The 72,089-nt window shown below is 37.6% G+C and overlaps 1 protein-coding gene across 2 annotated transcripts; it reads left to right on the plus strand.

Annotated features, from left to right (window-relative positions):
• Positions 1–656: 656 nt before the first annotated feature.
• Positions 657–47,551, plus strand: LOC149803938 (protocadherin Fat 4-like). 2 transcript variants are annotated; one of them, XM_089953744.1, is made up of 11 exons: positions 657–3,290; positions 8,340–9,935; positions 11,487–13,070; positions 16,239–17,470; positions 18,139–18,421; positions 23,389–23,519; positions 25,252–25,447; positions 33,146–33,246; positions 36,419–36,489; positions 39,329–39,548; positions 44,932–47,551. In XM_089953744.1, the coding sequence occupies exons 1-11, from the start codon at positions 712–714 to the stop codon at positions 45,054–45,056; spliced, it is 8,118 nt and encodes a 2,705-aa protein (XP_089809870.1). In that variant the 5' UTR covers positions 657–711; the 3' UTR covers positions 45,057–47,551. The 2 variants fall into 2 exon arrangements, with proteins under 2 accessions (XP_089809870.1, XP_089809871.1); XM_089953745.1 differs by lacking the exons at positions 36,419–36,489; positions 39,329–39,548; positions 44,932–47,551 and adding an exon at positions 31,623–31,748 and having other exon boundaries at positions 33,146–33,234.
• Positions 47,552–72,089: the final 24,538 nt, after the last annotated feature.

Consider the following 72,089-nt stretch of genomic DNA (forward strand, 5'->3'; position numbering starts at 1 on the left):
GTAATTGCTCTTTGAAATATATGTATATCAAAGAATGATTTGAAAAGTAATTACTCATAATATTTCAAAGAATGAATCAGGTAGTAATTACTCTATATATTATATCAAAGAATGAATCAGGCAGTAATTACTGTTCATAATGTATCAAAGAATGAATCAAGTTGTAATTTCTTTTCATACTAGATCAAGGAATGGAACAGTAATTACTCCACTTAATGTATCAACAGATGGATCAGTCAAAAATTAATTTAAATTTATGTATAAGAAGATTAATTGGTCAATAATTACTCTACATAATATAAAAATAATTACAAAATGTATTAATGCATGAATGGAGCAATAGTTTATATATCAAAAAATTAATTTATCAATATTTCAATGAATGAATCTCTTAACAATTACTCCACAAAATATGTCAAGAAAGGAATTAAGCAGTAATTTGCATAATATATCAATGAATGAATCAGTCAATAGTTACTCTACATTTACACATTAAAAATTAATCAGTCAATAATTATTCTATGTAAGAAAGAACTTATCAATAATAATTAATTACACAAAGGATTTTGTTTAAACAATAATAGCCTTGACTTTTAGTTTTGATTTTAATTCTTTATCTTATTTGTTTTTATCTTTTTAGGTGTATGCATCTTTTCCATTACACAAGGAAATCAACTGGACTGGTTCACAATCGATGAAAAGACTGGCACAATGTCCATCAAAAGATCACTTGATGCAGAGATTGCCACCAACATAACTCTAGATGTCACCGTTTTCAACAAAGACTCTTTTCTCTGTAATGATTCCATACGGGTTTATGTTTACATTGCTAATATCAATGATAACGCCCCACTCTGTCCGACTTTTTACCAATCCTTTCATATTGCTGAAAATACAACTGTTGGATCTCAGGTTTTAACTTTGCAATGCACAGATGCAGATGGAAATAGTTTAACTTATTCCATCATGTCAGGCAATAGCAATGGTGAATTTATGATCGACTCAAATACAGGAGCTATTACCACATCGGCTTCATTAGATGCAGAGGTTAAGAATATTTATTACATCAAGATTTTCGTAACTGATGGGAATTTTTCCAACGCTGATATTCTAACCATCTCAGTTGATGACATCAATGATAATCCACCAATGATTTTACCTGCAGGAAGTTTTACAGTGACACTAATTGAAAATGTGCCTTTATCCCTGGTTGTTCTCACTCTGAGTGCAGAAGATAATGATATAACATCCCACAACTTTTACTATTCCATTTCAGCTGGAAATGAGGATGGAAAATTTGCAATTTTCAAAACCTCTGGAATAATTGAACTTCAGAGTTCACTTGATCGGGAGACTGTTTCTGAATATAATTTAACAATTGAAGTCGCTGATGGAAAGGGATTTGACAGTTTGACGGCAACTTGTTCATTGATTGTAATTGTGTCCGATTACAATGACAATAAACCCGTATGTACGGATTATCATTACTTGTTGACCCTGGATGAGGATTTAATGGTACCCACGACAATAGTCCAGCTCTCATGCTACGACAGCGACATTTCAACTCCAACTTTGCTTTACACACCCTTATCTGTTTTTGGAAGCAAATTTTCCATTAATAATGTAACAGGGGAGTTAACTCTTAAAGAAAACCTTGACTATGAAAATACGACTGAGTATAATTTACATATTATTGTGGCTGACCAAGGGAACCCAGCTTTGCAGACAACAGTTGTGGTAAGAATCCTTGTGAATCCCATCAATGAATTTCCACCATTTTTTAACAATGGTATGTATTCTGTCAATGTAACTGAGGATACAGGCCTGGGTATTGTCATTCTACAAGTAATAGCCATAGATGCCGACAAAGGACTTGATCACAATTTTGTTACATACTCCATTGTGTCTGGCAACAGTGGAGACCATTTCTTCATCGAGTCATCTAATGGAATGATCAGTGTTTCCGCACCACTTGACCGAGAGACAGTAGCTGTGTACAATTTACTTGTGATGGCTAGCGATATGGTGGCTGGATCGGTAGATCAGAAATCCTCTTTCACAAATATTACCATCACCATCACTGATGTTAATGATAACTATCCAGAATTCAGTTTAAGTACTTACAGTACTTCAGTTCTAGAGAGCTCTACCCCAGGTACCACCATAATACGAGTCGCTGCAACGGATGCCGATGAAGGTTTATCTGGATCAGCAGGACTTCAGTACAGGATCTCTAGTGGAAACATGGATGGAAAATTCCGTATAATTGGGGATCACGTTATACTGGATGGCCTTGTCGATTATCAAACAAGCTCCCAGTATCACCTAAAAATTGTGGCCACTGATCAAGGAAGTCCTGCCTTGAGTTCATCTACTTATGTGACAATAACAGTTGTTGCTGTAAATGAGTTTAGTCCCGTTTTCTTAATCTTTGAACAGTTTTTATCTGTGGCTGAATCAGAACCAGTAGGAACATCCTTGTATAAATTCAGTGCATCGGATTCAGACACTGGTCGCTATGGGAAGTTCAGATTTTTTCTTGCAGAGGGAAATTACAATTCTACCTTCTCCCTGGATGAAAATACAGGTGAATTGATTATTTGGTCAGTTCTTGACTTTGATACTTGGCCAAATAGTTATAACCTAACTATAGAGGTACGGGATTTTGGTGACAATTCTAGTAACACATTTCATGACTTCACCTGGCTTTGCATTAATATAACAGATGTCAATGATAATTCCCCAACATTTGTAGACAATAAAGGATCACCAACAAGTAACTACACACTGTACTTGGATGAAAATGCTCTTATTGGTTATACTTTCCCTACTTACATAGCAGCAACAGACGCTGATTCTGGTAGCAATGCACATGTATTTTATAGCATTGGGTCTGGCGATGGGTCACACTTCTTGGTAGACTTCTCCACTGGTTGGCTATCAACGAGTTTCTCAGGATTTGATTTTGAAACAAAATCCTCATATTCTTTTCTGGTTCTTGCTAAAGATGGTGGCAGTCCTGCCCTTTCCTCACATTGTCTTGTTAGTGTTGTGATCAATGACATCAACGATAACAAGCCAGAATTTCAGAAAGCAGATTTTAGTGTTACCATTAATGAATCAGTAGCTGTTGGCATTGTCATAGCTACAGTGAATGCCACTGATGCCGACTCAAGTGCAAATAACAATAATATGATTTTGTACTCAGTGACTTCATTGTACTTCTCTATAGATTCAAACTCTGGTGTAATTCGGACTGCAGGCATCTTGGACCGGGATACCATACCAAGGTAATTCTGCCAATGTACAGGTTCTCTATCATTTGTGAGCTCATATTTTCAGAAATTTAGTTTTAAAAATTGTGAATTCACTTGTCATATATACAAACAACATAGACCATGATCTACTGTTGGATAATGAGTATGCAGATCAAGGTCTGTGTTGTTTGTTCTACTGATAGGTCCTAACAAAATGGATAGACCCTGATTGGCTGGTACATTATGTGATGGCATGTCTGGGTCTGTGTTTTTTGTTCTGTTGATTAGTCCTAACAAACTGGATAGACCCTGATTGGCTGGTACAGTATGTGATGGCATGTCTGGGTCTGTGTTTTTTGTTCTACTGATTAGTTCTAACAAACTAGATAGACCCTGATTGGCTGGTACATTATGTGATGGCATGTCTCGGTCTGTGTTGTTTGTTCTTTTGATTAGTCCTAACAAACTGGATAGACCCTGATTGGCTGGTATATAATGTGATGGCATGTCTGGGTATGTGTTTTTTGTTTTACTGATTAGTCCTAACAAACTGGATAGACCCTGATTGGCTGGTACATTATGTGATGGCATGTCTGGGTCTGTGTTTTTTGTTCTGCTGATTAGTTCTAACAAACTGGATAGACCCTGATTGGCTGGTACAGTATGTGATGTCATGTTTGGGTCTGTGTTATTTGTTCTACTGATTAGTTCTAACAAACTGGATAGACCCTGATTGGCTGGTACATAATTTGATGGCATGTATGGGTCTGTGTTTTTTGTTTTACTGATTAGTCCTAACAAACTGGATAGACCCTGATTGGCTGTTACATTATGTGATGGCATGTCTGGGTCTGTGTTTTTTGTTCTGCTGATTAGTCCTAACAAACTGGATAGACCCTGATTGGCTGGTACATTATGTGATGGCATGTCTGGGTCTGTTTTTTTGTTCTACTGATTAGTTCTAACAAACTGGATAGACCCTGATTGGCTGGTACATAATGTGATGGCATGTCTGGGTCTGTTTTTTTGTTCTACTGATTAGTTCTAACAAACTGGATAGACCCTGATTGGCTGGTACATAATTTGATGGCATGTCTGGGTCTGTTTTTTGTTCTTTTGATTAGTCCTAACAAACTGGATAGACCATGATTGGCTGGTACAGTATGTGATGACATGTCTGGGTCTGTATTTTTTGTTTTACTGATTAGTCCTAACAAACTGGATAGACCCTGATTGGCTAGTACAGTATGTGATGACATGTCTGGGTCTTTGCAGTTTGCATTTGGATCTGACTTGTAAGCAGATATATACAGTATTTATTTTGGTATGGAATGAATTTGATTCATGGATTTAATGAGCAATGATTTGTCTGTAAAGACTAACTGACCCAATTTTCCATCACTCTGTAAAGGAAAAAAGACCTATTTGTACATATGTAGTATGTCCATCGATTTGTAACAAATAAAACACCTTGAAACTTGAAACCCATACTATAAATTAATTCAGAGTAAGCAACCAAAAAATGACAAGTTCTTTAAGAGTGGACCTGAATAAATTAACAGATCTTTTTAATGTGGACCTGAATAAATGACCAGATCTTTCAAAGTGGACCTGAATAAATGACCAGATCTTTCAAAGTGGACCTGAATAAATGACCAGATCTTTCAAAGTGGACCTGAATAAATGACCAGATCTTTCAAAGTGGACCTGAATAAATTAAATGATTTTTAAAAGTGGACCTGATTAAATGACCAGATCTTTCAAAGTGGACCTGATTAAATGACCAGATCTTTCAAAGTGGACCTGATTAAATGACCAGATCTTTCAAAGTGGACCTGATTAAATGACCAGATCTTTTAAAGTGGACCTGATTAAATGACCAGATCTTTCAAAGTGGACCTGATTAAATGACCAGATCTTTTAAAGTGGACCTGAATAATTTAAATGATTTTTAAAACTGGACCTGATTAAATGACCAGATCTTTTAAAGTGGACCTGACAAAATGACCAGATCTTTTAAAGTTGACCTGAATAAATGACCAGAAGTGTACAAAGGTTTACTTGTTGATGTAAGTATTACAATATGTTAGTATTACAATATGTAAGGGGGCCCCGAGTGGCCGAGTGGTCTAAAGTGCTCTTTGTTACGGATCACTGCCATCTCACCTCTGTCTGCGGCGCTTTGAGTCTAAGATTCAGCCAATGTGAGTATGTGAGAAAGCTTGCCAGTAGCTTCTCGTGGGTCGGTGGTTCTTTCCGGGGTTTTCCCGGGTTCTTCCTCTGCCATTAATACTGGCCGCCATGTATAGCCTATCATGTGCTGAAAAATGGCGTGAAACACCACAACAACAACAATATGTAAGTATTACAATATGTAAGTATTACAATATGTTAGTATTACAATATGTATTACAATATGTAAGTATTACAATATGTTAGTATTACAATATGTATTACAATATGTAAGTATTACAATATGTAAGTATTACAATATGTAAGTATTACAATATATAAGTATTACAATATGTTAGTATTACAGTATGTAAGTATTACAATATGTAAGTATTACAATATGTATTACAATATGTAAGTATTACAATATGTAAGTATTACAATATGTATTACAATATGTATTACAATATGTCAGTATTACAATATGTAAGTATTACAATATGTAAGTATTATAATATGTTAGTATTACAATATGTATTACAATATGTAAGTATTACAATATGTAAGTATTACAATATGTTAGTATTACAATATGTGTGCATTCATATCCTGATTATCTTGTTTCTGACAGACCTGAGTTTCCCATTAAGGGCTTTCACCTGAATTTTGGGATGAGGAGTCCTCACTTTTGGGAAGATGTAAAGGAAAATGAAAAAAGCTAATGTTCATTATTTTAATATCAGGATTGAATTCTTAGCCATTTATAATATCACACTAAACACTAAATATTTTTCAATAAATAGACTGCTAAGTTTAAACATTATAATGTAAATTTATTTAAAACATTTACCTCTTCAACAACACTAAAACAAACAAAATCCCAACAATAAAATCATCATTATTAATTAGTTTCAAGAATGATCACTTGGAATGATTTGTAGTCTTCCCTGCAAGTCAAATAGCATCATCTCCTTCCAACAAAGAAACTGACCACTACAGTGTCCTAAAAAATTGTTAAAGCTACATTAAAAATCCAAATCACACACATGCACTAACAAAGAAATTAACATGAGTAAACACTGTACTGTATTTGTTTTAGTCGGCATATTTTTCTGCACTAAAAATTTATTCCAGTACTGTAGTGCCTTAGAGAAATCACACATACTTAAATGGCAGTGATTGTTATTATTGCATGTTCATGATTTGACAATATGGTCTAATTCAAATTCTGAGATTGCCGTGACTACTTTCTTGATTTATATTCACATCATCACTGATTTAATGTAAATACCATTATAACAGAATAGGGCTTCATTTGTTTGAATGTGCTTACACACAACAGTAGAATATGGTATATTTGAAGTACATCAGATTAACCTTCAGAGGGGCAGTCCATATGTCAGAATGGCCTTCAGAGGGGCAGTCCATATGTCAGAATGGCCTTTATAGAGGCAGTCCTTGTCACAATGGCCTTCAGAGGGGCAGTCCATATGTCAGAATGGCCTTCAGAGGGGCAGTCCATATGTCAGAATGGCCTTTATAGAGGCAGTCCTTGTCACAATGGCCTTCAGAGGGGCAGTCCATATGTCAGAATGGCCTTCAGAGGGGCAGTCCATATGTCAGAATGGCCTTTATAGAGGCAGTCCTTGTCACAATGGCCTTCAGAGGGGCAGTCCATATGTCAGAATGGCCTTCAGAGGGGCAGTCCATATGTCAGAATGGCCTTCAGAGGGGCAGTCCATATGTCAGAATGGCCTTTATAGAGGCAGTCCTTGTCACAATGGCCTTCAGAGGGGCAGTCCATATGTCAGAATGGCCTTCAGAGGGGCAGTCCATATGTCAGAATGGCCTTTATAGAGGCAGTCCTTGTCACAATGGCCTTCAGAGGGGCAGTCCATATGTCAGAATGGCCTTCACAGGGGCAGTCCATATGTCAGAATGGCCTTCAGAGGGGCAGTCCATATGTCAGAATGGCCTTTATAGAGGCAGTCCTTGTCACAATGGCCTTCAGAGGGGCAGTCCATATATCAGAATGGCCTTCAGAGGGGCAGTCCATATATCAGATTATGGCCTTCAGAGGGGCAGTCCATATATCAGAATGGCCTTCAGAGGGGCAGTCCATATATCAGAATGGCCTTCACAGGGGCAGTTCATATGTCAGAATGGCCTTCACAGGGGCAGTCCATATGTCAGAATGGCCTTCACAGGGGCAGTACATATGTCAGAATGGCCTTCACAGGGGCAGTTCATATGTCAGAATGGCCTTCAGAGGGGCAGTCCATATGTCAGAATGGCCTTCAGAGGGGCAGTCCATATGTCAGAATGGCCTTCAGAGGGGCAGTCCATATATCAGAATGGCCTTCAGAAGGGCAGTCCATATGTCAGAATGGCCTTCACAGGGGCAGTACATATGTCAGAATGGCCTTCACAGGGGCAGTTCATATGTCAGAATGGCCTTCAGAGGGGCAGTCCATATGTCAGAATGGCCTTCAGAGGGGCAGTCCATATGTCAGAATGGCCTTCAGAGGGGCAGTCCATATATCAGAATGGCCTTCAGAAGGGCAGTCCATATGTCAGAATGGCCTTCAGAGGGGCAGTCCATATGTCAGAATGGCCTTCACAGGGGCAGTTCATATGTCAGAATGGCCTTCAGAGGGGCAGTCCATATGTCAGAATGGCCTTCGGAGGGGCAGTTCATATGTCAGCTCAGCTGTCAGAGGGGCATTCTATGTCAGATTAATCATCAGAGGGGCAGTCCATATGTAAGAATAACTTTCACATGGGGCAAAATATGCTATCAGATGTTCAAGATAATGTACTTTTCATTGTTCACAGGTAAACACAATCATACAGATCTCTTAAGTTTATAATAATATGATGTAAAAAAACAAAATTATATCTTTTTTTTAGCCACATCTTGACTGTTCTTGCTGTTGACCAAGGTTCCCCACGCCTGACTGGTACAGCAACAGTGATGGTCATTTTAAATGACGTAAATGACAACAATCCTATCATCACTGGAACATATGATTACTCAATCCCTGAAAATACAACGGTCAATACAGCAGTCTTTACTATCATAGCAACAGATATCGATGCTGGTGAAAACAGCATGTTGTCATACAGCATTACAGCGGGAAATGACAATTCTTTTCAAATTGATACAACCACTGGAGTGATCAGAGTACAGAAAAGCTTGGACTACGAGACTACAGACAAATACCTTCTAACTGTTACCGTCCTTGATAATGGAGATGCGCAGAGAGGTGATATGGTTACAGTTAAAATTACAGTTCTTGACTCCAATGACAATTTTCCAGTGTTCAGTCCTGGTTCCTACTGCATTGACCTTTTAGAGAGTACTGCTATTGGAACAACCATTATTCAAGTGACAGCCACAGATATTGATGTAGGGTTGGCAGGAACAGTGGGACTTCAGTACACTATAATTGACGGTGATGTGGATGGAGTATTCTCCATGGTTGATGATTACGTTATCCTTCAAAAAGATATTGACTATGTGATAACACCACAGTTTGTACTAAAAATTGAAGCCAAAGATCAAGGCAGCATTCCTTTAAGCTCTCACACTTATCTGAAGATACATGTTATTGCTGTTAATGAGTACAGTCCGCACTTTACAACTAGCAAGAATTCTGTATCTGTGTATGAAAATACCTCTATCCGAACAACACTGTTTACATTCACTGCACAAGACAATGATACAGGTCAATATGGGGAAGTGCGGTATTACATCACTGATGGCATAGGAGGCTTGCTGTTCAATCTTGATGAATATTCTGGCATACTTTCTCTCTCCTCAAGACTGGACTATGACACAGAACCACGAGAATATAATTTAACTATTCAGGTCCAAGATGTCGGAGATGATGTAAATAACACCTTGTGTGACCAGATGGGGTTCGTCATTAGACTTGTCGATGTCAACGATAATGCACCCGTATTTTTTAATAATGGAGTTGCAACAAATTCTTTCACTTTAACTCTCAGTGAGGATGCTGGAAGTGGATATTTTTTAGCAACAGCAATCTCTGCCATGGATAATGACTCAGGAATCAATTCTCAAGTTAGATACTCCCTATTGTATGGTGATGATGCTGCCCTCTTTTCAATAAACCCTTTAACAGGAGTTTTAATGACAACCTCTTCTAATTTTGACTATGAAACAAAAGTATCCTATACGTTTTATGTGGAGGTCTCAGACGGCGGATTTCCATCCCATTCCACCCATTGTACAGTGAACATTCTGATTAGTGACGTAAATGACAATGCACCAGTTTTTGATCGCGCCAAGTTCAACGTAAGCTTGTTGGAATCATCACCAATAGGAACAAAGGTTTCAATTGTCAGTGCTCGAGATGTGGATTCTAGTATTAACAATAATAATGTTGTCATTTACTCCATGATTTCATCACATTTTACCATAGATATCAACTCCGGAATAATACAGTCAGTCACTACTTTAGACAGGGAGACTGAGCCCAGGTATGATTTTATTAACATGGGTTACAATTTTGTAAATTTGTGTGTGAACAGAACTGTATATTCAATATGACATTTATTTATCAGCTACTGCCATTTACTTGAATGCTGCTGCATTTATGACATGTTCTGTATCAGCTATTGTTGACCAGATTGCTGCTGCATGTGTGACTTGTTATGTATCAGCTATTGTTGACATGATAGCTGTTGCATTTATGACATGTTCTGTATCAGCTATTGTTTACATGATTGCTGTTGCATTTACGACATGTTCTGTATCAGCTGTTGTTGACATGATTGCTGTTGCATTTACGACATGTTCTGTATCAGCTGTTGCTGACATGATTGCTGTTGCATTTACGACATGTTCTGTATCAGCTGTTGCTGACATGATTGCTGTTGCATTTATGACATGTTCTGTATCAGCTGTTGTTGACATGATAGCTGTTGCATTTATGACATGTTCTGTATCAGCTATTGTTTACATGATTGCTGTTGCATTTACGACATGTTCTGTATCAGCCGTTGTTGACATGATTGCTGTTGCATTTATGACATGTTCTGTATCAGCTATTGTTGACATGATTGTTGCTACATTTATGATGCATTATTGATCAACTATTAACATAATTCTTAGCCTACTATACTGCAGCTCTCCCATATCTGATGACAGTCCCATCCCTAAACATTTTAGCCATTTTTTATCTTACCAGATTAAGAGAGCTTATTCTTATAACAAGTCATGCCACTTTTTAGACAAATTTAAAAGGCAGGTCCCATGGACTTTTCATTGGGTCAGTATTGTATACATGTCCCATGGACTTTTCATCAGGTCAGTATTGTATACAGGTCCCATGGGGTTTTCATAATATCAGTATTATATACAGGTCCCATGGACTTTTCATTAGGTCAGTATTGTATACAGGTCCCATGGACTTTTCATTGGGTCAGTATTGTATACATGTCCCATGGACTTTTCATTGGGTCAGTACTGTATACAGGTCCCATGGGCTTTTCATTGGGTCAGTATTGTATACATGTCCCATGGACTTTTCATTAGGTCAGTATTATATACAGTTCCCATTGACTTTTCATTGGATCAGTATTGTATACAGGTCCCATGGGCTTTTTTACATGATCAGTATTGTGTACAGGCTTAATGGGCTTTTCATAAAATCAGTTGTATATACATTTTAAAAATAAAATATAACATGAAAAGAAAGTGCAGTCAAATCTTTAAACCTTGATTTCACTTTTTGTTTAGAATATCTGAACATTCATTACTGATTCATATTATAAGCCAGATTTGATCTGAATACCAAGATTTCTTGGAAAGGGGGGTGGGGGAGGCATGCCTTCATTATTGTGTTAACATACGGTATGCATCTTTCCATAAAGTGATCTAATGATCTTACTGAATTACGTTATTATTCCTTTTTTTAAACAAAATGCACACCTACCTATGTCACTGAGTACTTGTTTACTTTGCTTTCATTTCCTTTATTGTGTATCAGTTTCTGATCCATACAATAATCTTTAATTTTGTGTTTTTAGCCATATCCTGTATGTCATTGCCACCGATCAAGGATCCCCAAAGCTCTCAGCAACAGCCACAGTTACAGTTAATCTTGAAGATGTCAATGATAATGCCCCAGTCATCACGGGAACGTATGACATCGCCGTCTACGAAAACATCTCCATCAACACAATCCTCTTCACTATTGTAGCTTCAGATTCAGACAAAGATGAAAATGCTCAGATTATATATACTATTTCATCTGGAAACATCGATAACACTTTTAAAATTGATTTATTTACAGGAGAGATTGTAGTCAGAAGTATGCTTGACTATGAATCGGTACATAACTACACCTTAGACGTAGTAGTATATGATGCCAGTTACCCACAGCACAGTGTGACAGTGTCAGCCACAATTACAATTTTGGATGTTAACGATAATAGTCCGGTCTTTAAACCAGCTACATACAGTACTTCAATATTAGAGAGTGCATCTATTGGCACGAAAGTAATCCGAGTTACTGCTACAGATGAGGACGAAGGAGTAGCTGGGACAGCTGGATTACAGTACACTATTGTGGGTGGTGACTCGGAGGGAGTATTTTCTATGACAGGTGACTCAGTTTGTCTTGAAAAGGACATTGATGCAATGATGACCTCTCAGTACTGGCTCCAAATTCATGTAACTGATCAAGGATACAACCCTCATACTGCATCCACTTATGTGACAATTAACATAATCCCAGTAAATGAATATGCTCCATCATTTGTTATGGGTGTTCATACAGTTACGATAAGTGAAGACACTCCTGTTGGGGTGTCTTTACATACTGCATATGCAACAGATCTGGACACTGGACAGTATGGAGAACTTTTGTACTACATCACATCAGGCAATGACAATATGATATTTTTAATGGATGAGGTTACAGGAGAACTGACACTGTTATCTCCCCTTGATTATGACAGTGGACCTTGGAGCTATAACTTGACGATCATGGTTCAAGATAAAGGAGACAATGTCAGCAACACATTTTCGAGTTACACATGGTTTACGTTGTATGTCACTGACATCAATGACATAACACCTACCTTTTCAAGCAGTATTTACAGTGTCTGCACAGAAGAAAATGTTTTAGTGGGGCACACTATATACATGGGGCTCTTGGCTTCAGATGCAGATTCTGGCCAAAATGGCCAAATTACATATTCTATTGTATCTGTAGATGGAGTGAACATCTTTGCAATTAATCGCTCCACAGCTGTTGTTACTGTGAATATGGAAGGTATTGACTATGAGTCAAAGAAATCATATTCCCTGATTGTTCAAGCTATGGACAATGGGTCCATTCCTTTGTACTCTTGGTGTCAGCTAAAAATCTGTATTAAAGACGTCAATGACAATGCACCAGTATTTAAGATTAAAGATTGGACCGTGTCGATTTCAGAAGCATGCCCAGTAGGAACAAGCATTACACAGGTGACAGCAACCGATGCTGACTCAAGTGTTGATAACAACAATGTCTTTGTCTATTCCGTGGCTTCTTCGTTCTTTGCTGTGAACTCTACAACTGGTGTAATCACTACTACAGCCATTTTGGACAGAGAAACAGTTTCTAGGTAAGGGGTCTTGGTATAAATGTATATTTACCTTATTCCATATTTTAAGAGCCTGATTAAATTACAGTGATTTCAATAAATACAAGCTCTATCCTATCAATAGAAACAAAAATGAAAATTAATATTAAGTATATTTTTCAATCAGAAATTAGAATTTTCTTTTCCTGTTTTATTGGGCAGTATCAGCATTACCATTTTGTGTGCAGTTTATTTTTAAAAGTTGTGTACAGTATAGGGATTTTCAATATTTTTCTGGTGTCAATATTGTATCCTAACAGGTTTATTGAAGCCCAAGCAAAGAAAGTTATAATTTTCCAACGCAGTTTAAATTTTCCCTTGAGAAGGGACCAATGCATCACAGTGACTGTGTTCCTGATTAGCTGATGTGAAAGGGTCAGTGTACATGCATGTCTTGCAAGAGCCAGCTTCAAAGATTTATTGAGAAATAACCCTTTAGAAAATGGTTCAGATTAATTTCTGTCATTTCAGAGGAATAAAGCAACTACCAAATGTTTGGCAGGTAAAGTTTACAGATTCTGAGCCATATTTTAAATTGAAACACTTGTTACTGTGGAGCAGACAGGTTGAAAACCTCCTCTGCATGCATCGTTTTTTCTCTTTTACCATGAGTGAATATGAGAACACATCTTATTTCTCTTCTTGGAAAGTTTATCTCCTGTGCCAATGTAATAGGATTGAATGCAGAGTGATTTATATTGGGTACAGTCCAGCAAAAGTATAAGAACACAAGAGAATCAGTGCTCCATAAAATCAAATCTAAGTGCATGGATATGCCCACATTTTGACAACCCATTCAATGCATTACCCAATGTCAGGAGTATGACCTTTACCTTGCAAATCCCCCCCAATGCCACCACCATGCCACTTCCATGCAAACCCCATGCTGCTTCCATGCAAACCCTATGCCACTTCCATGCAAACCCTATGCCACTTCCATGACATTTCACACCCACTAATATGTTAAAACTGTCTTTGACTTAGTTTATAATCCTGGTACTAAATTATTGTCTACATGCAGACAAGATGAGCTTCTTGGATATCAGGAATTACACCACATAACCTATGATTATTAGTTATTACTTTCACTTGTGTCACTGTGGATCTTTCATTGCCACATGCCCAATGAATATAAATTACTTCCACTTGTGTCATTGTGAATCTTTCATTGCCACATGCCCAATGAATATTAGTTATTACTTCCACTTGTGTCATTGTGAATCTTTCATTGCCACATACCCAATGAATATAAATTACTTCCACTTGTGTCATTGTGAATCTTTCATTGCCATATGCCCAATGAATATTAGTTATTACTTCCACTTGTGTCATTGTGCATGCTTCATTACCACATGCCCAATGAATATTAGTTATTACTTCCACTTGTGTCATTGTGAATCTTTCATTGCCACATGCCCAATGAATATTAGTTTGTACCTCCACTTATGTCATTGTGAATCTTTCATTGCCACATGCCCAATGAATATTAGTTATTGCTTCCACTTGTGTCATTGTGAATCTTTCATTGCCACATGCCCAATGAATATAAATTACTTCCACTTGTGTCATTGTGAATCTTTCATTGCCACATGCCCAATGAATATCAATTACTTCCACTTGTGTCATTGTAGATCTTTCATTGCCACATGCCCAATGAATATCAATTATTTCCACTTGTGTCACTGTGGATCTTTCATTGCCACATGCCCAATGAATATCAATTACTTCCACTTGTGTCATTGTAGATCTTTCATTGCCACATGCCCAATGAATATCAATTATTTCCACTTGTGTCACTGTGGATCTTTCATTGCCACATGCCCAATGAATATCAATTACTTCCACTTTTGTCATTGTGAATCTTTCATTGCCACATGCCCAATGAATATCAATTACTTCCACTTGTGTCACTGTGGATCTTTCATTGCCACATGCCCAATGAATATCAATTACTTCCACATGTGTCATTGTGAATCTTTCATTGCCACATGCCCAATGAATATTAATTACTTCCACTTGTGTCATTGTGCATGCTTCATTGTCACATGCCCAATGAATATCAATTACTTCCACTTGTGTCATTGTGAATCTTTCATTGCCACATGCCCAGTGAATATCAATTACTTCCACTTGTGTCATTGTGCATGCTTCATTGCCACATGCCCAATGAATATCAATTATTTCCACTTGTGTCATTGTGCATGCTTCATTGTCACATGCCCAATGAATATTAATTACTTCCACTTGTGTCATTGTGGATCTTTCATTGCCACATGCCCAATGAATATCAATTACTTCCACTTGTGTCATTGTGGATCTTTCATTGCCACATGCCCAATGAATATCAATTACTTCCACATGTGTCATTGTGCATGCTTCATTGCCAGATGCCCAATGAATATCAATTACTTCCACATGTGTCATTGTGCATGCTTCATTGCCAGATGCCCAATGAATATCAATTACTTCCACATGTGTCATTGTGAATCTTTCATTGCCACATGCCCAATGAATATCAATTACTTCCACTTGTGTCATTGTGCATGCTTCACATTTAAGTACTCTTAGTGTGCCTTTCTAGTAACATTTTCTCACTGCAAGGAAATATATTGAGTCTGTTTTCTACCTTTTTCTTCCATCATTTTCATCTAGATGAATAATTTATCACCTCATTTGTTATCTTCATCATGCATTGATGCACTTTAATTTCCTACATGCTAGGTATGAGTACTTGCAGACCCATTTTCTTGTAAACCAGGCCAATCATTAGTATATTTTTCATAACTTGCTTAACATAAGTTTGGAAAATAGGGCTGTTCATTGATTTTGTTTTTAACTGTTATGTGTTAGTATTCCCTGCACAAGCAGCTTACATGACACCTGACTGAATTTTACCTGGGATAATGTGAATGGTTGGGACATGATGCTACATGTTTGCATTATAATGCCCCAGTGCTGGACATCACTATAAACTGTCACACTGCAGACATCGTAGCGATACGACTGAAATATTGTTAAAGCTACGCAAAAATGTCCAAATCACACGTACACACATAATACTGAGGTGAGATTTGAAAGGTCTAATCTATTATAGTAAATAGATCTATCTGGATTGGGGAAGATGATAAGAATTTTCTATTTGTATTTCAGCTATACTCTGACAATCTATGCTGTAGACGAGGGCTCACCCAAGTTAATGGGGACATCTACATTAACTGTCAACCTGGAAGATGTCAACGACAACTTGCCACTCATCAGTGGGACTTACAATGTCTCCGTCTATGAGGACATCTGGGTTAACAGCATGATTTTTTCCATTGCTGCAAGTGATCAGGATTATGGAGAAAATGGACAGCTGTCATTTGCAATAGTATCTGGCAACACAGGTGCAGATTTTAAAATTGAAGAATCTTCTGGTTTTGTTCTGGTCCAGAATGGCCTGGATAGAGAAAGGACTGAGAGCTATCTTTTGGTAATAAATGTGACAGATAATGGAGAAATGCCAAAAAGTGCAACTATCACTGCATCAATTACCTTACTTGATGTAAATGACAACACCCCCACCTTCAGTCAGATGTCATACTATTTCACTGTATTTGAGAATATTACTATAGGATCATTGATAGGAACATTATCTGCAACAGATAATGATGTTGGTTTGAATGCAGAAATTACATTTTCTATCAGAAATTCTGTGAGTGGGAACTCCTCACATTTTATAATAAACTCAGTGACTGGAGTTATCACCACTGCAACACAAATGGACCGTGAGACTTGGAACTTGTACAGATTTGTTGTTCAAGCCACAGATGTTGGGATCCCTGCTCTATCCAGATTTGTCAATGTCACAGTGACCATATTAGATTCAAATGATTTTGCACCGGTATTTTCTCAAAGCATTTATTCTGTAGTCATTGCACCTAATTTGCCAGTTGGGACAAGTTTGTTGAAAGTATCCATTTCTGATGCAGATGAAGGGACCAATGCTGAAATAATGCTGTCAATAGATACTTCTAACATGATGGGTATTTTATCCCACCAGTATGTGACTGTAAATTCTTCCTCCTCAGTTATCTCAGTGAAACAGATTCTTACTGGCCAGCCCATTTCGAATCTAACCTTCATTATGATGGCTACGGACAGGGGTTATCCTCCACTGACTTCTTCAGCTATCATTTTAATTTACATCAATGATAGCAATGACAACAGGCCGGTCTTCATCTCCACGTTTTATGACTCGGAGATCCCATACAATGACCACTGTCAAAAGATTGTTACAACAGTTTCTGCCACTGATGCTGACATTGGAGTCAATAGTCAGATAAAGTACTACTTTACCAAGAATGACTATCCAACCTACTTCAAAATTGATTCTATGAAAGGTATTTTTTTAAAGAAAAGTGTTGAAATTTTCATAAGATGTTTTTGGTTAAAAAAATTAGCTGACATCAATCATTCTGTAAAAAAAAAAGTATAAAATTTCTAGTTTCTACATATATTTATGTTCATAATTGTCATTTTCAGGGACATCTTGAATGACTGACAATTTCAGAGAATCACAACTTTATGCAATGACTATTCAGATTTGTTCAAGAATTAAAATTTAGTAAATAAAAAGTAGTTTTAAGATTTAATTTATGAGATATAATGATATAAAGTGCAAAAAAATTTGAGAAACTTTGATGGCTTACCACAAGTTACCGTGATATTTATGACTCGCATTGCCTCTCTCTCTTGACTTTTCCTGCCCCATTGCAAATGAATACGCTTGTAATAACATCATTCTGGATTGTGTTTTATACCATATACATTATTTCACTAGTAACACATTTTATGTGGGTTCAAGTCTGGGTTTAGGCCAATGTGGGTATGTGAGAAAGCTTGCCAGTAGCTTATTGTGGGGGGGGGGGTTCTTTCTGGGGTTTTCCTCCACCATTTATACTGGCCACCATATATGGCCTGTCTTGAGATGAAAAATGGCATTAAACCCTACAACAACAACACATTTTATGTGGACATAGATTGATTATAAATGCTATCATTGTTTCAGGGGATATCACTCTTTTAGAAGCTCCAGAGTCTAACGAAGTTTATGTGTTATATGCTGGTGCAAGAGACGGTGGCACTCCATCCCTTGAAGCAACCATTCCTGCTACAGTCCGAGTGGATACATATGATTGTTACACCAGTGTGGTCTCCATCACCATGGGAATCAATAAAACCGCATACACACCCTTGGAGTCGGCATTTCTTGACAAAGTTACCATGGTACTGCACTCAAAATACTACAAGTCCCAGGCCAGGAGGTGGTGTGTAGAGGACACGTCAGCAGAGTGAGTTGGAATTGTCTTTTGCAGACAGACTTTTTTCCTCACTTGTATAAATTGATTCTTTTTTTATTTTAATACAATCAACAGTATTTGAAGTCATTTCAGGGTCTGTGTTGTTTGCAGTTCGACTTAAGTATAAATGAGTATATGTGCTGCATATGGGCATACAAGGAATAAAGAAGAATATGAGTTATTAATAAATAAGGGAAAGAAAGGCCTCTGTGTAAATGTTGGCATGATAAAGAAAGATAATACGATGATATGAGATCATGTTGATTTGAGTTTGGTTTTTGTTTACTGCTTTGCAGCACAGCAACACAAGTTGGTTATTTGGTGCTCAGGAGTAAAGTCCCTCGCCCAAGGACACATTAGCTAACACAGGCTGGTCTGATGGTAGGATTTGAACCCACACCCTTTCAGTTTTGAGCCTGGCACACTTACCATTGATCCACTTCTATCCAGATAATGTTAGTATGAGAAAGATAATGTGATGGTAAAAAATAAATTGGAATGAGAAAGATAAAATGATAGTTTGAGATGATATTAGTATGAGAAAGAGAAATATAATGGTATGAGATAAATATTAGTATAAGAAAGATAAAATGATAGTTCAAGATAATATTAGTGTGAGAAAGAGAAATATAATGGTATTAGATATTAGTATGTATGAAATATATGTTGGTGTGAGGTAGAGAAAGATAATATTATGGGAGAGGAAGATTATATGGGATAAAAAAGCAGGAGATTTTTCTTGTGCATTTATTAAATATATGATATAAATTGCAAATAGTTAAGAATTATAAAAAAAGGCAAGATAAAGGAAATACCATTCCAGTGTTTAAATGTTTAATATATGGCAAGGAAAGAAGAATAAAGGGAAAAAAATTTTTAAATGCAAGTTTAAAAAAATCACATCTGCTATATTTAGTATTTTAATAGTCACTGACTTATTTACCTTGAGACTGAAATTTGGAATGTTCATGGCACATTGTGTAATATAACAATGTGTAATGTAACAATGTGTAATGTAACAATGTGTAATGTAATAATGTGTAATGTAATAGTGTGTAATGTAACAGTGTGTAATATAACAGTGTGTAATGTAACAATGTGTAATGTAACAGTGTGTAATGTAATAATGTGTAATGTAATAGTGTGTAATGTAACAGTGTGTAATATAACAGTGTGTAATGTAAAAATAGTAAACTAGTCTTGTGCATAAAATTGGGGTAAATTATTATTGCAGCAAGGTGTCTAAATGCTTGTCAGTATCCAATGAAATTATACATATTGAATTTAAAAGGGAAATAAGAAAATGACATTAATTAAGCATCATTATTGATTTCTCAAACAATGTATGTCGACCTAATATATAACAATCCCATATAATGATAGTATCTGGTAAGTAAGGAACCAAGATATTGTGATCAATTGAATACACTGTTCTGCACATTGAAAAAAAAATCGTTTACATGTCCCTAAATCTACAGACATGAAAAAATTATAATTTTAATGTCCTAACTTTCATACAGCCTTTACAATTATTTTAAAAAGTAATTAAGGGTTTCTAGCCTTTACAGTTATTTTTAAAAGAGTAATTAAGGATGTGCCAGTCTTTACAGTTAGTTTAAAAGTAATTATGGATGTGCCAGTCTTTACAATTAGTTTAAAAGTAATTATGGATGTGCCAGTCTTTACAATTAGTTTAAAAGTAATTATGGATGTGCCAGTCTTTACAGTTAGTTTAAAAGTAATTATGGATGTGCCAGTCTTTACAATTAGTTTACAAGTAATTATGGATGTGCCAGTCTTTACAGTTAGTTTAAAAGTAATTATGGATGTGCCAGTCTTTACAATTAGTTTAAAAGTAATTATGGATGTGCCAGTCTTTACAATTAGTTTAAATGTAATTATGGATGTGCCAGTCTTTACAATTAGTTTACAAGTAATTATGGATGTGCCAGTCTTTACAATTAGTTTAAAAGTGATTATGGATTTGCCAGTCGTAACAGCTATTTTAGGGGCCTGAGTGGCTGAATGATGTAAATCGCTCACCGTTACGGTTAACTGCTGTCTCACCTCTGTCTGCACGGGTTCTGGTCTTGGGCTCAGCTAATGTGGATACGTGAGAAAGCTTGCAAGTAGCTTCTTGTGGACTGGTGGTTCTTTCCAGGGTTTTCCTGGGTTCTTCCTCAGTTATTTATACTGGCTGCCATGTATAGCCTATCTTGTGCTGGAAAATGGCATTAAACCCTACAACAACAACAGTTATTTTTAAAAGTAATTAAGGGTGTGCTAGCCTTTACAGTTATTTTTAAAAGTAATTAAGGGCGTGCCATTCTTTACAGTTATTTTAAAAAGTAAATAAGGGTGTGCCAGTCATTACAGTTATTTTAAAAAGTAATTAAGGGTGTGCCAGCCTTTACAATTATTTTAAAAAGTAACTAAGGGTGTGCCAGTCTTTACAGTTATTTTAAAAAGTAATTGAGGTTGTGCCAGTCTTTACAGTTCCCTGAGACTTGTATTCGTGATGATAGAGTGAGAAAACAAAGATCACATGGCTTCTGCTGATGTTCGCAAGAGGCAATAATAGGTGAACTCCTTACTAGCTGGGACAACACTTTGGTCCAATGGCATGATGATCCTTGACAGCTGTAGAAAACAATCCTCTTTGAATTACCCAAATTATAGCATCACAGTTCAAAATCTAATGAAATTAATTATTATAGAACAAAATGTTCCCAATGTTTTTGTTGGATAAAAAGCAGTTGTCAGATTAAAGAACATTGAAAAAACAGTTCACTATTTCAGCTACATTTCCTCCATTTTGGTCATGTCCAATTTATCCCCCATAAACCATCACCATTAGCACATTTACCCCTAGCAATGACTTAACGGGGCAGGAGGTAGTAGCCTACTGCTGAGAGCTCTGTAGTGTCATGGTCATGCATGATACACTGAAGTGGGTGGTATTATAGAAAGGTAGACAGATATAGCTCTACAATGATACCAAATAATCTTTAATATCTAGTTGCACTGCAAAATACAGATAAAAAAACTCATTTTTTAGACCTGATTTTTTTCTACCGTGGTCAGAATCCGATTTTGTGTCCGGATTTTAGTCTTTTTGGTCTCAGATCTAAGACAAACTGGTATGAACTGCAGACAGACAGATGAGCCTTTGCAAAAAGTAGGATATGATGGGCATTTGGAATAAAAAGTGGTCTCGATACAAAAATAATGGCTCAGTTTGGCAACAAAAAAAAAGAACTCCAACTTTTACCCTTCTCATGCGCGAGTCAAATAGCCAATGAAAAATTATGTTTCTAACACAACTAGGCAGTATGTTATTGAAAGATCACCGGGGATTTTGGTGTTTTTGGATCTGTTCAAAAATAGCTTTCAAAATGTGTTTCCTACTCGATTTTCAGGCAAGAATGACAAAAACCTCCAGGGGTTAATGTGTTAAAATCTCATTATCTTGTGACATCTGTGGGATTAATTTGGAATGATATTCAACGTTCCATCAATTGTACTTTATTAAAGTGATAGTTGGGTTCATAAGATTCCAGTTATAGGGTTTTGTATGAGGTAGACTGCAAGAGGTTTGGATTAATGGAACTCGACTAATAGGGTTTTGCATGAGGTAGACTGCAAGAGGTTTGGATTAATGGAACTCGACTAATAGGGTTTTGCATGAGGTAGACTGCAAGAGGTTTGGATTAATGGGACTTGAATAATTGGATTTTGATCAAGGTAGAATATAATAGGTTTAGTTTGATGGGACGTGAGGAATTGGGTTTTGTGTGAGGTAGGCTAGAAGAGGTTTAGATTAATGGCACTTGAATAATTGAACTTTGCATGAGGTAGACTGCAAGAAGTTTGGATTAATGTGAATTGATTAATAGGGCTTAATGGGATTTGACTAATAGGCTGCAAGAGGTTTGGATAAATGGGACTGGACTATTTGGGTTTTGCTTGAGGTAGATTACAAGACATTTGGATTAATGGGACATGACTAATAGGATTTTGAATGAGGTAGACTGCAAGAGGTTTGGATTCTTTCAGCTCCCTCAAATGGTTTTCATTTACATTTGCTTTCTTGATGCAAGATTTTGAGTTGATTGCATTCATTCCACATTGATTAGCTGTTTAATCTGTGTGGACAGCATTGTCCAGGGTATTTGCCTGTTTGCATTCACATTCCACATTCATTAACTGTTTAAGCTGTGTCCAGGGCAGCATTGTCTTGGGCATTTGCCTGTTTGCATTCACATTCCACATTGATTAGCTGTTTAAACTGTGTCCAGGGCAGCATTGTCCAGGGCATTTGCCTGTTTGCATTCACATTCCACATTGATTAGCTGTTTAAACTGTGTCCAGGGCAGCACTGTCCAGGGCATTTGCCTGTTTGCATTCACATTCCACATTGATTAGCTGTTTAAACTGTGTCCAGGGCAGCATTGTCTTGGGCATTTGCCTGTTTGCATTCACATTCCACATTGATTAGCTGTTTAAGCTGTGTCCAGGGCAGCATTGTCCAGGGCATTTGCCTGTTTGCATTCACATTCCACATTGATTAGCTGTTTAAACTGTGTCCAAGGCAGCGTTGTCCAGGGCATTTGCCTTCATACATCACTCACACATCTCACGTCTGTCTGCATTTGTTCAAGTCTTAACTCAACTTCAAAGTTTTATAGAAGATAATTGAAATGTCATTGTTCATGAGGGGAACTGCTTACATCAGATTATAGATACTGGACTTAATTGATTGGGCCTTATTGCTATAGATTACATCAGATTACAGATACTGGACTTAAATGATTGGGCCTTATTGCTATATATTACATCAGATTTTAGATGTAGGACTTAATTGATTGGGCCTTATTGTTATAGATCATTGAAATTGAATATCACATTTAATGGTTGATACATGTTTGTTTTACACTCGATTCATTTCCTATTTTTAGAGCCTGCAGAGTATACATATATGCTCTGGAAGACAACAGTATTGCAGCTGTTGGACTGCGATCTGTGCTGAAGAAGCGCTTTTTGACATCAAAAGAAATTCTTCAGCTCCTCACTGATTCAGAACTGGCTGGTCAGTAGTTGTCTTTATTCCAGTCTTTAAAATATTTGAAACATTTATGATTTTTGTCTTCAATCACAAAAGTTCCAAAACCTAGGATCAAACAATGTTATATAAATATTTAAATAAAACAGTATGGAGAAAAATGCAAACCATGGTCAACTGTCACAGGCATAATGACACATAAATGAGACAGAGATACTTGTCTTGTCAGCAAGCCTGAGACAGAGATACTTGTCTTGTCAGCAGGCTGTCTTGATTACTCAGGTGAATTTACATTAGTCAAGTAGATATCAAAATTTTGAGAAATTTTTTAGTTTGAGTTTAATATTTTGTGTCCATGATTACAAGTGAGATACAGCATTCCCCAAATTCTTTTTAAATCATATGACTGAATTATTTGTGTACATTTTAGTGGAATTTGATCTAGATTTAAAGTGGAATTTGATCTTGATTTGAGTGGAATTTGATCTTGATGTAAGTGGAATTTGATCTAGATTTAAAGTGGAATTTGATCATGATTTGACTGGAATTCGATCTTGATGTAAGTGGAATTTGATATTTATTTGACTGGAATTTGATCTTGATGTAAGTGGAATTTGATATTTATTTGACTGGAATTTGATCTTGATGTAAGTGGAATTTGGTTTTGATGTAAGTGCAATTTGATCTTGATTTGACTGGAATTTGATCTTGATGTAAGTGGAATTTGGTCTTGATTTGACTGGAATTTGATCTTGATGTAAGTGGAATTTGATCTAGATTTGACTGGAATTTGATCTTGATGTAAGTGGAATTTGGTCTTGATTTGACTGGAATTTGATCTTGATGTAAGTGCAATTTGATCTTGATTTGACTGGAATTTGATCTTGATGTAAGTGGAATTTGATCTTGATTTGACTGGAATTTGATCTTGATGTAAGTGGAATTTGATCTTGATTTGACTGGAATTTGATCTTGATGTAAGTGGAATTTGGTCTTGATGTAAGTGGAATTTGATCTTGACGTAAGTGGAATTTGATCTTGATGTAAGTCAAATTTGGTCTTGATGTAAGTGGAATTTGATCTTGATTTGACTGGAATTTGATCTTGATTTGACTGGAATTTGGTCTTGATGTAAGTGGAATTTGGTCTTGATGTAAGTGCAATTTAATCTTGATGAAAGTGGAATTTGGTCTTGGTGAAAGTGGAATTTAATCTTGATATAAGTGGAATTTGATCTTGATGCAAGCGGAATTTGGTCTTGATTTGACTGGAATTTGATCTTGATGTATATGGAATTTGATATTGATTTGACTGGAATTTGATCTTGATGTAAGTGGAATTTGGTCTTGATGTAAGTGGAATTTGATCTTGACGTAAGTGGAATTTGGTATGGCTATGGTCCGACTTTACGGCTTTAACTGTAATTATCATTTCATTGAAAGTAGACCTTTCGGCCGACTTTACGGCTTTAACTGTAATTATCATTTCATTGGAAGTAGACCTTTTGGGTGGGCTAAGTGATTAGAGCATCCAAAAGTGTGTTCAAACTTCTTGGTAACCATAACTACTGTTGTATGTTTAACTCTGTTATTTAGACAAACTTAAGATCATTATATTTAATAATGCAGCTAAGCATTGTTAACTTAAATAGGGATCAGTTAATCAGTATTTTAATGTTGTACATTTCACGTGATTTTAACTGTTTTTATTTTCCTCCAGATATTGTCGTCATTTATACTTTTATCTTTAATTATTTTAGATTTAAAGTGGGAGCCATATAAAATCAAATCTGTGTCAGCATTAGAAAAAGTTGAAGACACCAGTCCCAACCCTCACTGGATAGAGACGACCAGTGGTATTGTTACTGTGGTGTCAGCAGGTGTCTTCACTGTGATTATAGTGGTGTCCCTCAGTGTCATACTGCATCGATGTCGCAAGATGAAATGTCAACAGAGGTTTGTAGAATGAGTGAAGTACCACCAGTGATTGGTGTCATTTTGCATTGAGGTCACAAGATAAAATGTGAGCAGCATTTTGCTGGAGGAGTCAAGAACAACTTTTCAGAGGATCTGTAAACAGAATTTTGTAATTTGTTGGTATTTTTGGCTCATTTTTTTGTTGCTTGATAATAGGAGAACATGCTTTTATAAAGGTAAATTAATGATAGTAATAATAATAATAATAATAATAAAGACTTTATTTAGAGAAGGTAGCTCAGTTAGTTACAGAACTAATCTATCTTGAGGCCTTCTAGCTCTTTGGTACAGTAATATACAGTATATAAAAAATGATGTGAAAAATCAGGCTTTTTACTAAATAAGTGATTTTAAAAATAAAAATACCAAGCCTGGAAATGGTAGAAACCTACATTATGTCACTGGGAATTTTGTTCCATACCAGTGGACCAGTATGTTTGAAAACTTTTTTAAAACAATTCCTTTTTTGGTCTTGGTTTATTGTAAATTTTACTTCTAACAGACCTTAAATTTGGAGTACCATCAGCATCTCTTTGTTGCAAGATATTGCATAGATATACAGGAATGGCTTTTCTGGATACTTTATACATCAATTTGGCCTTTCTAAGAAATATTATTTCCTGTATTGTTAAAATCTTTATTTTATTCATTGCATCCTGGAAACTGTCAATACATTGATCAAGAATTATATGTCATGCCCTCTTCTGGAGTCTTAAAAGGTTTGTTATGTTTGAATTAGAGGTATCACCCCAAATTATATTACAATAGTCCAGATATGGCTGAATATAACTTTTATAAAAGATGACCCTATACTGAAGAGGAATGTATTTTTTGATTTTCCTCAGTAGCCAAAGATAAGAATTAACCTTTTTTGAAACATGTTTAATGTAATAGACCAAGTAAGATTGTTATCTATGAATACACCAAGAATTTTATCATGAGAGATCATATTAAGGCTCACATTGTCAAATAGAACCTGGAGTTTGTTGCTATACAGACTTGCTCAGTTTTAATGTGTTGTAAATAGAAGGGCTTTCGTTTTTTTTTCTTTATTGATGATCATACTGTTTTCCTTGCACCATACTTTAAGTCTGTTGAGAGCATCTTGTAAATTATTTTCAAGTACAGTTTTGGTTTTCCCCATCATAAACAGTGTAGTATCATCTGCATAGAAGTCAGTGGAAGAAATTGAAGTTTCTATATTAAGAGGCAAGTTGTTGATAAATAGAATGAACAAGAGAGGTCCTAGGATAGAGCCCTGTGATACTCCACAATTAATATTTTTACTTTTAGAAAGTTGACCATTTAAAGATACTTTTTGTACTGTGTCAGTTAAGTAAGAAGTAAACCAGTTTATAGAGTTTTCATTTCTCCTGTGTCTAATGCTTTCAGCCATTTATCAATCAAAGATATAAGTGCAGTTTCACACGAATAATTATATTGAAAGCCAGAATGATTATCATGAATAAGATCATGAGTGTTCAAATAGTTGAGAAAAGAATCGTGTACATATTTGTTCCAGTAATTTGGAGAGACAAGGAAGGATAGAGATGGATCTGTAGATATTTACATCATCTTTTGCTCCTGCATTATGTAGTGGTGTAACCATGGCAGTTTTCCATGTAAACTTATTGGACCTAACAATTTCAAATGAAAGCTATACTATTGCAGGTGCTGCTACCATCAGTAACCTTTCTCCAAGCATATCAAGTCCTGTAGCTTTACAATCATCCATTTTTTAAAAACATATTTCAATGCAAATTCAGGACTCATTTCAGGAATTTCAAACTTTGATTTTATTTGTCAGTTTTTTTAGCAAACAAAATGAATGAATTTCTGATAATCAGTTCTGGGTTCTTTAAGTTTTTCAGCAATTTGAACAAAAAGTCATTAATAAATTGAGATTCTGTCCTGCATTTCTAGGTCTTCCCATCTTTTAGCAATAGTACCACATACACAAGGTGCCCACTTCCACCTGCTTTTCTATCCCTTCAATAAGGTTTGTCATAGACATTGATATACAAGAAATTGATATACAAGACATTTTCACCCTGATCTTCTGTCAGCATTGTTTCCGAGAGTCCAAATAAATGGATATTATTATTTGGAGAGGTTAGCAGTAACATCACTTGATCAATCTCTCCATGAAAACCCTGAATATTTAAATGACATGTGCAAACCCTTATTTTAAACTCCTAAATTCATGAGATTAACATCAATTCTATTAGAGGCACTCAAGGAGACATTAAAAGTATTAAAACTATGTTGACAATCATCATTGTTACCACTGTCATTACTAGATGAAATATTAGTTTTTCTGCAGTTGCATTTTTACTTTTATAATCATTGTATAAATCTGAACTATCAGCTACATTTGAATATGTACAAGTAGCTGGTAAATTTCTATATTCAGAACAGCTATCAGCAAGGGGATCGAATATGTTTTGACATGGAATGCCCGGTGTATGTGACAGTCCTTGATAGATTGGTTCTCCCACTGAATAGAGTGTTCCTGTGGAACTGAGATGGCCTCAGTGCCCTTTTCCTATTCCATAAATCTAGTGTGAATTTTGGCTGCCATTGTTTCATCCAATATAGAGAACTACTTTAGTAAACTTGGAGAGATCATATATTTTTAAATGTTGATGTTTTATGTGAGCCCACACTTTCAAAGATGCCGCTAATTCAGATACAGAATATTCTCACTGCACAGACCCAGATCTGCTATCACATAATGCACTGGTAGATTAGGGTTTGTGCAGCTTTTTAGGAGTTATGAGTAGAATGAACAAAACAGACCATGATGTGCCAGCACATTATGTAATGGTAGATTAGGGACCATGTTGTTTGTATTTGGACTCAAATTGTGAATATTGACAGTAAATGTTTAGATCATGTACAGAAAATCACATGTAATAAGATGTATATAAGTTTCCACACACAACACAAAATTTCCATACATAATGCATTTGTGATGTGAAACACATTTGAAACATTACATATTACAAAGTTGAATAAGCATGTTTGGCTAAGTGACATGCAGTACATAGCCTAAATGTTTTGCATAATTTTTAGTATGACATATGCCTTGCTTACAAGCACCAACCGCTACATCATTTAGACCATGCACACATCACCAAAAAATGATGCTACATAGTTGCTGAAAGGGGCATTCTTATGTAGCAGATACCTGCATATTAACCCAGTAATTCTCATCAAAGTACACAGATTTCTATGACAGAAACCAAGGTAAATATAGGGTTATTATAGAGAAAAATAAAACAGCATGGAAAGTGCTATCCCTCGATCCTACAGGAGAATTCCTGCATAGTGTATATCAAACCAGAAATTCTCAGTCAAGTCTACTACTCTGTTAATGCTATTAAACATTCTTCAGTCTTTTGTTGGATCCAGGGATAGCAGCTTCTGCTCATATATATATATAGTATGTATGCTGTATCAAGATGTAGAAATGATTCATTAAAAGGAAACTAGCCTTATAGATACAGTGTAAACAGTGTAAATACTATACATATATTTTATTTATGTCACATGCAAATACATATATTTACCCTTTGAACAGAGTTAAGACTGACTACAGGCAACTGTGTATTGACCGAGTGTTTACACTTCAAAATGTAGTTCTATGCCTTTTGTGGCTATTCACAATCACCTTTGCAAATCGATAAGTTTATTGTTTTCTTTTTAGAGTTTAAATTTTCATTCACATTGATTAAATCAATATAAGACACTTACAGACACTTTGTTAGCTTCTTGAACACAGTGAATAATAATAATAATAATAATGCTTTATATATAGAGGGTGACTCATTAGTCAAGGACTATTCTCCCTTGAGGCCCTCTAAGGAGAGTATAACAGTGCACATTATATGAAGATAGCAATATTTACTCTTTATTTTAACATGTTTAGTATTAAAATACTAAATTCCATTATCTATTAGAAGTACATACATACTCATGATATCTATTCTTAAATACTCTAATATTTTCAGCAGATTTTACATGTAGTGGAAATTTGTTCCACAGAACTGTACTGAGTATTGGAAGCTCTTTTTAAATTGTTCTGTTCTTGGTTTTGGTGGTAGAAGGTTTTCATGTGATATTGATCTCAACTGGTATTGTATTGAAAAAAGCTTGAATAAGTCCTGAAGATACTCTGGTGCAGTTCCTGTAGACAATTATATGAAAGAACTGCCTTATGAAAATCTATCCTGTGAACCATTTGAGATCTGTAAATACATGTAATGGTTTTGAGAGATGATCAATAGATGCATCTAAAATTACAACTGCTGCTCGTTTCTGAAGTTTGTAAATCCTGTCAAGCTCAGATTTAGCACAGTTTCCCCATACATTTGAACAATAATCCATTGTTGGAAGAATATATGACTTGTAGTATAGATTGTGAGTTTCCATAGGTAAATATTTCTTGATTCTGCTGAGAAGGGCAATTTTGGATGACACTGTTTTACAAAGCATATCAATATGGTCATTCCATAATAAATTATTATGTACGGACACACCTACAAGCCTTTCATGTTTGACATTTTCTAATGGATGATTATTTATTGCAAGAGATAGTTTTGGGTTCCCTGATTTGTGTAGCTTTTGTGATGTCCCCAAAATCATACATTTTGTTTTACCTTCATTAATTACCATCCTATTTTGTTGTGCCCAGCTTTGGACTCTAATAAGGTCTGAATTTAATCTCATTTGGATAACTTCAGTATCAGAACTAGATGTATACAAGGTTGCATCATCTGCAAACAAATCTGTATTTGTGGATTCATTATTTAATGGTAGATTATTGATATAGATAAGGAAGAGGAGAGGGCCTAAAACTGAGCCTTGAGGGACTCCTGAATGAATTGTGTGAGTTTGAGAGCTAATATTGCCAATGCTTACTTGTTGAGACCTTTGGTTTAGGTATGATCTAAACCAGTTTAAAGAAGGATTGTCGAACCTGTAATAGTTCAACTTTTGCAGCAGAATTTCATGATCAACAAGATCAAAGGCTTTCTTGAAGTTAAGGAAAACAATCCCAGTCATATGCCCATTATCCATTTCTTTCAGCCAAAGATCAACTAATTTGGTAAGTTCTGTTTGGCATGAGCGGTAAAATTCTGATTGCGCTTTATGAAATAGATTGTATGTTTCAAAAAATGTATAGACCTGAATGGCTACATGCTTTTCAAATAATTTTGACAATACAGGTAGAATTGATATTGGTCTGTAATTCCCTGGATCCTTCTTTTCTCCTTTGTTAAAGATAGGTGTAATCTTTGCACATTTCAGTGCTTCTAGAAAATTTCCACTCGTTATACTTAAGTTAATGATATGCATTACTGACTTTGTTTTTACTGGTGCAGCAATTTTAAGAATTCGTGGACCAATCCCATCCAATCCAGAGGATTTATTAATATTCACCTTAATTAGCATATCAAAAACATTAGCTTCACTAACATCAGCTATTGAAAAATAATTATCTTCAGGAATTCAAGGTTCTGAATACTGTTACTGGAGAAGCTAATGAAGAAATTGTTGAACATTTCCACAATGTCTTGTATAGATGTTGCTATATTATCATTTTGCTTAAGTCTAGGGGGAAGACAACTGTTCCTGGGTGGGTTCAGCTCTTTTAGATGCTTCCACAATGTCTTGGTATCATTAATAGCCTGTTCATAGTAGTTCTGTTTTGCCTTATCTATCAGGTGCTTAGTTTTATTCCTCCACTTTCTAAAGCTTTTCATGTATTTTTTCTTGTGGAAATTATCTCTTAGGTGCCTAGCCTCATTGATCTTAGGGGTAATCCACTTGGGTGTAATTTGGTGTTAAACCCTTTTTGTTTTAATTGGGACATGCTTGTCTAAGGCTGCACTGAATATACGATACCATTTTTCTAAGGCATTGTTGACATCAGCTATATTGCAGACTGATTATATAACCATTGATCATCATCAGTCCCATAGTCTGGTAGAAAAACTGAGCCATTAATGTATCTGTGCATGGAATATAGTGCAGAATAGAATGACAAACCAACAAGAGGTAATTAAAATATTTTAATGTTTTTACAGTTGATCTAAGTCATTATTGTGCTTTGCATTGCTAATTATTTCTCTCTCTTTTCCTGCTCCAGTGACCTAGTGGTTAGAGCATCCGCCTCGGATGCTGGAGGTCATGGGTTTGATCCCAAGCCAATTCATACCAAAGACTTACAAAAATGGTACTAACAGCTTCCTCGCTTGGCATTCAGCATTAAGAGGTTAGTGTTAGGTCTGGTCAGCTTGGTGTCAGGATAATGTGACTGGGTGGGACATCATGCTACATGTCTGTGGCATGATGCCCCAGTGCTAGACATCACTATAAACTGTCACACTGCAGACATTGTATTAATATGACTGAAAAATTGTTAAAGCTACGTAAAAAATATAATCACACACACACACACAATCCCTAGCATAAAGAAACTGAACTCGACCCAGAGGTAAACACAGATCATAGATCCATGAAATATAGGTCGTTACGTCCTGGGTGGGACATCATTCTACATGTATGCAGCATGATGCCCCAGTGCTAGACATCACTATAAACTGCCACATTGCAGACATTGTAGCAATATGACTGAAAAATTGTTAAAGCTACATTAAAAATCCAAATCACAGCATACACAACAACAACTTTCTTTTCCTTTTCCTTTGGTCAGTTTGACTCAACTTCTGTTATCATTCATGAGACCAGAGACACCGTCATATGACAAGCGAAAAACTATACGCTCATCTTTTCATGGATTTTTGCCTGTATATAGCTACAAATGGTACAGAGAGGGAGGGAGGCCATTGGATATTTTCATATTTAATTAATAATAAACATTATAATAGGTTTAAGAAACAACAACATAGCATTAAATACATCACAGTATGTGTTCCTCGTAATAATTATACGGTATGGTGTTGACAGGCTATTGCAACTTTGTATGATTGGTTATTGTCTGCCTCTAGGCAAAGAGGCAGGCAAAGAAAGAGGTGGGAAGATAACATTTGAGAGTGGACAGGCTTGACATTGGGCGACTCACTGAGAAAGTTGGAAAATTGAGAGGAATGGAGAAGCTGGTTGTTTGGTCTTGTGCGGTGCCCCAACAGTCTACCAGACTATGGGACTGATGATGATGATGATGATTGGTTATATAAACACTGTAGATAAATCCCAAGGAAAGTGTAAACATACCATTAAAATGAACTATATTCTTGTAGGTTACTTGGTGTAGGTTCAGTTTTAAGGTTTTCATCCAGTCCAAATTATTTTTCTCTCTCACTCCAAATTTCTGCATATTTTGTCCCTTATGCATGGGAGGGGATGGTGGAATGGAAAGCAGAAAGGATTGCGATAAAATTGTGTACCATGTTAAATTCATTTTGAAAACTGGGATTATTTATACATTTTATCATTATTTTCATACGTCACTAATGATTAATGAGTGGAACTTCATTGATCTATAGGCCTAGAATCAACAGCATACAGAATCCATATTATTGTGCCATGGGCGGATCGCAATTTGATATAACAATAGTATACACACACATATATGGCAACATTCCAAATTATGGGTTTAATTCATTTCTACAAGTTGAAGATAATGTGAAATTTTAATCATTTTTTCAGAAGCTTTGTTGAGAGAACAAGTAGAAACAGGCCAAAGATGAACACCACTAGTCCTGTCAGTAATGACCATATAAAAAGAGAGAGTCGGGAAGCCATGCCAGGTTGGTTTCCTTCTGAATTGTTGTATGTGTTTTGTTTTTTCTTTATATTATAAAATTGCAGTACTTTAGTTCACTGACAGTGTCGATCTAGTTCTATAAATGGTATAGAAATAAAATTGGTGGCATAAATTCTTCAACAAAGAAAAATAAACGGTCATGCCATTTGTTGCAAATGTAATGTGAAATTTACTGGTGGAACAATGAATTTGACTCCCCACAATCCCATTTTAGCTGTGAAATTGGAGTTAATGTTTGTGTAGAGAGATTTAAAAGTTACGTGGACCTCTTTTGTCCAGTATATTGCAAATCATAATGCAATACGTTTTAAAATATTAATGTACGAAGACTCTGTACCCAACCCTAAAAGGTAAAAATAAAATTGTTATTTATAGTTGGCACGATTAAAATAACGAAGACAAGTTGTAAAAAGCATTTTACTGAAGTTACATAAAGTGTTTTCTATTTAAAGCATTTACATAGCCCATTTTCAATAAAATAAACTGGTTTCTTTAATTTGAATCTTTGTCTCACAGATTCATTATACTGTATTGATGAACAAGTTAGTTTGTGGACCAGTCTGTTCTTTTATAGCAAATAGCACCAGATATTAAGCAAAACAGGCTTTTTCGGTTTGACTTGTGGATGAAAATTCTTTGAGCAGAGGAATCTTTTTAAACTTCAAAATATGTATGAATGAAAAAGGATAAATCAACACTGCTTTAATTTGTAAAGAATATGAGTGATGCAATACAAAACTTGGACTGAGTTCATTGTAGAATTTGTGGAGTTCACCATGTAGACTAATTAAAGTGTGTGTTGAATATAAGTAAGTTTTCAGTATGTTTTGTGTTTGCATTCTAGCTAGTAGCAAAAATAAATGTACATTTTTCATACAGTGTTGTAATTATGGATGTAATATATCAGCTATGATGTCGTAGGTCAACGATGGATATTAAAACTTGTTATGAGCAACCACAACTGTAATGCGTAGATTGATTTTATTATATAAACCTCCTGCAGAACGTTACTAGCGACCACGATATTTTTACAGAATATGCATTTTAACACTTCTATGAACGACTGCATTGCAAAAACAGATCAACACCACTGACCTTGACTTAATGACAGCTTAGGATACATGTAGTATGCAAACAAAGCGCACATTATATAACACTGCAGTTGAATAAACCTTATCGCAAGATAAACACCACTAACCATTATTTAATCCTTTGAAACAATGACCGCATAAATAGTAAAGATTGTATCAGAATGTAATTAAAAACCTGATCAAAACTGAAATACATTTAGGCATTACTACATCAACACTTTAATAACAACGGCAAAACCTCCAAAGAAAAAGAGAAAGAATCAACGTAATTGAAGAAAGTGAAAAAGAGGAGACCTCTTGCAAGAAAGCATCCAGCTTAAAAATTGGCAAAACACAAATACAAAGTGTTATCAGAGACAAGGAGTCCTTTAGAAATGGCAGAAAGGTGCACAAGCACAGAGGAAGTATGTTAATACATGACGGATAGTGTATGGGGATCTAAACAAGTGAGTATGGGAGTGGTTTTGTGTTGCCAGGAGTAAAAACATACCAGTAAGTGGAAAACTGATTCAAGAAAAGGCAGTTATTGTCTCAGCAGAATTGAATTATGACTTTGCTGCACATAATTGATGGCTGGAGATCTTCAAAAATTGGTACAACTTCACAGCTAGTGTGCTCGGTAAAGAATCAGCTGATGTGAATTTACAGACAGTTGATGACTGGAAAAATAGACTACCATCCATCACCTATGATATTTTTAATGCTGATGAAACAGGACCTTTTTACAGAGGACTGCCTGACAGGTGCCTAGTGCAGAAGGAGGGAAAAAAAGCAAAGGAGAGGTTGTCACTATTGTTAGTATCTAGTGCAACCGGAGAAAAACTGGACCCATTAGTTATAGGCAAATCACGTAACCCAAGATGTTTTAGGTCATTTAATTTAGGATCTTTGTGTGTTGCCTATGAATCCAACAGAAAGACTTGGATGACATCAGACGTCTTTTGTAACTGGCTTGCAGCTGTCAAACAATAAAATGGAAAGGAAAAATGGAACATTTTAGTTATCGTATTGCACACCCATATGTTCAGTTTAGCAACGTAAAACTACTTTCTACCCCCAAATACAGCATCTAAACTACAGGCCTGTAATGCAGGGATAATTCAGACTGAAAACAATTTCAGAAAAAACTGCTGTGATGCATCCTTTCCAAAATTGACGAGTGCTCTACAGCAACTGAAATATCTAAGTCACTGTTGTCGATGCCATTTTATGGATGCTCTCTCTGCATACACCATCAAAAGGTGTTTTGCAAAGTGTGGCTTTTCTGTCGGTGTTCTACAGTGATAGTTGCAATGAGTTATCTGTTGGTGTAACTCTGCCTCAGGTTTTTTTACATTCTGCAGTCATAGAACATTTAAAGAAGATTAAAGAATGTGCTTTACAACATGGCAATCCCAAACTTTTGCTTCTCTGCTCTGAGATGGAGATACATGTTGAGACCAATCAGATGAGTATCAACAAATTATAATTGATTTCTTACAGAAAAGTGATCAAGTGCATACAATATTTATCTTCAGTTTTTGTTACAATTGAAACAACTCCAAACAACTTGCTGGTCTCTCTGGCCTTGTGGTGAAGGTAACAAACATAAAATGTATGTTACAATTTTGGTTGAAGTTGCTTCATTGTGTTGTTTTTCCAAAATCCCTTTGATGGATTTTCATCATACTAGGGCTTTATTTTTATAACACTCCAAGACAGCTAATTCTGCCACATTAAGTAGCTAATTCTCATTCACACCAATAACCTTGGGGTCATTGGTCACAGTCAAAGAAATTTTATGTTAAGGGTTCGGTCTTTCATTTGCTTTTATTTCCAAAACTCTTAATGGAATTTGTTCATACTTTTGGATAAATTATTATTGAAGTAAATCCTTGCGTGACACACTAGCTGAACCATTTTACCCTGTGGTTAGGGTCAATGCTTCAGTTGTGGGCCCAGCATGTCTGACCACAATCCAAACAAGGGATTAGAGCAATACTCATAACAACATATTTTTTATTCTTAATTCATGACAGTTTCAAATTTAGAGAAGAAAAAAAAATTGGACATTTGGTTTTTCAGATTTTACAGAGATCAAGGATTTAGACAAGAATCATCCACCACCAACAGTTGCTTTTATTCCTCTTCCCAGAGTAAGTAATTTTATTTATTTTACTTTCATTATCCTGCAGTATTTCTGCTGTAAAAAAATATTTTACGTGTTAAAATTATTAAAATGTGTAGATTCGGGAATAAAATTGAAGAGCTTGGTTAGTACTGAGGGACAAATCAGAAAACACATGCAAGTGTTGAGAATTCTTTGTGTTTCCATAGCCTAGATTGGAGGCATCATGATTTATACTTGATCACTCATACACCAATCCATCTCTCCTGAATAATAATAATAATGAGCAGACTAGGTAATGTAGATGCTTGCTTACAAATGTAGACAGACTCTGATCTAACAAACTGCATAGACCAATATCTGTTGGCACTTTATGCTGAGTCAGATCTGGGTCTAGGCTGTTTTCATTTGGACTCGACTTATAAGTGAATATATACGGTACAAATGAAATTTGTCAGGCATCTTTGTATGTATATGTAGACGACCTGATCAGCTTTTAAAGCAATTGCAGATATTTTTTTTCACACATTTGTGAACATTATGGACTGAAATTTGTAGTGACAGACATGAGCAAAACCACTTCTGATAGAGAAATGACATTTTGCAGCCATTTTGGCATGCATGTGTTAGGGCTGTTACAGTACAATATACATGGCACCCAGGGAAGACTATTTTAATGTAGAATGATGCAGTTTAGAAGTTTGTATTGTTTTCATATGAACTTTTTGGGCAATCTGAGTATCCTGGCATGTATTTTTTTTTAAAGTGCCTTCCCTGGGTATCATGCATGTTTACATGGAATAGCCCTTAGTTACCTGGTTAATTTTTCAAAAACATCATCAATTTTTTTAACTTTAGAGATTTTTGGACCTTTATCCTTGTAATTATTAATGGGTAAAAAAAGACCTCTCTGGTGGCATTGTTGAACCCAGGCCTAGTCATACCAAAGACTTTTAAACAGCTGTCATGCTAGGTGCTCAGCATTAAGAGGTTAGTGTTAGGACTGGTGGCCTGGTGATAAGATAATGGGACTGGGTGGGACATAATGCCCCAGTACTAGACATCACTAGAAACTATCACACTGCAGACATTGTAGCGATATGACTGAAAAATTGTTAAAGGTACATTAAAAATCCAAAACACACACAAGTGGGGAAAACAATTTCGGATTTTAAACAATAAGCTAATGGTTGATTCATTTATGTGGACACATGTAGAAGTTTTCATTATTTTAAAATAAATTAAAACTAATATATTTTCTTGATGTTAGTTTTAATGAATATAATGAATTTTTTATAAAAACTGTTTGCAACTTATAGTGTTTACAATGTAGTTATTAAATTGTGATTTATGGTACTTTAAATGTATGCCTCAAATCTCACTTGCAGAAACCTGGCACAAAAAGATTGAATATTAATGCAACCACCAACAGAAGAATGATGCTTATATATTAACATGAACTGGTTTCCAGTTTCAAATACTGAACGATTGACAAATATTCCTTTGAAAGAAGATGAAGGGATTTGATTTAGATTAATTAAACACTGAATAAATCTGACACCATACTTAAAGTTCAAGAATGGATATAAGAAAATGATATCATTCTTGAATGGAACCAATCAGAGCATACAACTTCAACAAGTAATCAAACAAAATTAATGTACGGATAATTGAGACATTGATCTGTCACCAACAAGGATCAGTATATACCAAGTATGATTGGTATATTGATCAATCACTTATGAACAATGTATGGTTTGTTGACAAGATACATGTACAACTGATTTCACTCCTACAGTAATGTGGAGGTATGTTTATAAAAAATGGAACAGGTGTATCTTATGGCATCTAGTCAATGATCAAGATATATTTCCAGTTTCACATCTTTCGTTGAATGGTCAAGGGTTAACTACACATGGTTCACTCCTCCCAGTCTGCCAAAGGTTATGCCATGAGAACCTTCTTGTCATGCAGTTCTGAGTCAGCATAGACTGTAGCGTCCAGGTTACATGAAACCCCATTGAATTCCATGAAACTGCTAAAATTACAAATACGAATATAATGATACACATTATGCTTGCATGCTTATGAATTAACTTCGGTATGCATTAAAGTATTTCACTAGAATGACTTTAAAAGACTGTCATTACAATAATCAAATTTATATGTTCTGTCTTTTGAACATTACTCATCATTTAATGCATTTAGTCTAACTGAATTCAACTTGTCTGTACAGTCATCAAAGAAGACAAACTTTAAACGGACTACATTCTTTCCAGTATCATGGAGATATGGTACGATTTTCTTACAATTTTTAGAATAAATGCCAAAATATTCAATATGTAAATAACAATTATATCAAAAAATGGATAGCATAAAAGAATACAATTTCACAGACCTCTACAGCTGTATGTTTCCCGAAAATACAGCAAGAATGTGCCCATATTACTCTGGTTGTGGTCAAATCCACAGACAGGAACTTCAGGTTATCAGTTTTGTCACTGCAAGAGGTTAACCCAATAGTATTTTAATGTGACTACAGGTAAAAACAACAGCAATCATCAGGTAGCACTGTACGAAACCAATGTACATTTTCATTCAACATAATGCATGGACATGCATGCAATTCTGTCAGTTTCTTCCTGACAATACTTTATTAGGGTTGATTGTTTCCTTTTAGATATATTTTTGTTACACAAATATAATCACTGTAACAGACAAATTAATTTTCAAAGATATCCAGTCATTGGTCCAAATCGTGTCTGCATTTTATTAAACTTTGTTTTCATTATGTTTGTCTGTCCAACTTTTCTGTGCTTTGAGCATGTCCTAAATTACCCAGATGTGTATTTTTTCTTTCTTTCAAGGGTTACCCAGCAACCACTCAGCCCAGATCAGTGTGGGAAGAGTACATAAAGCCGGAGTTTTTTACTCGACCAACTGGACCGAGGAGGAACAGCCGTTCCCAGTCTGTCAGCCCATTCACTCCTGATGGATCCAGTTCCCAGTCTGTCAGCCCATTCACTCCTGATGGATCCAGAAACATCTTCCAGAACAGAGAAGTTGGTAGTCATGCATTTGACCAAAGTAAGAGCAATTTCTATATGAATGTCCAGCTAAATTATTATGCAGGAAACGATGTGCATAAAAGTTTAGACCGTGTTAATGCAATGCTGGTCATGGGTTGATCCTTCATCCATCTCTTAGCACGAATTAGTTGTCACTGTTTCACCTAAATTACTTCAATGATTGCCATGAAACATATGGTCTAGTTGGTCCTAAGGGACATTCGTGCCACTCAGTCATCCAGTATGGCCGCTACAATGGTCACCATGAAAATCCTCCTGAATTACCCCACACCCCAACCTAAATGTCTAAATATGAAAAATGGGGTGGGAATATTCAGAGGAAACTCAGATTAGAAAACAGACTGCTATTTGTCTTAAGCCAAATCTTTAGTCCAAATTGTTGAATCTCATAGCTGAAATGAGAAATTGTCATCCCTTGTATTATATATTAAAAAGCTATACGAGCCCCTGTATCAGTACAGGTTTGGCGACTGGTTTAACAAATTACAAGAAAACACGATGATTTTACAGAAACTTCAGTCCTTGTTTATACAACAGTATATAATTTTGAAGATCTTTTGTCAAAATTTAAATCGATCCTTTTGAAAATGTTTTTAAATGATGGATTTTTAACCAGATCATCTTAAGGAGATTAGGTTGTTTGAAAAATCTTGTTTGGGATTTTATTGACACAGTTAAATTCAGGGTTAAACTCTTCATTACAAGACAAGATTCTAATTATTTGCGTTTATTGTTTTTTTTAAATGCTGTAATAGGAGATGTTACTTTCTATGAGATGCATATATATTACTAAAGAATTCTTTAGAATTAAAGGTTTGAAAGGAAACAAAACTAATGTATGTTCATTATGTTGTTTCCACTTAGCAACATAATGCAGGTCAGCAAAATAGAGTTAGAATTTTTATTCTGTACATTGAAATGACTTTACATGCCAATTTCTAGGAATATAATCAAACTTGTTTCATGTGATACATTTTGTGGTTTCGTCAGTGCCGGATTGAACCCTGTGGAGGCCCTTATACAGCCAAAATCTTCTGGGCCCCCCCTCACAAATTATCTCCTAATACATTTTTAATTGTACCAACATGTATTTTAATAAACCAATTTTATTACACAAAACAAGTATTAACAATTATTAATGTTATTAAACAAAAATTACTAAATATTATTAAACAAACATTGTTGGGCCCATAGGGTGGTGCCTACTCTGCCTATTTGGTAATCCATCACCGAGTTTTGTACATGATCATCTTTTTTTACTTCAGTGTTTTTGGAGAGTCTTGAAAGAAAAACATCTTTAGATTTAGAAAATGCATGTTTTATAATCTAAAATGTTCTTTAATTCCATTCAGTAATGATCGAATGTGAACCTAGAAATTTATCTTTAGAAAAGCATGGTAACCATGATATTAAGTTTTCATTAAGACTCCTTACAATGTAAAGTTGGTGCCAATCTGATATCCAGTATGACCACAATGGCAGCCATCTTGTTATTTTGTTATTCCTTCTGGATGGATGGTCAAATCAACATGGAATTTTTTCTAAAAGACAAATTATGTCTAGTGGGTCCTGAATAAAAATGGTGCCACTCACATGCAATAAGGCTGCCACATTGGTTCTTTGATCAACATCCGATTTTTCCTGAATGGGATGTCATAATGATGCACCAGAAGATCTGTTATCATGTCTGGTTGGTCTGGAATTTAAATGGTTCTAATATGTCTGCCACAGAGGCCATCTTGAATGAATTGTTATTGTATAGGAAGAAGATTTCATTAAAATACTTATGTAAAATCGTTTTGGTCCTAAATTGAAATGGTATAGATCTGTATGGAATATGGCTTACAGAGTGGCCATCTTAAAACTATTATCTCTATTCCTCCAAAATGGATGGCTTATATACAGTAAAACTTGTCTTGAGAGATCACCCCCTTCTGCCAATAAAAAGTGGTCATCTCATAACAGGTTTGCAAGGTCGATAGATATTAAGAACAAAAAATGATTGTACATGTATTCTTTATTTATAGGCCTGGTTAATATATTGCATGATAGATGTATATTTGAAGATTACATGAATATGAAGTGTGCTGCGAGTTAACTGAAATGTATGGATATGTGAAGAGTAATTTCAAATGTGCTATAAAAACTGCACAGTTAGCTGTTTTAACACTTATTTATCCACTTTATCTCTTTTCTTACACTTCATTGTTCTTTGTTCATTGACCTGGTTAAATACTGCATGATGATTGGAATCTTCATTACTTTGGTTCTTCTTCTTATTTGCAAGGTTTCAGTGCTTTAGCTGTTGATGTAATTTAAATATTGCATTAGATATTTGCATTCAGAAAAGAATTGTTTTAAGCAGACATCAAGTGTCATCCTGACATATCATGTGAATATTGATTACAAAATGAATTGTAATGTATGGCCTAAGTGTAATATAGATATGTATACTTGCTTACAAGTAGAGTCCAACTGCAAACAACAGAGACACTGGTGTGCCATCATATTGTGCTCTGGTAGATCAGGGTCATTGTGGTTTGATTACTCCAGAGAAACTGCATGGACCCAGATCTGCCAGGACATTATGTAATGGCAGATCAGTGTCTCTGTTTGCAGTTGGACTTGACTTACAAGTGAGTATAGATGATCTAAAGGCTCCATATAATGAGCTGGGCATAGAACCAGTTTACCATTGTAATTAAAAACAAAATGCTTACCAGTTTACCATTGTAATTAAAAACAAAATGCTTACCAGTTTACCATTGTAATTAAAGTTACCTGTTTACCATTGTAATTGAAAACAAAATGGTCACCTGTTTACCATTGTAATTGGAAACAAAATGGTTACCTGTTTACCATTGTAATTGGAAACAAAATAGTTACCTGTTTACCATTGTAATTGGAAACAAAATGGTTAAAAATGGTTACCAGTTTACCATTGTAATTGAAAACAAAATGCTTACCAGTTTACCATTGTAATTGAAAACAAAATGCTTACCAGTTTACCATTGTAATTGAAAACAAAACGCTTACCAGTTTACCATTGTAATTGAAAACAAAACGCTTACCAGTTTACCATTGTAATTGAAAACAAAATGCTTACCAGTTTACCATTGTAATTGAAAACAAAAGGCATATCAGTTTACCATTGTAATTGAAAACAAATGCTTACCAGTTTACCATTGTAATTGGAAACAAAATGGTTAAAAATGGTTACCAGTTTACCATTGTAATTGAAAACAAAATGCTTACCAGTTTACCATTGTAATTGAAAACAAAATGCTTACCAGTTTACCATTGTAATTGGAAACAAAATGGTTACCAGTTTACCATTGTAATTGGAAACAAAATGGTTAAAAATGGTTACCAGTTTACGATTGTAATTAAAAACAAAATGCTTACCAGTTTACCATTGTAATTGAAAACAAAATGCCTACCAGTTTACCATTGTAATTGAAAACAAAACGCTTACCAGTTTACCATTGTAATTGAAAACAAAATACTTACCAGTTTACCATTGTAACTGAAAACAAAATGCTTACCAGTTTACCATTGTAATTGAAAACAAAATGCTTACCAGTTTACCATTGTAATTGAAAACAAAAGGCATATCAGTTTACCATTGTAATTGAAAACAAAATGCTTACCAGAATTTAAAGCCCTAGTGCCATCATTACGCGCAGAAAAAGTTGTATGCCAAAACATCTGAATAATACTGTATCTTGAATGATATTGGTCATAGGGGCCCCAAGTGGCCGAGTGGTCTAAAGTGCTCTCCGTCACAGATCACTGCCACCTCACCTCTGTCTGCATGAGTTCGAGTCTTGGGCTTGGCAAATGTGGATATGTGAGAAAGCTTGCTGGTAGCTTCTCGTGGATTGGTGGTTCTTTCCGGGGTTTTCCCAGGTTCTTCCTCCACCATTAATACTGACAACCATGCGTAGCCTATCTTGTGCTGAAAAATGGCGTTAAACTATACAACAACAACAACAACACATGTACGTGACATAAATACGTCTTCAACAATATTGGTCTTAAACATTGTTATTATCTGGTTTTAATGGAACCCAACAATGTTTCTTCACATTATGAGCCATCTAATATATCCCATAAACTGACAAACCTGGCCATTCTTCATGTGTACAAATTTGATGTCGATCAGCAACATCTGTGTGTCATCCAATTTCAGTCAAAAGCTGGAATACAAGAATTTTTTTTTTCACCATTGTAAATGTAAGAAGCCAGCACCACACTGTCAGATTGTCTTCCGCCCATCTTTGCCCTGCATGTCTTCAGTCCATCTTCGCCCTACATGTCTTCAGCCCATCTTTGCCCTGCATGTCTTCAGCCCATCTTTGCCCTGCATGTCTTCAGCCCATCTTCACCCTGCATGTCTTCAGCCCATCTTCACCCTGCATGTCTTCAGTCCATCTTCGCCCTACATGTCTTCAGCCCATCTTTGCCCTGCATGTCTTCAGCCCATCTTTGCCCTGCATGTCTTCAGCCCATCTTTGCCCTGCATGTCTTCAGCCCATCTTCGCCCTGCATGTCTTCAGCCCATCTTTGCCCTGCATGTCTTCAGCCCATCTTTGCCCTGCATGTCTTCAGCCCATCTTTGCCCTGCATGTCTTCAGCCCATCTTTGCCCTGCGCCCTGCATGTCTTCAGCCCATCTTTGCCCTGCATGTCTTCAGCCCATCTTTGCCCTGCATGTCTTCAGCCCATCTTTGCCCTGCATGTCTTCAGCCCATCTTTGCCCTGCATGTCTTCAGCCCATCTTCACCCTGCATGTCTTCAGCCCATCTTCGCCCTGCATGTCTTCAGCCCATCTTCGCCCTGCATGTATTCAGTCCATCTTTGCCCTGCATGTCTTCAGCCCATCTTCGCCTTGCATGTCTTCAGCCCATCTTCGCCCTGCGTGTCTTCAGTCCATCTTCACCCTGCATGTCTTCAGCCCATCTTCGCCCTACATGTCTTCAGTCCATCTTTGCCCTACAAAGTATTCCAGTCCATCTTTGCCCTACAAAGTATTCCAGTGCATCTTCGCCCTACAAAGTATTCCAGTCCATCTTCGCCCTGCATGTCTTCAGTCCATCTTCGCCCTGCATGTCTTTAGCCCATCTTCGCCCTACAAAGTATTCCAGTGCATCAGCTGATCACCTGTCTTATTTTTATCTAACGAATGCTTTTTCTTTTCAGATCTGCTTAAAAAGATCGGGCTTGCCTCACTTCATTTCCCCACAAATTAATTTGTTCGCCACATGTGAATGTTATTATTCATAAATGGAATATGTTGAATACAAGACCTAGTTATACACTTCAGCTTTTATGAACCAGTAAATGTATTTGAATGGTCTTTTTCATTTTTTTTCATTACAGAGCCAGAAAACTTCGGGAAGTACAATACTGAGGTCAGTGGAATAGAACAGTTAGTATCACATGATCGAAAAAGTGGAAAGAAATCGTCCAGTCGTAGAAGTGGTATAGAGACACTTACCTTTTAGACCACTGTGGTATAGAGACACTTACCTTTTAGACCACTGTGGTATAGAGACACTTACCTTTTAGACCACTGTGGTACAGAGACACTTACCTTTTAGACCACTGTGGTATAGAGACACTTACCTTTTAGACCACTGTGGTATAGAGACACTTACCTTTTAGACCATTATACCTATGAAATTGATTTTTGTATTCACTCATCTCTAGGAACTTTGTTTTGATGAATATTTTTCTTGGATCACATTTCTTTTTAAAAGTTTTCATCGCCTGTATGACAAATTGAAGTTTAATGGCTGTGATACATTATCTGTTTACTATTGCATTCCTTAACTTTTCCAGTATGCCAATTCTTCAGTCAAGGCTTCAGGCTAAAAATTTCAGGCTCAGACTAAATAAAAACATGATCTTAATCTAATACCTTCCTCATTGTTAATGGACTTCATGCACCTAGATCTCTCATGGAAATTCACCATTATTGTCATTTTCAAATGTCTTTTTTTAACAAACCTTGTACATTTTTATTTTGATTGAGTGGGTTTTTTCGTGTTCTGTTTGCTAATTTTGAACAATTTTTTTGCACCTTCCAGGGCAGGTGGTTCTTCTGTTTAGTGTTAACCCCTTTTTATTAACTGGTGATCAGTTGTGTTGTGCTAACCCTTCTTTGATTCCTGGTTTTCTTGTGTTTTGGTAACTTTTCCTTCCTTTAGAGCTTAATATATTGCAGGATGTGAGTGAGTGTGAGTAGGTACAAATGAGTCCTGTAGGATACACACCACGTGTTGGCTGTGCTTGCATATGATGCCATGGTTTCAGAGAGAGCGAGGCAGAAAGGTCCTACTTCATCCATTTCCAGGAGAGGTCTTGATCCATAGTTAGGGAAATCAACAATGAATGATCTCCATGGTTTGGAGATCACCAAAATACCAGGAATCCCTGATGCCATCAGTGCAGTTGAAGGATAGATCATTGGCACTTCCCAAGGGATGGAAAATGCCTGACAGTCGCACCTTCCCGGCACTGAGGAGTAGCACCCTATCAAGGCAGACTTGTGCAAGTGACTGATATAAGCCAACTATGCTTACCCATTGATAGGGAAGACTTGGTGCAGGTGACTGATATAAGCCAACTGTGCTTACCCATTGATAGGGAAGACTTGGTGCAGGTGACTGATATAAGCCAACTGTGCTTACCCATTGATAGGGAAGACTTGGTACAGGTGACTGATATAAGCCAACAGTGCTTACCCATTGATAGGGAAGAGAAACAGTCTGAATCTGGTTGATTAGAGGCATACTTGTCTGTCTTCATTGCCTGACTGGTTGCAGACTAAAATCACCCGGACCTTGCCCATTGAGCATCCATGTGGTCTGTACTTCCTATATCACTGTCCATTCCTTATGGAGTTGGGTTTTGCTGGCCTATCTGACAAAGGGGATTGGAACTGCAAACACTCATACAAACACGCCATGAACTTTGTAATGAATCTCTCTCCCCCTCCCCCCCCCCCCAATGGATGTCCTTGATTTCAAGGCATTGCCAACATGACAGGAGAGCAATCTACCAAGTCACTCTCAGCTTTGTCTGACAAAAACGAGGCAAGCCACCTCTCTCCTCCAGAAGTCCTGAGAAAGGATCCCATTCATCTATTAAGACAGTCTTATTACCCATACGAGTGGTTACAGGAAAACCAGATAATAATGCAACATCTCCCTCCCCATGTGCCGTATCATAGAGACTGTGCTGGATGCTTCGAGTCAGAAATGGGATCACCTATATGAAAAACAGTGCCATTCAGACATCCAATATGGTTGCCATCTTGAAAATCATAGCTACTTTTGAATAGATAGATATATGAACAAATTGCCATGGTCCTGGAGTTGATCTGACTGCCAGCATTATTGCAATTTTAGAAATTTTTATCAACTCTCTTATTTGTTACCCAAATTATAATTCCGGGATCTGCCCATGCACTATATTGTAACTGGTCCTAAATGTTACCTACCAAGATTGGAAAAATCTTGTTAGTTTGATGGTGATATCAATATTTATAACAAAAAAAATTGCAATATATTGTTCCTATATTAAAATGAAGCTAAGCCATAAAGTATTGTTATCCTTTTAAGTCAGAGGGTAAAGGTCTGGATGATGTATTGGTTCAGCCTTCTCATTGGTATGAGATTTATATACCCCCACCCCCACATGATATAAGCAGCCAGGACAGGGTGGAGAAGTGGTGGATAAACATTTGTCTCTGATCATTTATTGTATAAGAAAGAATTTACCTTTTGCTTGGGATAGCACTTATTGTTGTAAAGAATACAATTAAAAAATCACCAGCATCCCTAGTTGTTTGAAAAATAGCTGAGTATCACTTTGCTGATGTAACCTAGATCCTGTCGGACTTTTTTATTGTGTGCTTTTATATTCCGAATTGTATGCTTTTTGCTTTGACCATATGAATATACCAAATAAAGATTTTCATTTTCACTACAAATTATGTATCGACTTCACTTACTCTTTCATATAAGATTTTACTTGTATCTCAGAAATAACTGACTCTTTACGTAGCTGCTAAATACACTTTAGATTCCTTAGATCTGGAATTTTCAAATATGATTGAATAATTAAAAGAAGACTTAATACTGAGAAAAGTCACAGCAATATTCTCCACTCATTTCTTAACACACCCAGTGTATGAGATCAGAACCTAGCAGCATTGTCAACCTTTTGAAGTTTAGTGGTAGATATGTATACATTATTTGCCACAAGATGCAAAGAAGGCTTTACTTTACATTTGGTATAGTGGTAGATATGTATACATTATTTGCCACAAGATGCAAAGAAGGTTTTACTTTACATTTGGTATAGTGGTAGATATGTATACATTATTTGCCACAAGATGCAAAGAAGGTTTTACTTTACATTTGGTATAGTGGTAGATCTGTATACATTATTTGCCACAAGATGCAAAGAAGGCTTTACTTTACATTTGGTATAGTGGTAGATATGTATACATTATTTGCCACAAGATGCAAAGAAGGTTTTACTTTACATTTGGTATAGTGGTAGATCTGTATACATTATTTGCCACAAGATGCAAAGAAGGTTTTACTTTACATTTGGTATAGTGGTAGATCTGTATACATTATTTGCCACAAGATGCAAAGAAGGTTTTACTTTACATTTGGTATAGTGGTAGATCTGTATACATTATTTGCCACAAGATGCAAAGAAGGCTTTACTTTACATTTGGTATAGTGGTAGATCTGTATACATTATTTGCCACAAGATGCAAAGAAGGCTTTACTTTACATTTGGTATAGTGGTAGATCTGTATACATTATTTGCCACAAGATGCAAAGAAGGTTTTACTTTACATTTGGTATAGTGGTAGATCTGTATACATTATTTGCCACAAGATGCAAAGAAGGTTTTACTTTACATCTGGTATAGTGGTAGATATGTATACATTATTTGCCACAAGATGCAAAGAAGGCTTTACTTTACATTTGGTATAGTGGTAGATCTGTATACCTTATTTGCCACAAGATGCAAAGAAGGCTTTACTTTACATTTGGTATAGTGGTAGATCTGTATACGTTATTTGCCACAAGATGCAAAGAAGGCTTTACTTTACATCTGGTATAGTGGTAGATATGTATACATTATTTGCCACAAGATGCAAAGAAGGTTTTACTTTACATCTGGTATAGTGGTAGATATGTATACATTATTTGCCACAAGATGCAAAGAAGGCTTTACTTTACATTTGGTATAGTGGTAGATATGTATACATTATTTGCCACAAGATGCAAAGAAGGCTTTACTTTACATTTGGTATAGTGGTAGATATGTATACATTATTTGCCACAAGATGCAAAGAAGGCTTTACTTTACATTTGGTATAGTGGTAGATATGTATACATTATTTGCCACAAGATGCAAAGAAGGCTTTACTTTACATTTGGTATAGTGGTAGATATGTATACATTATTTGCCACAAGATGCAAAGAAGGCTTTACTTTACATTTGGTATAGTGGTAGATATGTATACATTATTTGCCACAAGATGCAAAGAAGGCTTTATTTTACATTTGGTATAGTGGTAGATATGTATACATTATTTGCCACAAGATGCAAAGAAGGCTTTACTTTACATTTGGTATAGTGGTAGATATGTATACATTATTTGCCACAGGATGCAAAGAAGGCTTTATTTTACATTTGGTATAGTGGTTCATGCACATTGGTGACGTCTCCATATACAGAATGTGCTGAAAAAAATGTTGAAAGGACTAGGTGTGTATTTTCATGTAGGTACTTGCTATTGTAACATTATAAACTTCCCAATCTGGGTGATCTGACAAGCTATTTAACTTTGAAATCTGGTAATCCTTTCAGATACTGTGATATCACTAATTTTCATTGTTGTTGTTGCCGCAAATGGTGATGAAGCAAACATGCACCCATTTTCTTAACAGTGTTTCATTCCTAGAGATTGACAAAGCTGTTTGATAAATCGGCATCATTTCTGCAATTTGGTAATAAAAAATCAGCTTTTACAATTTTTTATTATTTTTCCAACCCTTTTCAAAGAAGAATTATAACTCATTTTATATTGTTTTAATGCACACGTACATATAGGCAGAGTCATAAACAAGAAAAAGCATATGGCATTCAAAATAGTATTGCTGAGAATGAAAGAAACAATAATAGATATTAGTATATGGAAATTAGATTTATTCCACTCGATTCCTCATTCAAATAAAACTTTGTTGAATCTATATCATGAAAGCATGTTATCCATGCATGATTACTGCCAAGGAACAATATGACAGTAAAATACTAGAACTTTGCTTGAAACTATATGTACAGTAATTACATTAGTTACTACATCTCCCACTTCACTGATTAGTGGACAGACCCACTGGAACTTTAGCATTCTTAAAGCTATGCATAATTATGTTCATCTTTCACACATTTTCACAGGAGCATTATCCATTCATCATGAATTGGCTTGATTAATAAAATTATAAGTAGAGTCCAGTGCTTGAAGGTCCTCAAACAAAGGAGTCATTCCATTTTTTTAGCATCTTGACACTTCAATGGGCTCAGAACAAATCAAATATCTACACTGCATGGAACTTCTGTCCATGTTTGGTACATGTGGAACGATTACATTCCCAACAGATGGGGAGCCAAGTTGAATTTAGCCACTGCACTAATGCCACAATTGTCAGAAAGTTGATTCATGGTGCAACTTTACGGAATACAGGTTTGATCATAAAAAATGGATGGCCTTACAGATTTGATCATACAAATGGATGGCCACACAGGTTAGGTCATAAAATTGGATGGGGTAGTAGGTTTGATCATAAAAATGGATGGCCTAGTAGGTTTGATCATACAAATGGATGGCCTAGTAGGTTTGATCATAAAAATGGATGGCCATACAGGTTTGATCATTTTCTTATGGAGATATTTCATTCACAATATTACTAAGCATTTACAAGTTCTCAGTGTTAACATGTAAATACAGTCATACCTTTACATGGGCTCATTGCTAACAGGTAAATACAGTTATAACTTTACAAGAGCTCATTGCTAACAGGTAAATACAGTCATACCTTTACAAGAGCTCATTGCTAACAGGTAAATACAGTCATACCTTTACAAGAGTTCATTGCTAACAGGTAAAAACAGTCATCCCTTTACAAGAGTTTGTTGCTGATAGGTAAATAGAGTCATACCTGTTCATGCAGTACTGTTCAAACAGTAATCATTTAATCAACCTTTAACTATATACTGGAGACGACAATCTCAAACATAGGTAGTTCGTTTACTTTTGCATATGTTTTCTTTTATATTATTTGACAATTAACTATTTTATTAGCATTCGTAATCATATATTCGTGATATAACTTTTGTCTGAATACGTGATTTTCGAAATTTACAATTACCACACTTAACATTATATCACTGTTCACTTGCTTCGTGTCTTTGTAGACCTTCATCGTAATACCGTAAATGAATCATGACAAAATGCTTTTGATGAAGATTTTTATTCTTTCCATTTTATAATAATCCCCAAACTTAAAATGTCGGGTGTTTAATCAATCTGCTAATTGATGCAAACAATACATACCTTTGATATAGCCCGAAACCACGGAAGGCGTGACATTTCAATAACAGTACCTACCTTTGAGATTGCCGACGCCGGTATGTAATTGAAGGTTGATTAAATAATTACTGTTTGAACAATACTGTATGAACAGATTTGTATAGTAAAATAGCCAGGAACCGCATTTGATTTTGCCGACAGCGGCAGAGTAATTTGTTACTGTTTGTAGCATAATCGCTTCTTCTCATCGTATACCGCAAACATTAATAGCATCAGAAAAGATTTGTATTACCGCTTAAGACACTGTAATGATTATGCTGAATAGAATATTTAATATCACTTTCATATTATTATTACGTGTCTCTCAATAAGATAAATATTATATAACATTAAATCTGGTTTTGTCACAATGAGATTGCCTTTGTCATACGGTATCTATGTTATATGACTTCTTCATACTCTATCGGCCTTTGTTCTATTAAATGTACGTATGTACCAATTTTACTTTCAAACAACATTAAATCACTTTTCAAAACTTTAAATATCAAAGCAAAGTTAATATAGTATAATGTATACAAATATGTACAAATAAAACAAAAATAAACACACTTTGTCTGCCTTTGTCTGACTTTGCGGTTATTAGAACCGCGCAAACATACATCCCAAACCACGTCCATGGGTAACTGTGTCTAGAGCCCATTGACATGCCGGACAAACCAAATTTAATGCGCCTAATTTGAAAAAAAGAAAACCCATTTATAAAGGAACAGCTTCTCTGGCGACAGCCTCAGCTTTTTCAGCGGCAGCTGCTGTCGCTAAGAAATTCCCTTTACCCAAGACGAAAACAGAACAGGAATATTACAAACTTTACTCGATTTCTCCGAACAAGAACTGTCACAATTTTGTCAATTGCAAACACCTCAACGTCGAGTGATGCCCATCATGAAGATTAATCGACATTCTGACCATATCAGTGGAGACAATTTCCAGTATAAAAATGACGTAATATACTTCAAGGTGTTTTTGTTTGCTTCTGAAAATGAAAAGATTTCACCCTCAGAAATGCTCACCACATCTCTCCTACATTTAAAGAAAACTGAATGGGACCGCCTCCTCGTTTAGACAAAATTTGTACTTGTTGGTACTGATGATTTCCAATCCACCCATACGCAAACAACTTATTCAAACAACCCTTAAACACATCATCCAGTCCATGTATACATGTTGCACGAATTTCTTGAAAGTAATGGTAGCTTTGCCCAAGCACAATAAAGAACACTTAGAAAAACAGAACATTTTTCCCGAAAAGTTAAAAAAGAAAACACGTATCAGTTAGGATCATTGCTGAAATTGGTTCCTTATTTGTTAGGATGGCTTGCTTGATCCCGTTTAGGAGGCATCATTGGAAGATACAAACTACCTCTTTTCTGGCAATGCGTCATACATGTCCATATGAATCTCCTGGAAGGACAATAGCTGACCCTACAAAATGTTGATGGAATTCCATTATTCGTACAAAAAATGGACACATAATTTATGTCCAAATACTAATCTCAACGAGATGTCAAAGTTACAACAAGAGTGAAAACATTGATGGATTGAACAGATTTGTTAGAAACAACAAATGTGCAACAGTATGATCAAGCCTTGCAACGCCATTAGCTCCTTCACCAGAAAGCTTTAGATGAAGCATCTAAACCGACTTTGAAATATTTCAAGGACATAACGAAATGACAACATCCATCTGCAACCAATACTGGTGCAGCCACGAGGATGAAAGAGGAGGAAGAGGACAAACAAGTAGTTTTTTCAAACTCCTCCGGCTCCCATCCACACCTCGATTGCACCAACTTCTTTATTGGTTCGTACCACTACTCATCGATGAGAAGAAGTAATAGCTTGGGTAAAAAAGATGATGTCGACTTCTTCTTCGCCAAAACTACAAAATAAAGAAAGGATGCTATAAGTTGTAAACAGAAAAAATACCCACTCACTACAAGCAGCATACCCTACTCTTGTTAGGATGGCTTGCTTGATCCCGTTTAGGAGGCATCATTGGAAGATACAAACTACCTCTTTTCTGACAATGCGTCATACATGTACGTATGAATCTCATGGAATGACAATATCTGACCCTAAAAAATGTTGGACGGAATTTCATCATTCGTACAAACAATGGACACATCGTTCATGTCCAAATACTAATCTCAACGAGATGTCATAGTTACAGCAAGACTGAAAACGTTGATGAATTGCACACATTTCTTAGAAACAAACATTTGCAACGGTACGATCAAGCCTTGCAACGCCTTTAACTTTTTCACTAGAAAGAGGAGGAAGAGGACTCCGGCTCCCATCCACACCTAGATTGCACCCACTTCTTTATTGGTTCGTACCACTACTCATCGACGAGAAGAAGTAATAGCTTGGGTAAAAAAGATGATGTCGACTTCTTCTTCGCCAGAACTACAAAAACATTAATTGATACTATAAGTTGAAAAAAGTTAGAAAAAATTACCCATTCGCTACAAGCAGTATACCCTTCTCTTATGGCTAGTCGAACACATCAAGCAGTCTCCAAACCCTAAGAAGCAAAGAGTAGCTTCGGTGAACAGTTGGTGACTTGTTGAAGTGAGCACTTATGCACAAGCTTTGAACATTTAGCTAGCATTTGATACAATCATACTCATTCTCTGGGTTTAGGAGATATTCAAAAATGTTGTCATGCTGCCAAAACCAAACTGAAAATTGTACGATTACTCCAGGTGAGACGATGTTTAGAAGGACAACCCATATGAAATAATTAGGCAGATTCCACCTGGAACTTAAGCAGACTCCAGGCGGAATCTGCCTAAAATGTTAAAAATCTGGTTACTACAAAGGCGGACATGGAAAATTTGAAAAGTCAAAGATGAATCCATCTAAGAGTCCGTCTAACGCTAAGATGGACTTTTGTCAAATTCCTGCTATAAATACATCTTTAGGCGTAATTTTGGACTTGGTTGATTTTCCACCCACCATCTAGGTGGAATTAGGAACTTAGTCACTGGCATCTATTATATGAAAGGAGGAATCAGGACTTAGTTTATTTTCTAACCAACCTCTAGGCGGAATGAAGAACTTAGTCATTTACATCAGTTAAAGAAGGCATAATTAGGACTTGGCTTTTGTGTGTCTGTAAAGTTAAATGACTGAAAATATAGTGATACTTTGTGATTGTAATATCACTGACAGTTCAATAAAAATATCAATAAGATATAATAACATTTATTGTTTTTGGTACAATTTGAATGATTTTCAGCAGCATTTAAAATTATTTCCTGTTTCTGATAGCTGTAAATTTTTATTGCTTATTTTGGACACAATTTTTTTAATAACTTCTTTCCAAAGCTTTCCTTATTAAATTTCTTTTTCAAATTTGTTGTTGTTGTTATTGTATTTTTATTTAACTTCAATTGGATTTAACTGCCCTCGAACAAGTTTTCATCGTGTTTTCCGTTTTAAAACATAATTTCGCTTTTCTCCTGACCTGAATTTCCTCGATATGGACCCATTTTTTAATATCGTCTCCGAAACTCTTTTATAAATAATGCTCTATCCGGTCCCATTCCACAACGAGCTTTCAAATAAGTATTTGTTCCGTTTATTGTTTAACAGAGGATCGTTGTATAAAGCTTTCTGATTGGTCAATATTTTGTAATTGCCCAATGAATCGTCGCGTAACAGAAATTGAATGGAAAGAGCATGTTTACACAGCATGGTGATTCAAATTTTCGAGCGGGATGAGAGATTGAATAACCATTTGAAAAATGTGCGGCAATGAGAACACCCTAAACGCAAATTTGATGGGAACATAACTGGTCAATCTATATGAAAACTGAACGCTAGGACAAGCATTTTGCTTTTTGTGCCATAAAGAGCTTTACAGTAGCGGCTAACGTGCTACTACAAGGAATTGAATCGGGACGATTTCGAAGTAATATACAGCTCCAAACTGATTAGCTTCAGAATTTAAGGAGGGACAACGTGTAGATCACTGGTGGGAATTGTTGCCAGATATCCATGTCTATCAAAGATAGTCATATCTTTGCGGAGTTTTCTTGGCCGAAAAGTAGAATCTACTTTCAATCTCATGAGGCATTATTGTGTATATTATCAAAATATTCTTGGTGTGTTGGAATTGAGTGTAAAATAAGAGTTATTGTATTATGATAAACGTTTTTCGCGGCTGCGTTTGGAACAAGGACTAATTCGAGAGACCACAACAGCATCATAGTTTGTGCAATCAAAAATCCAGTCTACAGTACAAATGACATAAGGCAGGCTCCTAGCTTTTCTTCTTCTCATAATCAAATTGTCTCAGATGGATGCTTTTCTGTAATTTTGCATTATTTTCACGGCAGAATTTGTCAGTGCAGATTAATATTTAATATTTTATATGTGTTTATGTGTTCACAGATGCCTTTGCATATATTTGATTTTTAAAACCACTTAATTATTTAGTGTCAGATACTTCATATCATGTTGTATATACTGTATATGTTGTACATCACAGATAGAAGGCCTCAAGGTAGATTAGTTATGTAACTAATTGAATTACCTTCTCTAAATAAAGTCATTATTATTATTATTGTTTTTATTAGTATTAACTCCCATTTCTCTTGCCTTGGATGTCATATAATTACAACATCAGTATAATTGTTTTCATGCACACTTAAATATCACCTTGGTTAATAAAGTCCTGTTTAATTCATATCCATTATTTCTTTGAAATGTCTGAAACACTAACAAAAACTTCAGTAAAATACTATATAATGATCAAAATTTTAGTGAAATCTTACAAAAGTTGAAGTCATTTTTTTTGTGAAACCTCACAAATATTTCAAAGAAATTTGAGTGAGACCTCAACATAATTTCAATGGAAGTTTTGGTCAAAATATGTGTGAAATCTCACCAAACTTTAAAGTGAAATGAATATTACTAAGTGATGCCATGTTGGATTAAATTTTATATGCAAGAAAGAAAATGGCATTGCCCCTTAGGACAAGTAAAACTTAAATCTTATTTGATAATGTCTGTCAAAATAAAATAAAATTTATGATCCATGAATATTTATCATTGATTCCCAATAATATCTAAAAAAAAAAATCATTAGGCAGTTTAATACATAATAGAAATCTGAAGTATATTTTTTATGGTTTAGGCAGAAAATGCTTTAAAAAAACCCATGAAATCTGCCTTGACATTTTCATTATTGGATGGGGTTTCTGCAGGTATTTCCATGTAATTAGGCAGAAATAAAGATTCCGCCTAGTAACAGCAACTTCAAGCAATATTCCACCCTGAATCTGCCTAAAAGTGATAATAAGGGGAATCCAGGCTAAATCATTAGGCAGTTTAATACATAATAGAAATCTGAAGTATATTTTTTATGGTTTAGGCAGAAAATGCTTTTAAAAAAAAACATGAAATCTGCCTTGACATTTTCATTATTGGATGGGGTTTCTGCAGGTATTTCCATGTAATTAGGCAGAAATAAAGATTCCGCCTAGTAACAGCAATTTCAAGCAATATTCCACCCTGAATCTGCCTAAAAGTGATAATAAGGGGAATCCAGGCTAAATAAGCGGAATAAACAGATTCCGCCTGGTAGACGGAATAAACAAATTTCACCTAGTAGGCGGAATAAACCAATTCCGCCTAGTAGGCGGAATAAACAAATTCCGCTTAGTAATAGACGGACTAATTTGCATATTTCGGGCTCTATTCCGCCCTGAACCCACCTAAAATTTATAATAAGTGGAATCTAGGCTTTAAGGGAAATCCGCTTTAAAATTCCACCTGGAATCTGGTTAAAGTCAGGGCGGAAGTTTTCGTACAGGAAGCGACGTACACGTTACACAAAGCCATTCGACAAAACTTCTCAGAAGTCAAAGCAAAGTGGAGGGCATCGATCATTAATGGCAAGCTGATAAAGCCGATGTCTCTCATTTGGTAGCAAATAACCGAGGTTACAAATATTTTCTTTTATGTCATCAACGTCTTTCCAAGGTTCACATGCGTCGTGCCTTTGACTTCTAAAACAATGCAATGAATGCCAAAGTCGAGGCCATTACTTTTTTCCTGCTTTGTATTTTGTGTTCGGGAGGTATCCTTTGTATGACTCGTAAGTAGTGAATAGGGATACTATAGCGTCAATGGGAATTAGCATTATAGACCCCCCCCCCCCCCGGGAACATATAGCGTCAATGGAAATCTAACATGGAGAAAAATGGTGGGATCATATAGCGTCAAGGGAAATTAACATGGAGAAAAATCGTGGGACTGTTGAGCGTCAAGGGAATTGAACATGGGAATAGGGGACTGTATAGCGTCAAAGGAATTTAAACATGGTGGGACTGTATAACGTCAAGGGAAATTGAACATGGGATTTTTTAAAATTTTTTTTAAAAATAAAATAAAAAAGGGTAGGCAATTGAAAGTCATTCTCTTTTCGAGAAATGTGGGTGGCCTGAAAAGGGCCTTTGGGTTTATGTTAATATTAATATTAACATAGATGGCATCTGTCGCATCTTCTTCTTCTTCTTAAACTCCTTCTAACTGCAGGTCCATACACAAGTACCCTCTTGAGACATCCTTGTCTTTCTATGTAAACTCTTCTCATCCATAGACTAGTATCTGTCCTATCAACAACAGTCCACTTGGACCGGACATAACATGAGCATGTCCGTCCTAAACATCATTGAAGACAAGGGTGGATGATTCAACTGTGGTCCACATCAGTAGTGAATGGGGATACTTTACGGACAATGGGAATTAGCATTAAAAACACCCCTGGGTCAGATTACGGACAATGGAAATTTAACATGGCGAAAAATCGTGGGTCAGATTACGGACAAGGGGAATTAACATGGGAATAAATCGTGGGTCACTTTACGGACAAGGGGAATTTAACATGTCGATAAATCGTGGGACAATCTACGGACAAGGGGAATTTAACATGGGATTTTTTTTTAAATTTTAAAAAAATTTTTTTTAAAAAAGGGGTAGGCAATTCAAAGACTATCTCTTTTCGAGATATATGGCTGGCCCTGAAAAGGGCCTTTGGGTTTATGTTAATATTAATATTAACATAGATGGCATCTCTCACATCTTCTTCTTCTTCTTAAACTCCTTCTAACTGCCGGTCCATACACAAGTACCCTCTTCAGACATCCTTGTCTTTCTATATAAACTCTCCTCATCCATAGACTTGTATCTGTCCTATCAACAACAGTCCACTTGGACCGGACATACATGAGCATGTCCGTCCTGAACATCATTGTTGACACAAGGGTTGAAGATTGAACGTCGGTCCACATCTTGAGGCTCCGAGAAACAGGTGAATCAATGCAGTGAACGGCGCTTATTTATAGGCAGAGGTAGGATTGAAACGAATTGAGTTCATTCACCAATCCGAACACGCGTTACAAAATTCAGCCAGCCGCATCCAATCCGAAGAGAGCAGTCTGTGACGTCACGTAGTCAATATAGATTTGCTAGCGCTTGTGTGCAGTCAATCTATGCGACAGTGATTCAACATGACGGAAACTCAGAAAACGATCCATTGGGGTGCACCAGCAGGGGAGACTGCCCAAGGGAACCCGGACTTACTTTCAGAAGAGGTGAATTGGGATTTTGTGGATTTTCTCTCTTCGCAAGAATTTGTTCCGGAACCTGCGTTACCTTCTTCATTACCGCAAGTGGAGAATTTTAGACAGAGACAGAAAGAAGAATTGGAGAAATTTATACAACGACAAAAGGAAGCGGAACAAGCTTTTCTCCTACAGCAACAGCAAGAAGAAGAGGTAAGAAAAAAACAACAGCAGCAACAGCAAGAAGAAGTAGCAGCAAAGAAACAAGAGGGTGAAAATCAAACGGTCACGGTACTGTTGGACATTTTAGCGGAGTTAAGAAGTCTGAAACAAATGTATCAGACTTCTTTATCACGACCGAAGAGAATACGACCTTCCCGAGCTAAACACGTCAACCCTGTGACTAAGCCTACCGTACCACCCTTAGTGATTTCAACTCAATCATCATCAACATTACGTAGTCCAGAAGTAGGCCTTGGCCGTGGCAAAGGCTTAAGGCAGTTAAAGTTGATTGCTTAAACTCACCCCTGCACCAAAAAAGGCCCTTTTCAGGGCCACCCACATTTCTCGAAAAGAAATACAATTTCAAATTGCCAATAACTCAAAAAAATATTCAACAGCCCATTTTACCCTTATAGTACGTGTCTGTGTATGAGTGCGTGAGTGTAGCTTCTTTTTTTTGAAATCAAAACTCAAAGACACTTACCTTATATCATTCATTTATTCTTTTCTCCATTTTTTACAATCCAATTCACAATTCACAACACAACACAACACTTTAATAAAAAGTTCATTGATTTCTCTTTGTTTAGCCTCTCTGTTTTTTGAATTTCTTCACCGTCACACTCTTTTCCTCTTCTTCTTTCTCCTCGCTTTCTTCCCTTCTTCTTTTCTTCTCGTGTTTTTTTGCCTCATTTAAATAGAATTGTCTTTTTTCTTCCTCTTCTTCCTCTGAAGAATCCCTCTCTTCTTCTGAAGAATTCCTCTTTTCTTCTGACTCCTCTTGTTTCTTTTTGGGGCAATCTGGAGACCAATGTCCTTTTTCTTTACAATAATAACAGGTATCTTGACTTTTGTCTTTTTTATCCCCTGTTTTTTTTCTTTTTTGACGGTCTGGACACTCTGAAGACCAATGCCCTTTCTTCTGACAGATATAGCAAGTATCTTGACTTTTATCTCTAAAGGAAGGAGAGTAGTCCGTAGGCTGGTCTGAATAGAATTTTCTAATGACCCCTCGCAAAGCTCTGACGAAACGTTCCATCTGGTTAGTCTCTTCCATCGTTGTGCTCGGCTTGAGAGTGAAATGAATAGTGAAAGGACAAGACACACACCCTTTTATATACGCTGGTCTGCTATGACTATAAAGTAGTTTATGGTGTTTGAACTTGAGTCATTTGACTTTTTGCTTTCAAGATGAAACGATCCCATTCATTCGAGAAGAAAGAAGAAGAAAGTAAGAGGCAGAAACGTGATCTATCGCCTCGTACCAGGGCTGAAATCTTGGCACAAATTCATGCCAGTGATTTTGAAGAGGACATGAGTGAACCAGAATCCGAACCCTCTAAACCAAGTTCACCACCCTTAGTCAACCCTGAAAAGTACTATTCCATTCGAGAGACGGAAAAGCGCTCCTCTAGAAAATTTAGAACCACGGCTTACAAATACACAGTGAAGTTTAAAGATTTCAAGGCTGAAGTGCCGTTAGAGAAAGCAGAAGTGTTCATCACTGGGGTGTGGGATTCTTTGCTCACTGCACTCAAGCGACAATGTCAACCCAAAGAAGACGATCGCTTGAGACTTTCCATACAACACGACGGTTTGAAATCCCCTGTTTGGATCGAGTTTAGCACCCCGGCAGAATTGACCGCTTCCAAAGTCATGGACAAGATTCAACACGTACAACAATCTAATGATCAGTTTGACATCACCGATGGTAAAGCCACACTGGACATGACCCACGTCTCTCCTCCTCAAGGGACAGGACGCAAAAAGATGTTATTGGTGGACGACCTTCGCAACACCAAAAAGAGTCTCGTCCGAATTAACAACCCTCAAGACCAGATGTGTTTAGCCCGTGCCATCGTGGTGGGACGAACCTATGCCAACAAGAACGACACGGTAGAATGGAAAAGAACCTGGGACACTATTCAACGTTCCGACCGAGCCAAACAACGAAACGAAGCAGAACTCCTGTTACAACAAGCCGGACTGCCCAAAGACACACCCTGTGGCATTCCTGAGATGCAAAAATTGCAAGATGCCCTAGCTCCACGCTACACCTTGAAAGTGCACCCTCAAGAAATGCGCGGGCCTCTATTGTTTCGAGGCCAAGATTTTAAGGACGGAAAATACATTCATGTTTATCATCACGATGACCATTTCGATACCATTACCACTATCACCGGATTCCTGGGATACGGTTATTACTGTGAGAAATGTGACTATGGTTATAATAATCGAGAGCAACACAAACATTGTGGATGGAAATGCTCAGGATGTTTGGCCTCTTCACCCTGTCTGAGCGAAGAACCAGTGCCTTGTTCCACTTGTCTGCGCACGTTTGTCAGCCCTACCTGTTACCAACAACATTTGAAAACGCAAGGTTCACAGAAGAAATGTGCTTGTCAACTCCTGAGATTGTGCCCTACGTGTCGACAAGGCATACGTACCAATAGTACCAAGGCACACGTATGTCGAGGAAAGAAAAAATGTCACATTTGTCACCACATCGTGGACTTGGAACACCAATGTTACGTGCAAAAATACCAACCCCCACCAGAGAAAGAGGACGGTCACAAGAAGAAAGGCAATTTCATCTTTTTCGATTTCGAATGCATGCAAGAGACTGGCATTCACATCCCTAATTTCTGCGTGGCTCATCGAGCGTGCGAGAAGTGCATTCAAGAACCTATCTTCAGTCATTGCCCTCACTGCAGCAAGATTCCTGGAGGGCGTGAAAAAATCTTTCGGGGACCAAAGACGCTAGACGATTTTGCCCAATGGGTCTTAGACCCCGTCGACAAGACGTGGAGCCAAGAGGACATCGAACTTTACGGAGATTGTCATCGTCATGCCACGGTGATGGCTCACAATTTCTCCGGATACGATGGACAGTTTCTTCTCAGATACTATACGGAACATGGCACCGAACGTCCTAAAGTGACTTTGAACGGAGCCAAAATCATTTTCATGCAAGTGGGACAAGTACAGTTTAAAGATTCGATGAGTTACTTGGCCATGCCTTTGAGTCGAATGCCTAAAACGTTTGGAATGACAGAAATGGCTAAAGGGTACTTTCCACACTTTTTCAATACGGAAGCCAATCAACATGCCGTTCTACCCCATTTGCCTGAGGCTCACTATTACGACCCCGACAACATGCGTACCGAACAACGAGAAGCTTTCTACGCTTGGTACCAGGCTCACGCCTCCGACCCTTTCGACTTTCAGGAAGAAATGCTAAAGTATTGTCGTTCCGACGTGGACATTTTACGGCGTTGCTGTGGAAAATTTCGAGAACTGTTCATGGAACACGGAGGGGTCGATCCTTTGAAAGAAGCTTGCACCATTGCCAAAGCGTGTTCCTTAGTGTATCGACAACGATTCATGCCTGAAAACACCGTGGCTGTCATCAGCCCTCAAACGACCCACTTTGTCAAACGTCAATACTCGGTCAAAGCCCTACGTTGGTTACATTACTTGTGCGACAAGGAAGACAAGTGGATTCAGCATGCCCGCAACGGAGGGGGCGAAAAGATCATCGGAACGTATTCGGTCGATGGCTGGGATTTAGAAAACCCCAAGATCGTGTACGAGTTTAACGGTTGCTTATTTCACGGATGTCCCGTCTGTTACCCTGACCGTGGTACTAAAAATCAGTTTTTGCAACGAACCATGGAAGACTTGTACCAGGACACTTGTCAGCGACGCCTAAAGTTAGAACAGGAAGGATACCAAGTGGTGGAAATGTGGGAACACGAGTACGATCACCGTATGAAAACCGATCCCGAGTTTAAACGTGCCGTGGAAAGTTACCAGTTCATGGACCCGCTGAACCCGAGGGATAGTTTGTACGGAGGAAGGACCAATGCCACCTGTTTGCTGTACCAAGCCGACGAAGAGAAAGGAGAAGAAATCAAATACTTGGACGTGTGTTCGCTGTATCCCTACGTGTGCAAATATTGTCGCTTTCCTGTAGGGCACCCGCAATTGCTGACGGAACACATCCACCTGGTCAACATTCGACAATACGAAGGCTTGATCAAGTGCAAAGTTTTGCCTCCCACGAACCTATACCATCCCGTCTTACCTCACCATTGTCAAGGCAAACTGATGTTTCCCTTGTGTCGTACTTGTGCCGAAACGTGCAACCAAGACCAGCCTTGTCATCACAGCCAGGAAGAACGGGCCTTGACGGGAACCTGGGTCAGCGTAGAATTGTTCAAAGCTCTGGACATGGGATACCAACTGTTAGAAGTGTACGAAATTTGCCACTTTCCCAAGACACAACAATACCACAAGGGTGATCCCAGTCAGAAAGGCATTTTCGCTGACTACGTGGATGCCTTTTTGAAACTGAAGCAAGAAGCCAGCGGCTATCCTTCCTGGTGTCACACTCCCGAAGACCAAATACAATTCAAAGAGAAATACTACGAACAAGAAGGCATCACTTTAGACCACATCGAGAAAAACGAAGGCAGGCGATCGTTTGCCAAAGTGATGTTAAATTGCTTGTGGGGTAAAATGGCACAACGACCGTGTTTACCCAAGACGGAATATTTGACAGAACCTTCCCGCTACTTCCAGATGATTCACGACAAAACCAAATACATGAAACACGTGGACGTCGTTCGAGAGAATTTGATCTTGGTCAATTACGAAGAAGATCTGGACTTTGTACAAGACGACCCTTTTGGAAATGTCATCATTGCGGCTTACGTGACAGCTCATGCTCGCTTAAAATTGTACGAAGCTTTAGAACTGTTAGAAGAACGCGTCCTGTACTTTGACACGGACAGTTGCATTTACATCCATCACCCGATTCAACATCACCCTGACATCGAAGGAGACCGTTTAGGAGCCTGGGCAGACGAGCATCCCGACGACAAGATTCTAAGTTTCGTCAGTGGCGGTCCCAAAAATTACGGCTACGAATACCGGGACAAACAAGGAGAAGTGCACACGACGTGCAAAGTGAAAGGACTGACTCTGAATTATCGTACCAGTCGAGTGGTCAACTTTGGGGTATTGAAAGAAGCCTTGCAATCGGGAGAGGATGGAAACTTTAAAGTGACCACTCACCAACCGAACAAGATTGTACGTTTACCCACTCACCACATCGTCAGTCGGCCCTTGGAAAAAGTCTATCAAATCGTGTACCAGAAGCGAGTTCGACTTCCCAATCATTTCACCTTACCGTACGGTCACGTCGGTATTGGTCTGTATATAAAAAAGGAACCCTAGGCAAGATCGATAGTTCATTGTGACTACCAAGACCGAGCGAACAAGATGAATACTTTGAAAAAGACATCGTTCCAGTTTGGGGATTGTAAAAAAGTTGTATCTTCCTCTAGTGTGACTAATACTGGATGGATAAGACCCATGCATTGCGACGGAAAATGTCCGGAAGGAAACTGCGATTGTCCATGTGGTTACCATTGTAATTGCGTAACGGAGTTTGCAGACGAGTGCGATTGTGAGCCTTGCGATGGGACCGATGCTGCACGTTGTGACCTGAGCGATGCCGTAAAGCATCATGGGAACTTTGTTCTCACTGCCCCTGTCATGGAAAGTGATGCTGTGCGTGTCAAACCTGAGGGATGCGAAAGCGATGCCGCTCGTCCTCTTAGACATTTTACCGGGTTTAAAGGGGAATGTTCACCTTCACGTCTACCCCCCTACGGATGTCATCCAGCCCTGAGCAAACTCCTGTTCCTGTCACCCAACCCTTATCGAAACGAACCTGTGAAAGACGAATATTCGTTTCCTGTGCGTTTGTCGGAATACTGCGACTTTGAAAATCGTCTTCAATCGTTCAAAGGAAAATGGCCAAAGTATCTGGGAGGACCGACCCCCGAAGAATTAGCCAGAGCCGGATTTTTCTACTTGGGCGAAGGAGATAAAGTCAGGTGCTTCAGTTGCGATGTGACACTTCACCACTGGGAACCGCAAGATTCGGCCTACGTAGAACATGCTCGATGGTCACCGAATTGTCATTACTTACCCTTAGTGGGACCGAGACATTGAAGTAACTTCTTACCATAATAATCTGTTCATGGATACTTTACAAGAGAACATTCGTGCTTTGCCTGTGGAGTTGAGAGAACGCATTTACCGAGAGCTGGTCAAAATACAAGTGAAACGTAAAGAACAATTGCATCCGTTACGTCACCGGTGTTTGAACCACTGGTACCTGAAGGCTATACAAGGACTGATTGAGTTGAAAGTGTTCCATTGGACAGACATTGATCAACGACCTCCTGGTTATAAAAAGGAATGGTTTGGTATTGACGATTCTATCTACTACATTGTAAACGTACTGCATCGAATTCCAGAGGAAGAGTTAACGAATTACCAACATCTTGAACACAATGTCAACTTGGTGAAAGAGGAAACTTCTGAACGAATTGTAATGTGTAGATTAGTGACTCAACGATTTAAATTCGACACTGAAGTGAAACCATGTTTGTGCAAAGAGTACATTTCTTGTGTCAGACCAAAGAGGATTTAGTATGACCTATTCATGGATACTTTACAAGAGAACATTCGTGCTTTGCCTGTGGAGTTGAGAGAAAGGATTTACCGAGAGCTGGTCAAAATACAAGTGAAACGTAAAGAACAATTGCATCCGATACGTCACCAGATCTTTAACCACTGGTACTTGAATGGTATAAGAGAACTGATTCGTCAGAAATTCTTTCAATGGTCAGACATTGTTCAAAACTTTGAGGTCGCTAATGATCGACATGTTCATGATTATGGTTACTTCGAGATTCACCTAGTGCAATGCATTGAGGAAGACAAGTTAAAGGATTACCAACATATTTTACGTGGAATCTACTTAGAGGAAGAGGAAACACCTAAACGAACTCTGACGTTTCGGTTACAGTATGCAAGATTTAGATTCCCTACTGGAGAACGAAGATCTCTGGCTAGAAAGTACGTCTATTGCATCCGAAAAAAAGAGAATATAAAAAGAGGCTGCCATGCCACGGTTTATGTCACATGTCATCCAGCAGATTCCGTGGAAGGAACTCAATGACCTATTCATGGATACTTTACAAGAGAACATTCGTGCTTTGCCTGTGGAGTTGAGAGAAAGGATTTACCGAGAGCTGGTGAAAATACAAGTGAAACGTAAAGAACAATTGCATCCGTTACGTCACCAGATCTTTAACCACTGGTACCTGAAGGGTATAAGAGGACTGATTCGTCAGAAATTTTTTCACTGGTCAGACCTTGTTGAATACTTTCAGTATATGAATGATGATGGGCTAGACGTTCGTAATTTTGGTTACTTGGAGATTCACTTACTGCAACGTATTGAGGAAGACGAGTTAAAGGATTACCAACATTTGTTACATGGAATATGCTTAGAAAAAGACGAAACATCTAGACAAACTCTGACGTTTCAGTTACAGTATGTAACATTTAAATTCCCTACTGGAGAACGAACGTGTTTGGTTAGAAATTACCTTTATTGCTTCCGAAACAAAGACACTATAAAATCAAGTTGCCATGCCACGGATTATGTCACATATCATTCAACAGATTCCGTGGAAGGAACTCAATGACCATATTCAAACCGTGGATCATTACCATCAATTATTACAAGAATTGTATCCATTCAATTTGGGACGACAAGTGGTGTGTGTCTTAGTGACTTGTTTTCTGGGATTTCGTTTACCAGCCGATTCTTTGTGGACTCTTTACGATCAGTACTTACCACCTCCATGGCCTTAAATGGTCACGAAAAACTCCTTTTGCTCAAAGCCTTGCGGTTTCATCTGGATACTTCTCGACCTCAACAGGAAAAAAAGATTCGTCAACTTTTAGCTACCCAAGACGTGTATGACGATGTGTGTGTAGCTTGTGACTTACACCCTCATTGGACAGATGTTCGTGACTGGAAAAAGGGGGGTTTTGAGGCTTGGACCCAAGAAGTGGCCCAGTATGCACAAGAGTTGTTCAAGGAAAAAAGTTACTTTTCAACCTGTGTTAGTGACGGTGCCAGAAGAACCCGTCACCGAGAACAACCACTCGCTTCAGGACAGGACTGTCATGGACAGGCCTGAAAGGTCATTCCGGGAGGACACTTGTGTGACAATACCTCATGTAGAGACTGTAAGAACATTACACACTGTCCCTAGGACATCTTCGTTACCCAAAACATGTTGTACAGACACTTGTTTATATTCCACTTTGATCGCTTTGCTGTGTTTTATATTCCTGTACATCACTATTTGGGTTGTATGTATTTTTGTCTTTCGTGTTCATATTTGAAACATTCAATAAACGTGTTCTGAAAAAAGTATATAAACTCTTGTCTTGTTTGTTTTTCGTGTCACAAGTGACATTTCTCACACCATGGCTACCTCTGCTGTCTCTGCTCCCTCTTCCTCTACTGTCAAAGTCATCGACGAACACTTAGATCGTGCCAGTTGGGAGGCTTTGTATCTTCGCCATCCCTTTAACATGCTCATTGCTGGACCTAGCGGTTCAGGCAAAACCGAATTCGTCAAACGTTTGATCGAACATAAACATCATTTGATCGATCGGCCCCCTCAACGGATCGTGTGGTGTTACAAAGAGTGGCAATCGGCGTACAACCTCTTGCGAGAAAGTCAAGGCGATTCCATCGTGTTTGTGGAAGGCATTCCTAAAGAAGACGATGGCATCGTCTCTGACTCCCGTCTAACCCATTTGGTCATTTTCGACGACATGTTAGGAGAAGACGAAGAAGAAATTAAATTGTGGTTCACGCGCAAAGGGCATCACCGTAATGCCAGTGTCGTTTACATCACCCAAAATTTGTTTCAACAAAGTAAAGCCCATCGCACCATCAGTCTCAATGCGCATTACGTGGTCTTGTTTAAAAGCCCTCGAGATAAATCGCAAGTGCAAGTCTTAGCCAAACAGTTAGGAACGCCTTGGCTAACTCAGGCGTACGACGATGCCACTCAAACTCCACACGCCTATTTACTCGTCGATTTGAAACCTACGACCCCCGAGGATTTGCGATTTCGTACCCACTTGTTTCACCACTGGTGCCAAGACGGAGGGCCTGTCCTGTACACGTCTCCGTCCTCGACTTCATTTCACTCCCCATGAAAAAAATCTATAAAAACCTCAGACCCTTTTTCGTCTGTCTCACACAGTGTGAACATGACGTCCCTTCAGTCTCATCTTCCCGTCAAATTGATTCGTGCCTTGTATGGCATCAGTCGAGAAAAAGATCCACAAACACGAGCCCGTGTCTTAGAAGCTAGTCTCAAAGAAGTCTTACGATGGTTCACGGTGACGGCACGTCAATTACTCCAAGGAATCATTCAGATTCCTCATCAAACCCAACGCTTTTTCGATCGAAACAAAGTCGCTTTGGTCCAACTGGCCGATCCCCGCATCGACACTCAAACCAAAAAACAAATCATTTTGAAACCTGGAGGGAGCGGTACTCTAGGAGGGGTCATCATTCGCTCACTCTTAAGATGGGATCCTAATGCCCCCAAAGTTATCCCCAAGACAAAAGTCCAACGAAGCCCCAAGAAAAAGAAAAAGACCAAGTCCCCAAGAAGAACTTCTCCAGTGGCGGGACCCTCCTCTTACCAGACACCACCACCATCACCCCGGAAAAAGAAAAGAAGCCCCAAGAAAAAGAAACAGAGAAAAAGTCCCCAGAAAAAGAAAAGTCCACAGAAGAAAACTAGTCGCAAGAGAGGCACTTCGGCCAGGACGCAACCTTACACTCGCAAGCCACGACCTGCCACAACGTCTCCGGCAGCCTCACGTTTGTCCACTTCTCCGTTGATGTCACCAGGAACTGAAGAGTACTTGGAGACGTTGATTACACCAAGAACTTCTCCGTTGATGACCCCCAAAAGAACTTCCCCAGTGGCAGGACCTTCCAATTTAGCGGCAGTGGCTGCTGCTCACAAAGTACCTTCTCCCAAAATCAAAGTTCAAGAAAGATCGGGCATGTTACAAAGTTTACTGGATTTGTCCAAGCAAGAACTGGCTCGATTTAGTCCGTTACGTACCCCTGCACGACGTGTCATGCCTGTCCTCAAACTGATAAAACGTAAAGACAATCAGTGGCGACGCGTTCCAGTATAAAAAAGGCCTGTGACCGAGTAGGGTATCAGTGTTTTTAGGTGCTCCTAAAGACTCAAAGATGTCACCCTCCAGAAAACCCCAAGGAAAGAAAAGGAAAGGACTACCACCACGTTTAGCCAAACATGGGGACCTGTTATCTGTCCTGTCCAAAGCTTCTCCACCCCTACGAAAAAAACTCATTCAAACGGCCTCCAAAGAGGTCATCGATACCGTGTGCGAATGTTGTTTGAACGTTTTGAAAGGCACGATCCCTTTGTCCAAACACCAGAAACAATGCTTAGGCAAACATCGTCACGTTCTTCGGAAAATGGTTCAAAAGAAAATTCCCATTCGTCAAAAAAAGAAGATGTTGGTCCAACGTGGAGGCATTTTACCTGTCTTGTTAGGCCCCATACTGAAAGGAGTCTTGGGAACCATGTTGGGAGGACTGATGGGAGCAAGATAAAAAGGCCTTCGGAAGTCCCAAGATCTCAGAATTCACCCCTGACAACCCCATGGAAGGACGAAAACTAGCTTTAGTGCCTTACAAACGATGGATGGAATACCATCGGTGGCAAGAACAACGCACCCCGCATTTACCTCCCAATCCCAATTTGAGCGAAATGTCCCAGTTGCAACACGAATTGCAATCCTTGCTGGATCGCCAAGATTTGTCCGAAACAGAAAAATCGCAAAAGTACGGTCAACTCTTGCAAAGACTGCAACTCTTTCACCAGAAAGCTTTAGACGAAACAGCTTTACCCACTCTGAAAGATTTTAAGACCTTGATGAAAAGTCCAGCACCATCACCAGTACCAGTACCAGTACCAGTACCACCAGTACCCGTGACCAAGACAGAAAAAGGAAAAGAAGAAGAAGAAGAAGGGTTTCAAACTCCACCAGAAAAAGTACGCAAGTTAACAACACCACCTACCTCCAGAATTGGATGGATTAAAAAGATGATGGCGACCCCTTCTTCCTCACAAGAGAAAAAGAAAGTGAAGACAGAAGTGAAGACAGAAGTGAAACAAGAACCGATATCCCCTGCTCAGACATCCTCCTCCTCTTCGACACCTATTGCTGGCCGCACACGCAAAGCCTTGCAATCCAAGAAAATACCCCAAGAGAAAAAGAGTAGCCTCTTCCAAGAGTGGGTGCCTTATTAAGACACCAATCAACACAAAAAATGGAAAAAGTCTTAGCTAGCATTTACTACGATCCCTCGCATCCTGCAGGTTACGCAGGAGTTCAAAAATTGTATCGTGCTGCCAAAACGCGACTGAAAAGTCTCCGTTTACCTCAAGTGCAACGATGGTTACAAGAACAAGCTACCTACACTTTACACAAACCCATTCGACGCAAGTTTGCCAGAAGTCGCACCCGAGTGGAAGGCATCGATCATCAATGGCAAGCCGATTTAGCCGATGTCTCTCATTTGGCCAGCTACAATCGTGGCTACAAATATTTGTTTTGTGTCATCGACGTCTTTTCCAAATTTGCCTGGGTCGTGCCCTTGACTTCCAAATCGAGCAGCGAGTTAGTGCGAGCCCTGCAACGGGTGTTGAAACAAAGCGGTCGTCACCCTCTTCGATGGCAAACGGACAAAGGCACCGAATTTCTGAACCAAGCTTTCCAAAAAGAATTAAAGAAACGTGACATTCATTTTTTTACCACCGAGAATCCCGAAACCAAAGCCAGCATCGTGGAACGTTTTCAACGCACTTTGAAAGAACGCATGTGGAAATATTTTACGCATCACCACACTCTGAAGTACATCGACATCTTACCGCACCTGGTGCAAGCGTACAACCAATCTTACCATCGAAGTATCGGACGTGCCCCGCAAGACGTGACTCCCGAGAACGAAGTGTTGGTGTTTGAGCGCCTGTTTGGTACGTCCCCGACGAGGGCTGTCCCCAAGAAAAGTGGAGAGTTGGCCGTAGGAGATTGGGTGCGCATTGGCAAAACCAAACGCACTTTCGACAAAGGTTACTTACCTAACTGGACGACCGAACTGTTTCGCGTTACTGGACGAGTGCATGACCGTCATCCTACCGTCTATAAATTGGAAGACATGAACGGAGAAGTACTCAAAGGAACGTTTTATTTGCCCGAGTTACAACGTGTGACCAAAAAAGAAGACGACGTGTACGACATCGAAAGCATTCTCGAACGCAGAACCCGTAAAGTGGGCAAACGACGTGTCAAAGAAGTCAAAGTACGTTGGAAAGGATATCCACCCAGTTTCGATTCTTGGATCGACGCTTCGCAAGTCATCGACTATAAAAAGAAGAAGTGACCATCATGCCCTTTCACACAGCAGACGCAGCTACGTCGACCAGTCCTTCTTCCCCTAGTTCTTCTGTGCAAGATTTACAAAAACAACCCTTGTGGGTGTGGTGTGGAGAACGTGTGCCTAAAACGCAAATCGTCTTTTTCTGCCAAATCTTCGTGGTGTATTGTGTCATCGGGGCAGCCATTGCCAATTTGAGTTTGCAACAAGGAGACAAACAATTGTGGACCATTTTATTGAGCAGTTGCATCGGTTACCTGCTTCCCAATCCCTCCCTGAAATTCTCCTCGAACGGGAACGTTGTGTCCAGTGCCAGTGTCAGTGCCAGTCACCAGTCCAACCACAATCAGAACCCCATTTTGGGCGGAGACACGCCTCTGACGTCCAGTAATATCCCCTCGGATAGCCACAGAACTCTGGAATTATGAGTCACGAAAACCAATTTTACTTGACCTTACCCAGTGACAGTTCCATGGAGGTGTTTCCCCACAACACGTTGTGCTGTTACACAGCTAAATTACCTCAAGCCATCCCCTTAGATCACGAAGCCCATTGGGAAGTGGCTTTAGTGGAAATGATTCACCCGACCCAAGTCCTCAATGTCCTTCCCAATCAAAATAAATTTGATGTGGAAGTTCATGACGAACAAATGCAACAGTACTTGGATACCCATGGC

The sequence above is a fragment of the Sinohyriopsis cumingii genome, chromosome 3 (assembly GCF_028554795.1).
Source record: "Sinohyriopsis cumingii isolate HCF-2022 chromosome 3, ASM2855479v2, whole genome shotgun sequence".
In the NCBI taxonomy this organism is placed as follows: domain Eukaryota; kingdom Metazoa; phylum Mollusca; class Bivalvia; order Unionida; family Unionidae; genus Sinohyriopsis; species Sinohyriopsis cumingii.

Coding starts and splice junctions, on each gene's coding strand:
- LOC149803938 (XM_089953744.1), top strand. CDS start 712: ATGTCCATCAAAAGATCACTTGATGCAGAGATTGCCACCAACATAACT. Junction 13,071..16,238: donor GACAGAGAAACAGTTTCTAG/GTAAGGGGTCTT, acceptor TTTGTATTTCAG/CTATACTCTGACAATCTATG. Junction 17,471..18,138: donor CAAAATTGATTCTATGAAAG/GTATTTTTTTAA, acceptor TCATTGTTTCAG/GGGATATCACTCTTTTAGAA.